The sequence below is a fragment of the Lepisma saccharinum genome, chromosome 15 (assembly GCF_977018435.1).
Source record: "Lepisma saccharinum chromosome 15, izLepSacc3.1, whole genome shotgun sequence".
NCBI lineage: Eukaryota > Metazoa > Arthropoda > Insecta > Zygentoma > Lepismatidae > Lepisma > Lepisma saccharinum.
In genome coordinates this window covers 41,699,109-41,756,769 of record NC_139243.1, presented here as the reverse complement: position 1 = coordinate 41,756,769, position 57,661 = coordinate 41,699,109, and the positions used below count along the sequence as shown (strand labels likewise).

The window sequence follows — 57,661 nt, the reverse complement described above, 5'->3', positions numbered from 1 at the left end:
AAGGAACAACAAGGCAATAAATCTTAAGTAATTATAAAGTAGTATATTATGTAATTATATGAAGTTGAAAATGGTATTAATTATATTATAGAGTACGCATTTTTATTTCTGCCTAAAGGTAGTACGCGTTAAGTTTTCCTTGAGATTTAAAGGTACAAATATCTATGAAGTCAAAAACTCTATATTGTTGATCTCATATTATGATATTTTTTTATATGCAATACATTATGGAATGTAAACTATGTAGCAGTGTTGTTGTTTTTATATTTGCAGCTAATTTTATGATTTTTATTTTATGTATTCTAGTTTGTGAGCTTTGGTACATAAATATGTGCTAGGTTTTGAGATACAATTACTTCCTCTGCTATGCATTTTAAGTTTCTTTTATTTGGAAGATAAGCTGTGGATAAAAGTTGTTTGGATAAGCTGGATTTAAGTATTATGGAGGCATTAGTCTTCTATAGATTTTTATTTTGTCCTGAAATATATATACAACCTGAAAGCAGATATTCTAAGAATTTTTCCACATAATACTCAGGGCAAATTTTTGGAGTTTTGTTATTTACATGTTTTTGTACTATAATTAGATATTAGGCAAGGATGATACTCTGTACAAGATTTTATATCCTTATAACGAATTTAAATCAATATGAAACTTGAAATGTTTATGAACAATGTCAACACTCCATCAAAAGTACGTTTTGTTATATGCATCTACTAAAGTACAAATTACTTTGGTGTTTTTAGTGTTAAAGTAACAGTTTCAGTAAATTCTTATGTCTTAACTATATTTGAAAGAACATTTTATAAAATATATGTTTAATAGATATTTTTTGTTGACTTGATTGTATTGATGATTAGTGTTGGCTTAAAAAGCAATAAAATGAACAATAATGTACATTCATTTGGTGTTTGATACATTTATTACTGTTCAGATACCACATATTAGAAGTTAATTGATATTAAGAAGTTTAGCTGGTGTTATACACATAATGCAGTGAATCAACTGTATATTTAAGTAGTAGTTACATGTATTGTACTGTGATAATTGCTGTGAATGAAATGATGCCAAAATATACTGTATTTTTATATCATAAAAATGTCTTAGTGTTGAGTCAATACTTCAGTGTGAAAAAAAAAATGTTTGATGAAGACCATCTTGAATGAAAGCATTATTTACCTATGTAATGTTTCTTGTACTACAGATAAGTATTATCACACTACATTATGATTACTCATAGGAAAGCTAACTTTTTTTAAATCATCTAAATCTGTGTATTCTAACCCAAGTCACCCCTATTTTTTACCATTTTTTATATCTGAATGTAGAATAAAATATTATCTTGTTTACTGTTGTGATTGTAGCATAACATTTCTTGTAAGTGTGCATGTTAATCACGGATGTGCCAAATTAGATTATCAAAGGATTTAGTGTATTAACCCCTTAACTAATAACATCCTAGTACTGTGAGGAAAAGTGAGGTAGTACTTAAACAAACACTAGATTTATGTGAAGAAAATAATAAAACAAAATATGCTGCCAACATCATATCCATCTGAGTTGACCTTTTGCATTTCCAGTTTAAATATTCTCAAAGTCTGTAAGCTGGGCTATTATTTAAGTGGTAAGGATCTCTATATTCATACAATTTTAAAAATGCTTGTGTAAGTTTAGTTGTTAGTAGATTCATTTAGGGAAGAAAATTTTCTGTAATCTCTTTAACGAAAAAGTGTGAAAATTTTCTGTAATCTTTTTGTGTCTTGATTTCTTTTTTGATTTTCATGTCACAATCTCTATTCTCTTTTTTACTTGCATACACTGTAAAATATTAAAGTAAGTCTACTATTTTGCAGTTCAATTGTTATTTCAATTAAGAACAATGTGTGATTAAAAATCTATTAAAATATAGCCATTTAATAGCAGTTTACGCTCATGTATCATGTAATTGGAAGAAAATGTATCATGAGTAAAAGATTATCAGTATTGTCAATAAGTGTTTTCAAACCCATGCTACTTACATCTGTGAACCATGGGTAATATTCATGCAGAAGTTAATAATGAAGAATGTGTAAATCTCCATAAAAACCAGACTTCAGATATTTTTGTAGTGTAAGCTGCTATTTACTTCAAAATTTGTTTGTTGCTTTAATTTTACTGTAATACCTTATACTTAATGTGTAATTTGTATTATTGTCACCGCAGGGGAAAGACCCTGAGAGCTACATTGCGATGGTTTTTATTAGTTACTTTTTTGATCAGATTAGTAAGTTACTAACTCTATGTGCATCTTCCGTGGATATAAAGTTACCAGCTTTCATCTTCCTCTGACTTCATTGTAATAGCTCTTACTTCCTGTGAGAAATCGTGTATGTGGATTTAAAGCAAGTGATAAATACTGTGAATAACTACATTCATATCTGTATTTGAACATATATCAATGATTATTTAGGGTATGCATGTATAAATATTTCTTTCAAAAATAAAATATCGTTGTAATTTCATGTGTGTGTTATTATTTGAAGGGTTCGGGTGCAAAACATGTTAAGTAACATTTTGGTAATTTCTGAGTTCATTAAGAAGAAAGGTTATTAGAAGCTATACTGTAGATAAATTGTTTTCGTGTTGTGTTTACCAATTTCAGAAGGCTTCACCGAGTCCAATGCATATTGTATGACATGTCAATTTCACTCGAAAATAGATGGAAGGCACATTTTACTTTGTAATTCAATAATTACCAAAATGTCACTTAACATGTTTTACACCCAAGTCATTCATTTATCTATTTGGATCAGTTAACTATTCATTTTTCCACACAGATCTTTGATTGCAATAGATTTCACCACCTGTCTGGTAGTTTCGTCAGGCACATACTGGCTTGTTGCAGCCAGGGTGGTTCTTTCTTCTCCCACTTGTATGCTTGGTGGTGTTAGTTCAAGAGAGTTCTTTTCTTCTTGTTCCTTCGTTGTAGGTATGGTTCTTTGGTCACACATTGGAATTCTGGCGAAACATATGGTGGTTCCTATCAGGAAATGAGGACTAGGCAAATTATAAGCAGGAAGCTTCAATCACGAGATTTGGTTGATTTCAAATAGGCAAGCTAATTCTAGGATTCAAAATCAGCTTTCTTGTCTAGGAAGTTAAAGACAACTATCCAATTCTTTACACACTGAACTAGCAATGCTAACAAAGGTTAATTTTCAATTCTTTTCAAGCTCTTGTAACTAAGAGTATTGCTGACTGACTTGGAATTGCAGGTGTTTTTTAGCTTGTTAAAAAAGATTACATTATTGTTTCACATTTAAAAATGTAATAAATATTAGGTGCATGCCATAAATACAATATGATAGTTCACAGTATTGAAATGAAATTGAGTACACATTTATTTTCTTTGTTGTAAATTGAAATTATAAAACATTCCTTACACATTGAAAGTAACCAAGAATATACATGCATTTTGTGCACATGAAAATACCAAGGTCATCCAAAATTCAATGTACAAATTGATGAAAAAAATTGACAATTGAATAAGAGTATTGTACATTCTAAGGAGAAGGAAAAAACATCTACTACTAAAAATAATAATATAAAAAGCTGCTATACAATAATTAGAGGCATGCATATATTTCATTTTTGATGAAAACATGAAATGTGAAATAACACATTGTAATGTTCATTTTCATGTTTCTGGAAGGTTGGAGGTGTATTTTTCTACCCTGTGTTGTCACGAAATAATGCGAAATAGACTCTTAAACACGAAATGTAGAGTTTATTTGCCAACGCGACACTTTCTGAAGTCGGAGAATTATTCTGAGTTATGCAATTCACGGAAAATTGATTCATTCTTCTGTAAATATTTAAGAAGCAAAAATGGACCCCTTTATACAGGAATAAACTTAATATTCTGGTAACGACATAAATGTGTTGTTAGAAGGAATATGTTTATTTTGTGTAATAAGTTCAGTTTTTAAATTAAATTTCGGATATATTCACATTTTAAAAACCAAAATGTCATTTTATATACCACTTTTTCACCGCTATAACAGCAAAATTTTATTTTATTTACCACTTTTGAACCCGAAATTGACTCTGTTTTTGTACCGAAATTTTGCTTTTTTATTTACCAAAAATATATACCTCTAACAATAATACATAATCCAAAGTGAAATACCTAGTCATATCATAAATTATGTTACAAAGCTTTGACAGGGATGGCAACACTGGTTGGCAAGGTAACCCTACAATGTTGGATCAAACTACAACCAGTATCATTGTGTGTTTGGCTGTGGTAGCGGAGAGGTGAATTTCACTGCGAGTCGAATGGAGTGGGGGTGTATACGAGAACCATGTGGCAGTAATTGTACTGCACAAAGTTGGCAAATCACCATCAAACATTTTCAACACCCTGAAAAAGCTGAATATTAGCAGGATGTTGGTGCATCCGACCATCAACAGATACTGTGAGACAGGGACAATTGAGGAAAGGTAGGCCTAGCAGCGTGAGGTGCCAGAAGCTCGTGAAAGTAGTGGCGGTGCGGATTCGATGAAATCCTGTCAGGAAACAAGCAGTGATGGCTCGAGAGCTGAACATTTCGAAAAAGTCGATATTGCATGTGCTCCGAAGTGACCTTGGACTCTGCGCTTATCGACGAAATACTGGTCACTTCCTCACTCCACGGCTTAAGGTCCAGAGGGAGCAGAAAACAAAAAGACTCCTTCAGCGTTACGCAAATGGTGGCCACAGGAGGATTCTTTTCACGGACGAAAAAAACCTTCACAATTGAGGAGTCTTACAATCGTCAAAACAACTGTGTTTATGCCTCGACATCCCAGGAAGCTCGTGAAAACACGCCACGGATCCTCAGAGGCCATCATCCCGCCTCAGTGATGGTTTGGTGGGGGATTTCGTATGATGGCACAACTTACCTCCACTTCTGTAAAAATGGTGTGAAAACATCTGCAAATGTGTACCAAGCAACAATGTTGGAGCCACTTGTGAAATCATTGACCCGCACCATGTTCAACAATGAGCCATGGAGCTCCCAGCAGGACTCAGCACTGGCCCACAAGGCAAAGACCACACAGGAGTGGATTCAGAGGAATGTGCCAGATTTCATTGCTCCGGCTGATTGGCCCTCCAGCAGCCTCGACCTCAGCCCATTGGACTACAGGTTGTGGTCCGTTTTGGAGCGCATGTTCTGTAGGAAGAGGCATCCAAACCTTGGGAGTCTGAAGTGATCTCTTGTGAAGGCAGTGGCGTACTTTTCCCTTGAGACCGTGCGTGCTGCAATCGAAGACTGGCCTCAAAGACTTCGGGGCCTGTGTGAAAGCCAGAGGTGGCCATTTTGAACAGTGATTGGTGCTCTGTGTTGGCAAGACCTGTACCTTTGTATCATCCAAATATTAATACATTAGCTTGCTCACTGTGCCTGTAGTTCATTATTAACTTTGTAACAGAATTAATGATATGACTAGGTACATTCAGTACTTAAATACATTACACATGGACATATATAATGTTTACATATCATTACAAGCATTAATTTTTTTAATGTTAATCATTACTTTAAATATAGTAACAACTGATGGAGTAATGGAAGAGGCCAGAAAAAATCCATTTAATCACAAACAATGCATCTCTTGTTTCTACATTTCACCTTATTTCAAGTTCCTATGCATTCATATGTTGGATATGCATGTTTTTAATAGATATATCAATCTGACAAATGCACTTTGCTCTTATTTAATATACTGATGATTTGGATTTCTATTTAAAAGATTATTTAATTTTATATAATTTATCTAACAAATATAATGTGTCATATTTTTTTGATTCCAGTCATTTATGTGGTCCACCTCCCATTCTTCATTTAAGTCTGCGAGTCTATGTGAATTTCAATTCTCTCCTGATTTCAAGTTGATGTCATTTGAAAAAATACAGGGATTATTTGCTCCACTGTCTTCCATATGTAGGCGTAGCTAGAACTTCCGATTTAGATGCTCCCAAAGTTAAAATTAATAATGAAATTATTCAAAAGGCTGATCTGTTGGGGTGCTAAGACACCAGGGGTTCCAGGTTCGAATCATAGCCTGGGCATGGGTGTTATTTGTGAGTGTTCCTTCATGAATTTCAACATATCATCACTTATCCTCATCTTTGTGATTAGCCGAAAGTGCAAAAATGCAAAGTAAAATAAACCAATCATTCAAAAGGTTTGAAAATTCAGCTAACATCATGATGAATTTAGAGGACTCTAGTCTTCTCTTTCCAATATATTTATTCCATTTTTATATGCTGAATAAACAAAATAAATTACCTTGTATTTAAATTCACACTGGGTAATTTATCGAGATAATAATCATAATAATAATGAAACCTTTTAAAATTTTACTCTACGTCGCTGTTTTCTCTAGAAGTAAGTTGTCTTTGTTGCCTCATGGACAGCTCTTGCTTATAATTAAAAGGGAAAAAGTTGACACAAGGAATGTATGAAGCAAATGCAGATTAGAGATAAAAAAATATTAACTGCTCCACCTATCCTAAAACTGCACTGATTGCCTTTCCCAGTAAATTATTGTTACATGAATGTTGTTAAGTGATACTGAAAGTTGCATAGGCTACCACACGTTATTCTTATTACACTGACAATCTTTCAACTTAGTTACTGTTCCCAAAACTCTACTTTTAATTTCTACACAAACTGAGTGTAAACCAAACACAGTAGACCATTAAGGTGTTCATGGGCACACCTCGTGGTTCTGTCTATTCTTCCAATGCTATGAATCCAATCAGTTGCTGGTAGTTTGCCACTTGCTCATGACACTGAGTTCCATGGGTGATAGCTGTCGCCTCCTCTGATTCATCATGGATGGTTCAAGTGGATTTTCCGTGCTACTAAATTTTGTGGAGACTATGCTTAAGACACGACAAATTATTAACATTCACTAACTTGTTGCGGGATGCTATCACAGTTATTCAGAAGTCAAGGGAATAACTGGTAACCAGAAGATCCATATTTAGTTCTATGGAAGGAGTGCAAAAGAGCTATTACACAGTTCTTTATGTTGCCAGAGTTGAGGGGTGTCTTGTTTTTGCAGATCTGTTGAAAGTGTGAGTGTGAGGGGAGAGGGGTGTATGTAATATTTTGTGTGTCTATATTTCCGTTTGGAATTTATAAATACATATGTGTTAAGTAGTTATTTCATAATACCAAGTATTTACATAGTCTCCTCAATGCAGATGTCTTTTCATATGCTACCATACGTTATTCCCATTTTAATCTAAAATTATATTTATTTTCCCACAACATTTTTGGTCCTTATCTTAAATTTTTGTTTTCGAAAGTTGTCAGTGCCTCCAGTTTTGTTACAAAATTATGAAAATACTAGCATTCCTTCGCTGATCCATTCACAAGTGATTTGAATATATTATAGTCATTCACGATTTTTTTTCTCAACATGTTTGTTTTTAGACACTAACTACTACCTTTTGCAAGTAGAAAGCTTATAAAATTTTCTACCTTGAATGCCTCAAAGTGGCTCTGAAAAATTTTTAATACTTTGTCCCCCACTTGTTTCTTTATCCATTTGAAACAACACATGCCATCTATTTGCTTGGAACAGCAGCAATTATCATCTCGATGATTTTCTTTGAGATAAGCAAGGCAGTTCTTTTGGTAATGGTCACATTTCATAATGTAAGCCACTATGTTGTTGTTATGATCCATGATTTCCTGGAACAAACCTTCAAGAAGGATACTTACATCATCATCATCATTGCAATTGAGAAATAGTTCCTCATCTGTTTCTAAGACGATGGACGTTTGTTCACTTTTCATTTCCAACACAAGCACTTTTAAGATTTCAAATTTGTCATATTTTGCAGATTCATGCAGAGAAGTTCCTCCGTGCAGATTCTTTTGAGCCAGGTAGAAGGCAACACTTCCTTTGTTTTCCCTGATTATGTTGAGAAGAAAGTAAAGTAAATCCAGGTCACCATGCCTGGCAGCAAAGTGAAGGAGTGACTCCTTCATTACTTCCTCTGGGAAAAGTGCTGGATACAAAACCACTTTCTCTTGCTTGAGTCTTCGTAGAAGGAATTTCACAGAGTTCTCTAAATTGAGTGCTGCTGCAAAGTGCACCATGGTCTCAAGTGACTCAAATGGTTGGAAAATGTAATAAGCAATATCAAGTTTTACCTCAACTAGTTTACGAAATGCTTTCTCCAAGAACATGTCGTTCTGCAATAGGAGAGCTAGCAATATCGCCTCATGAAGGAATTCTCCATTCAACCAAGACTGCAAAAGAGTGGAAAGTGCATACTTGATATTGTTGTTATCCAGCATTGAATTCATTTTAATGATCGGAATATAGGATATTCCTCTTATTAGTTTCTCTATTATTATTCTAAAACAGGCTAATTGTCGTGGTAAAATATTATCTTGCCACTCGATGCCAGAAAAACGAACATGTCGTAACAGACTTGAGTGATCTAATTTGTCAAGAAATAACTCAACAACTTCAGCATGCCCATTATCTGCAGCCATTTTAAGCCAGTCACTTACTTCTTTGAATTCAGAAGTGTGAGTCGCTGACAGCTGGAGGTCTTCAAGAATTACTTCAAGCGCTCTTGGTTTTCCTTCTTTGCAAAAATATCTAATGGATTCTAATTTCTCATTGGCTGTAAAAGTAAATTGTATGTGCTTTGATAGAAATACCGAACATATTTCCCATTTCCTAAGCTTCACAGCGACTTCCATCGGGGTGAGCTCAAGTAGTTTGTCTACTATTGTTACGTCACAGTCTCTGCTGAGCAAGAACTCAAGAGCCTCCAAGTGTCCTCGAGTTGCTGCTAGGTGACAGGGAGTTCTGCCCAGAGCATCTTGTTGGTTAATTTCTGCTCCATTATCCAATTGTTCTCTAATTGCCTCTGTGTCATTTGAAAGTGCTGCGGCATGAATTCTGCTTGTATATAAAGCACTATCTACAAAGATTGGAATGAGGGAATTACTGTAGTTCAATAAATAACCCTTTATTGCTTTCCAGAAGTTCTTGCAGTGTACATTTTTTGTTAAGATATGCACAATGTGCAATGCGAAGAAGTACTCTGCAAAAGTCCTGTGAAGAAAGGAAGTTATTCCTCCCTCCGACTTCTGTAATATTCCAATACTAAGAATGTGCTCCTCTTCCAGCAACCATAGTGTTTTTGGCTTTGTTCTTAGGCAGCAGTCACACCGGACCTCAGAGTTTGGTAGCAGTTCATTAAGGGCTACTTCCATAGCAAAATTCCTATGCTCCTCGAGGATAATTTTGTTGGTGTTATCCTTTATTTTAGCATCATTTATCATCTTATAGTCCTGGGCCAAATCCTTGTACTTCTTTTGTTCAAAGCTTTTATAAAGCATGAATAAGTTAGAAGCATGAAATGTTATAGGCTCACATAGAACATCTTCCATATTTGAATGTCTTCTACAGGTTTCTTCATACATCTCACAAAGCAACATTTCCTGCAAAGGAATCCCTATTAAACTCTGAATCCCATCATCAACTTTTTCAGAGAAAGTTTTCACCAGCTCTCGTGCATATACATGAATACGCTCTGACTTTTCCTCGGTGGAAGAAATGCCCAAATTCCTAATCCATGTTTCTGCAAGGACTTTCTCCTGTTCAGTTGTGGTAAATGGCTTCAAGCGGTAAGCAAAGGATGAAGTTGCCTCCTCTAACTCCTCCTTGAAATGCAGTCTCGATGTTATTATTACCTGTCCATGCAAGTTCTCCTTCAGTTTCTGTAGAAGTAGAAGCACTTTCTCTCTCTCTTCCATTGATGTGATCTCGTCGTATCCATCCAAGAGAATAAGGAAATTCCCTTTTTCTTGAAGGCTGTGTTGAAACAGGACCTTTGAGATTGAAGTCTCTTCTTCCAGGAACACACCACTCCAACAATTGGCATATTCAGAGAAACTGTAGTTTGAATTCAGACCAGGAAGTTTGTTGACCATATCTTTCAGGCGGATATTGACAACCCATCGATTGCTGTGCTTCCTCTTCTCTTCTTCTGCTATGTGGTAGAGTAGAGTGGTCTTCCCCATACCTGGTTCTGCGACAAGTACAGAAATTGGCTTTTTTACAATTTCCGAATTTGTTACTATTTTATACTTACATAAGAATTTCTGCAGTCGTTGGATTGAGCCACATGTGTAAAGCCACTGTAAACGAATAATTCCCTTATTATCTGCAAAAATCATTACGCTGTGGATATTGCTGTGTGGGGCTGAATGGTGGAGAGCCACAAGATATTCATAGTCTTCCTCCTGATTCACTATGTGGATGTTTCCTTCTGATTCAGGCAATTTAACACCGAAGAAATTTGAAAGCACTACAGAACAATGTCCATAATCAACTGAATTGCCAAAGAGCTGCACCATTTCTTGTGAAATCACTATAAAAAACACATCATCTTTTAATTGAACTAAACACTCTGGTAGCAAAACATTTTGGGAATAAAGTCTGCGAGGAACAAATGTATGTAACTTTTCTTTCACACTATTTACAGGCTTTCCTGCAATGATGCTTGATGCAGATGCTAATGTCTCTAAATCAAGGGAGGTGAACGATGGTTTGGCAGTTTCCTTGATTAGTTCCTTAAAGGGTACAGAAATGCCTTGAAAGGTGACCATTTTCCCCATGATTGAACCTCGAGTTTCATCGATGAAGCTATCAAAAGAGTACCTGTCATCCTGCAGAAACTCAATTCCTCTGTGTGTTTCAAGCATCATTCTGAAGTTTCTTTCCCAAGAGTTGTTCAGTATGAAAACAACTTTCGACACCTTATTGTCTTCTGTGGTTTGACAAAACCTGCTGGTCAAGGAGTCCAGGACTGATTTATTTTCCTCACTATTGTCTATACTTTCAAGCAATATTATTATTATTGCATTTGTGTTGAGAGGAAGATAAGAAATGACTTGACTTTTCACTTTTTTCAGTTCTTCAAAATGCACCACATAAGTTTTTGCACACACACTTGCTACCTGAGTTAATTTGTTGCAACAAAGCTTTATGCTCTCTGTGCTTACACTTATAATACCCACATTGTTGTTGAGATGACTGTCTAGGTGGTTGCAGGGAGCAAATGTAACATCATGTAACATTACAGATTTCTTACAAGTTTCAGATAGCACGTGCAGTATATTTTCAGCAGCATCACTTTCTGTGAAATATTCAGCTCTTCTGATATCTTTCAAGAACCAATTTTCTAAATTGTTGCACATTTCATATCTTAAAGTTTCTGGATTAATACCTATGTTCACCTCCCTCACTCTCTCCTGCAAAATATTGCCCAGTTGATCATATGTAGGTTGACCCACAGCAAATCTGAAATGTTTCAAGAAGCCATCTATGTTCTCATCTGTTGCACCATTTATCTTCTTTAGGTGATTTCTAATAAAGCCGAAAGGTTGCAACTCGTAAATGGAGTGTTTACTCATGTCCAAAATATCGTTTTCTACAGTTACCTTTTTGAATGTAAGAGCATTATTTCCAAAGGCCATCACTCCGGATATTTCCCCTGTGTGATTGTTGTCAAAATCAAGCATTGCAGGTGTGTATATAATGAAAGTCTTCCCAGCATTCCCGTTGTAATCCCCCTGACTGCTAATGGATAGATATGACTTAAAGTACTTCCTGAGACTGAAGTCTCCCTTTTGATCAAACAGAATATCATGGTAAGTAATTGTTGCTCCTGTTTTCCTGTGCTTTGCTTGAAGAAACCAGCAGGTATATTTCTCCTTTTGAAGAATTTTGAAGACTAGGTCATCAAACTTTTCAGCAGATATATCTTCAGTTGAAAGATTGTAGCGAATTCCTTCTTTCTTCAGAGCTGAAATCACAAACAATGCTGCTATCCTCATGTGATACTCTATGCCTCTTCGAGCTTTACAATTACGTGACTCCTTATGGAACCCCTTTTTTCTATCTTCATACAAAATCTTTGATTTTTCATCCATTGTGAATATATTTATGCAATGTCTGTTAATTTTTAATCTCTCTCTTCCTGATTTTTTACATTGTCTAAACCTCGATGTTGACAATGCTAAGCTGTCTTCTTTGATATTCTATGCCTTTGCATTTCAACAACAGTTCCCTGAAACAGAAAAAGAAAGTTAAAAAATTGCACACCAACATATAACGATTTTAAATATTAATTGCTTCTTTTTTTCAAAAAAAATAAAAATAAAAAGACGTATACGTGTGGTATTATGTATTTCATTTTCACCCCTTTCTCTAGCAAGCATTTCGCAATTTCATTACTTGTCAATGAAGTTGAATTTTCGTAGAGGTCTTTGGAACATCACATCACATGTTATAAATCTTGATTGGATATTGAAAATTAGTGTGCCCAGGTGAATAGTTTTGTTTTGGAGTTTCTTAAAGAATGATCATGGATTCAAGGAAATAATAGTGAATATGCTAAAAGCTGCCATTATTATGACAGTTCATTGAAAATGAACACATTATATTGGTCCCATCTTAATGTAATATCAACAATTTTACACAATGCATGGACCTTGCAATGAATTTCTGGCACTAAAATTGGGACATGCTATAGTGAAGTGAGTAAGCCACGATAGAAAAGAAAAGTTATTTCCAAAGTGCAAGGTCTCCTTAACATGCTGAAAAGTATAAGCAAAGGATAGTGTGACAGCTGCTTTTTATCCATGTTTATTTTTACTTGGTACAAGAACTTTTTTACACCTTAGTAACATTTTCCGAATACTGAACATTCATGGCTGAAGATGTTTTCTTGTCTAATGTTTAAAAAATATCCATATAGACAGGGTTGGCATGTTTAAAACACTTTGTTTTAAATGTTTAAAACACACGGCTTTGTTTTTTACAAATGTTTTAAACGTTTAAAACAATGTGTTTTAAACGTTTTTTTAGAAGTGTTTAAAACATATTTTGGTACTTGATATTTTATAGTCTGTTATATTTTTTTTTTGTTTGGCAACCCTGTCTTTTCATTGAATCTGTGTAAATTATTCTGTGCTTTACGGGTATCACTTATCGCACACAACACTTGAGCAATCTTATGTTCTGACGTCAAAGAAGAAGGCTTTTTAATTTGGCCGAGTCTGCTGCCACGCACGTGTCAGCAGTAAGAATAAGCATCAAATTTGCTCCTGCCACGTAATTCATCTGCTAAGAGGATGTTACAAATCTTAAGAACAGATTAAGATGAGAGAAATTCAAGTTTATGATTAGTGGGAATGAATGTACAGGTAATTTTTCTTTAGAAAGCATTTAGCGATATTATTTTAATGCTAACGGAACCTAACCTAACTACGAGAGCATTTAGGTTTATTATTAGAAGAATGCTAAGGGACCTAATCTTAAAACATTTTTGTGAAAGAAATCGCTACAACTTCACAGTATGTGTTATGATGAAATCATGCTGCCATGTGCATCTCTTTTGAGGTTCCAGCAGAAAAAGAACGTGGCAGCAGACAGTACCTATTAATTTTAGGCTAAATGCCTACGTTGTTAGGTTAGGTTAGGTTAGGTAGGCTAGCTATGTATGCACAAGGTAGCAAAACTGTTGTGCGACAAGAAAGACGCGTGCTTTACTTTAGAAATCGAAACTGTTCAGTTCTTTGTTTCGTACCGTCCTGTAAGTTTGAGACTGGTGGAAGCTGGAAACTAATATCTGAATACACAATGTGTGATTTTGATTATGCCGTGATTTTTTTCTCCTGCAATACGATTCATTGGTTTGTATAACTGAATGAAGCGCAGGTGCTTACTTTTAGTAACATAATTTTGTACTTGGAAAGAAAAAATGATCTGGAGAATCTTTTATGACACTGCAGGTTGTTTTCTGCTATATAAACTGTTCAGACAGCAGGAAATATTTCACCCTGATTTTTCCAGGACGAGGATAGTAATTCTATAATATTTTGTTTCTGAAATTTAGATGAATATGAATCCTAACCTACTTCAGCAGTGGCGGGAAAAGGGGGGCTATTACCCCCAACTTTTGTCCCTGTAGTAGAGGAGTGCGGAGAGGAGACCGGGATCGGGAAAAAAAAATATGTAATTGCAGTATATTATCATAGCCGGTCCTATGGAGAGGCAACTCGGGCCCCGCGCCAAATAAAATAACTATTTACATTCAGTTTTTACGAGTTTATAGGATGCTGGTGCTTCCAATTAAGAAACTAATCTCATTTTTCTTGACTTCACGGATTCTTTTCACAGACTTAAATATATTGAAAATCACTGAAATCATATTACAAACAAAGAACTACATAAGATTCGTGTTCAAATATTTTAATAACAAGTTGTTAATGTGTACTATTAGTTTAATTATAGAATGAAACCATGAAGTGAGATTATTATTTTACATGAAAGAGCATTTCACAACAGCGTCAAAATTCAATGCAAAGTAAACAAAAGAGAATTATGATAAACCGTTATTGGTTATGATAAAAAATTGACACTTTGTATGTAGACAATGTAACCTGCAAGGAAAGGAATGTGAAATGCTGTTTTGAACGACACCTGTTCTTTTAACAATGCCAACTTCCGTGGCGGCCCTGAGATTTGCGAGGCCCTAAACCCTATAACATTGTGTACATTTTTCTATTTCATTATTTATATAATAAAAATCTACCATAAAATACCAAAGCTAAGGTACAATCACGGACACTTTTGGCGAATAGCAACATATCGCGAGGCCTTGGGCGAGATTAGAATGCTAGAACCCCATCCGTTCTTTAAATTTGAAATCTCATTGTGAATCGATACAAAACTTTCAGAGATACGTCAGCAATTTATCATATTTAAATAATAATAAATTACTGACGAAAATGATATTTAATAATTTGACTCACCCTAAAAATGTCTTTCTGTTTTCCGGGAGCTGAAATCTGAAGCTGTAGCAAGGAAGGAAGAACTGCTAATATTAACCTACCCTCCTTGAGTTCGAAACAACGTAAGCATTTAAATGCCTCACACCTCGCTCTGCGGAAATTAGAGGTGCTTTATTGTTAACATATTAAAATTGAGAGTGTAAGGACAAGAGAAAGAAGAAAATACAAGACAGAGTGCTTTTTATTCAAGAAAATAATAAATGGATCAAAATGTCAAAGCAAGTTATCGTGAATTTTTGCGTAAAGGTTTCACTTGAGAAATGTGACACTATTTTTTACTTTTTTCAGGCCCCCATAAGCTTAGGTCTGCCCGCCTGTATGTTACGCCCCTGATTTGACGTATTATAACGTTTACCTAGAATTTAAAGCCAGATAAAAGTGAATGTTTTAATTTTATTGCCTGCAAAAATTATCCTTTTGCATCTTTTCCCTCACTTCTATGTAATACATCAACCCTATGGACATAAGTGCATTCACGGACTCTTCTGGCTTGTAAACAACCCCATTGACTTTCAGCGGGATCGTTACAACCAAGAACTGTCCGTGACTGTACATGTTTCATGCAGCTACTCAAAGCACTTTATACACTTCATCCAGTCAGTCAACATCTAATGTGGTACAGTGGTAATCTTAAAAGCATGTAATTTTTTTTCTGAACCCAGGCTTGGGAGTTGCTAGTAGTGGGTTTTTAACATTAGATTTCCGTTCACATAGATCCCTTCTGCGTCAAAAGTTTAACAGTGTTTAACTTTTTCTAGTGCTATGGTGCAACACCATCAGTTTGACGCCTAAGACTGCAGAGGAAAATTATGCCTTGAAGATTCGAGACAATCTCACCCTTCAAGAAGAATCCAAAGTGCAGAGTTGTCCACATGAGCCAGGGACGTCGGAACTTATTTTGGAGGGGGTGGGGGAGGTTTTCAAATCTATCAACCAGTTTTTACAATCTCATCCCCCCATATTTAATTTATGTAATAAATATTATACACTATGTTGCCATTCGTCACCGGACACCCCATACCAGAACGTTAATCCGGTCGCAGCACCACATCAGAGTAGTAGGATTGGCTATAGGATAAGCACCACTTATAAGTGTAGAAAAGGAGAGGCTATTTGATTGAACAATCCGATTTGCCCATACTTAAAACAATGGCAAGAGGGGCTTATACCCCAATTCTTCAGGTGTGATATGCTCTGAATTTTTAAGAATTTTGAATTCTAGTGTAGAAAAGGTGAAGCCTCTCAGACAGATTTGCCTATACTTAAAACAAAGGCAAAAGGGGCTTATACCCCAATTCTTCAGGTGTGATATGCTCTGAAGAAGTGTAGAAAAGATGAAGCCCCTTAGACATATTTGCCTATACTTAAAACAATAGCAAGTTCCCATTTCATCTTATTGTTCACAGTGTATTTTTCTGTCAAAATCCCAAGAATCTTGAATCCCCCCCCCCCAGACAGATTCGGCCATGTGTGTAAAAGCTATATCTGTGTGATTGTTGTTTATAAACTTGTCAAAAATATGGCTTTTTTGTATGAAAACATGCAATCCTGAATACAATTCTGGTTTTGTCTTGTTCTGTTAATATAAACACAAGTGAGACTTACAGAATATTTATTGCACAGTTCAAAATCCAATTTTGAATTGTATTTAGTTGATATAGAGATGAGGTTTTAAACCTGGTGAAGTGTGTTGTACATCAGCATAATAGAGCAAAACTATCACCAAAACCTAGTTACTGCTGTTGTTTGGGTATAAAAGCACCAGCTCAGCCACTAACTGCTGAACCCAACTGATATTTTGTATAGAATTTTGATTTGAACCCCAAGAAATTTTATATAATAAACAACAACAAAAATGCCAAAACAAAAATATTGCAATCAGTGTAATAAAAATATATCTAGTTCTCATTGGGCTAGGCATTGCCGTATTTGTGACTCTAAGAAATGCAGAAAAACTACTAAAATGTGTCCAAGATGCCATAAAATATTAAGCAAGGCATATTACAAATGGCATAAGTGTAATTCTTATGTACAGTCATCAACATTGCCCCCACAACCAAACATTGCCCCCACAACCATCTACATCTGGTCTGAAAAGGAAGCATGAAGCACCTGTTAATGCTGGGCCGGCAAAACATCCACGCTATGAACCACCTATCCATAGCAGTTTTAATGGCCAATTAAGGGATTATCGGTTTGTATCAGAGCCAAGATGTGGTATTGAGAATTTTTTGAACAGTATAAATCCTGATGTGCAGGCAATTCTAAATGCACAAAATGGCTCTTATAAGCTGTCCCTCAAATTGTTTACACAATATAAGAAGCCAAATGGCACAAAATTTACACAGCCCCACATAACAGAAACAGTACCGGTATATTCAAATGCAAATTCAGACAAAATAATAAGCAGTTTGATAGATCAATTGAATATTAAACACTCTGAATTTGCTGCAAAAGAGTCAGGATGGAGCCTATGCGGATCTCCACACAAGTTATATGTTAATATTTCTGAATTCAGCCCATTACAAGGATCTACATATCTGCCATTACCTGCCAATATTAAAAACAAAAGAGCCGTGGTTAATATAGAAAATACCGACCAGAAATGCTTTTTGTGGTGTATTTTAGCTGCTTTGTATCCAGTTTCAAGGAATCCTCAGAGAATAACTTATTATAAACAACATGAACATGATTTTGATGAAGCAATGGAGGGTTTAGAATATCCAATGTCTCTTCAGAATATTGATAAATTTGAAAAAAAGGCCAGGAATATCAATGGCAAACAATTATCTATTAATGTTTTTATTTGTTCTACTGGCCGTGGCAATTGTTTGATAGAACCTCTCAGAATCAGTACATTTGATGATGAATCTGCTATTCCGATTGATTTGCTCTTAATTGAAGGGGATGGCACATATCATTACACTCTGATACATAATCTTGAAGCTTTAGTGAGAAAGCAAATAGACAAATCCAATACAATATTCAAGTTGTGCAGAAGATGTTTAAGTGTATTTGATGGCAGGAAAATGGTGAATGGGGTTCGGGAAGTGAATGCAGAAATTGCCAAAAACAAGTTAATTGAGCATCTGAAATACTGTGGCAACTATAAACCTGTTCATATGGTGATGCCAATGCCAAGTGAAAATGCAGAATTCAAAAAGTTTGAAGCCTTGTCGGAACACCCAGCATATATAGTTTGTGATTTTGAATCAAATCTCAAACCTCTTGCATTCTGCAATCCAGATCCTGAAGAATCTTCAATTACACCATACCAGCTACATGAACCTTCCAGCTTTTATTATGTGATTGTACAGGATGGTGTAGTTAGTAAAAAAGATTCACACATGGGAGCAGATGCCATCAAAAAATTTGCACATAAAATAGAAAATAAGTGCCATGACATAGCATCTAATATCTTATTAAAATCAAAACCCATGTTGCCTTTAACAGAGAAACAGATTGAAGATTTCAACAATGCAGAAAAATGCCCGGTATGTGATTCTGAATTTTCAGATACAAAAATCAAAGTGAAACACCATTCTCATACAGATGGTAAATTCAAAATGGCCCTGTGTAATAGCTGTAATATTAAGATCAAGAGACCAAAATTTGTCCCCATATTTTGCCATGGAGCATCCAATTATGATTTTCATCATCTGATCAGATATGAGGGGTTTGACAAGCAGAATTTAAATATTTTAGCTGAAAATGATGAGAAATATATTGCTATTAGCAAAATAATTAAAGTTAATGGTGTTCCTATTCACATAAGATTTCTTGATTCTTACAGAATTTTATCGGCTAGCCTGGCTACACTGGCCACTCAATTATCTGATGATCAATTCAAAATCACATGTGCTTTGTTTCCAAATCAGGACCTGAAATTTATTAGGCGGAAGGGTGTATATCCATATGATTATGTTACAGATTTTTCTAAATTTGATGAGTGTTCTCTGCCACCACAACATGAGTTTTACAGCAAAATCAAAGCATCTGGAATCACTGATGAAGATTATCACCATGCCCAATTGATGTGGAACAATTTAAAATGCCAGACATTTGGTGATTATCACATGGCATATTTGAAACTTGATGTGACCCTCTTAGCTGATATATTGCAGGCATTCAGAAAATCTTCCATGCAAAATTATAGACTGGATCCAATATATTTTTACAGTGCCCCGGGCCTAGCATGGTCTTCAATGTTTTTAAATACTAAAATGCAATTGGATCTGATCCAAGATCAAGATATGTACTTGTTTATGGAGCAATGTATAAGAGGGGGCATGGTGCAATGTTCTCAGAGATATGCCAGAGCAAATAACAAATATATGCCTGATTATGATCCAGCACTGCAATCAAATTATATACTGTATGTGGATGCAAACAGCCTGTATGGTTATGCCATGATGAAAAAATTGCCACATGCAGGGCTTGAATGGGTTGAAGATTTCAATATTGAAGATCTTAAGGACTTTGATGACAGTGACTATGGCCTCTTCTTAGAGGTTGATCTGACAATTCCTGATGATTTACACAACAAATTTTCTGATCTGCCCCCAATTCCTGAGGTTAAGTGCTCACCTGGCTCTAAACAGAAGAAATTAATGATGACTCTGGAGCCAAAACAGGGTTATGTCATATATTACAAAAACCTCCAGTTCCTGATGCATCATGGTGTCCAAGTGAGCAAAGTTGGCAAAGTTTTGAGGTTCAGGCACTCAAGATGGTTGAAACCATATATTAATACAAACACAGAGCTTCGAACATCTGCAAAAAGCCAATTTGATAAGGCATTGTTTAAATTGATGGTCAATTCTGTGTATGGCAAAACTATTGAAAATGTCAGAAAACATACCGATGTTAAAATAATTACTGACCCCAGCCTGAGCAAAAAATTGGTTGCAAAGCCTAATTTCAATTATAGAAGAATTTATGATGAAAATATGGCACTTTTCAACATGAAAAAAACAAAAATTAAGTTTGATAAACCTATTTATGTAGGGGCTGTGATATTGGAATTGTCCAAATTACACATGTTAAAATTGTATTATGATGTGTTGAAACCTTTTTATGGTGATTGTGTAAAATTGATGTACATGGACACTGATAGTTTTGTTCTTGATATTCAAACAGAAGATGCATTGCTTGAATATTTTGATACCAGTGAACATTCAAAAATTCAACCCCACAACAAAAAGGTGCCTGGCAAGTTAAAAGATGAGACACTTGGTGATGTTATTGTGGCATTTGCTGGGTTAAGAGCCAAGATGTACAGTTTTGAAACATGTAGTGGTGTTGTTGCCAAAAAGGCCAAGGGCATTGGCAGAGTAACTGTTGAAAAAGAGCTTGAATTTGAAGATTATAAAAATTGCCTCAAATCATGTAGCACCATCAGAACATCAGAATCCAGAATTCAGAGTGAAGATCACTTATTGACTAGCAATATTGTAAGGAAAGTGGCTCTGGACCCACATGATGATAAGAGATACATTTTATCATGTGGCATACATACTTTACCATGGGGTCATTGTGATTTGAAAAGTGGGAATCAATGCCCAAACACAGAGCATGATTTGAAATAAATAAACATGCCTATGAACTTATTTGGGTTCAAAAAACAGGCTATTATGGAGCTGCCAACACCACAACCCTCTTCTGATATAATATCTAAACTGAGTGGCTTGTTAATTATTCATCTGAACAGCATACTTACAGATATTGATGATGAAACAGGCAAAATATTGTACATATTTAACAATAATTTAAATCATTACCAATTACCTGTAGGTGGGCAATTACAATTTATTACAACCCCTGAGGGCAATGTTAAAATTTCAGTAGGGAGAAATATTTATAGAATTAAGCATTCAAACATGATTTCTGGCACTGTTTATACTGTTTCTGCTGGTGGCTGCTTATATATTGAGGTCCCTGGATCATATGACAAGCTTATACCTTTTTTTATAGAATTAAGAATCAAATACTCTATAATAAATAACCAATAAATCAAAATGCCTAATGATATATTTGGCCATACAAGGCATGAAGATCACAGTGATGAGATTCTGATGCTTGATGTCAGAGTCAAGAAATTAAGAAGTGATTTACAAGCTTTACAAACCACACTCAATGCCAGTCTTCAATTAGAAATTACAAATTTGCAATCACAATGCATGGACCCTCTTCTTAAAATTGACTCAGAACTCAAATTGCTGCTTCAGAAATATACTGACTTGGCCACATTGGATAATTTTCAAAGTTTAGAAGAAGCTGTAGCAGCTCTTCAAGCCAAATTTAAGACCCAGGCTAACAACTCTGAGCAATTGAAACAGCAATTGGAAGAGCAAATAAATAATGTCCAGACACAGCTCCAAACAATTGTCAAAAGCATAAAATCACAAGAAGATTTTGATCTAGTGAGTTCCACTCTAAAGGAACAGATTCAGTCACTCCAAATACCTAATCTGGACCCTCTGAACAATGCCATAGCCGAGGTTAAAGAAAAAATTGAGACACTTGAAAATTTTATGAACAACTTGCCATCTTCTGATGCTTTGAATGCAATAACTCGCAGTGTGGCCAATATTAAGCTGCAACTTGAAACATATGAAGATTTTGGAAAAATTCAAAGTTCCATAACCCATCTTGAAGGTACAATAGCAGCAGTGCAAAGTGATTTGGCAAATGTACTAGAATCCCGCCTGCCCGGTATTGTAGATACCCTTGTTAGTGTCCAGCAACAAATCACAAAGCTTGAAAACCTCAACACTGAATCTGAGCTATCTCATTTTCATCACTTGATTGATGATATCCAAACAAAACTTGAAATTTTACAACAATCCACACCCACTCAGGCAGATATAGCCCTGCTCCAAGATGCTATGCAAAATGTGGCTGATGCTTCTGAATTAAACAATGTAAAATTGGCACTTGAATTTTTGCAAAATACAGTATCAAATCTGCCTACATCACAGGAACTTAAAAATATAAAAAGGGCAGTGAATCGCATATTGAAATCAGAAGATATCAAGAATATCCAGGCAGAGATCAAACATCTCACTCAGACAGTGGCCACTCTTCCAACTAATCAACATATTAATGAACTGCATGCCCTGTTTGAGGATATCAGAAGACAGGTCCATGATCTTACTGCTCAAAATTCAAAATTGGCAATTGTTGAAAATTTGCAACAAATTGTAGCTAATATCAAGCAACAGCTAGGGACCATGGAATCCAATCAAGCAAACGCTCTGTCTGTTTTTGCTACCCAGCTACAAGAAATTGTGCAACAATACAAGAAACTTGTTGTGGACATAAAAATCAAGCCAGGCCATGATGATGTTGTTAGAACTATCAATGAGCATCTTGAATCTGTAACGAGCAGATTGCTCACAGCAGAAAAGGAAATAACAGGCATAATTGAGAATCCAAAACATTCAGTAATTCTTGAATTGTACAGCATCCCCAACAAAGAATATGATTCTCCATTTACACCAGGAGGCAAAATGTATATGCTGTCCCCTGCACAATTTTATTACCAATTTTTTGTTGGGGGCACATTGAGACCAATCAAAATCAAATATTGGCTTCAACCGCGGGCACACCACTACCCCACCTTATCAATAACAAATGCTGACAACAAAATAAAAATCACCAGTGTAGAATTGGAGGATTTTACAGATCCCAATACATTAGAAACAGCCTATACTGAAGATGATGGCTCTCTGGAATTTAAAATACAAATAGGGGACAAATTATATTTAGAAAATCCTGCAGTATCAGCTGCTGAACACCCCATAGTTGCAATATTCTTGTTTACATATTATGTCTAGACAAATTATTGTTGATGAATTACACAGACAAGCCCGACATAATTTTAAGAGACTCCCAGTAGTCATAAAGGGCATAGATGATTTATGGCAAAGCGATTTGATTGAAATGGCAAGTGGACAGTTGAAAAACTTAGACAAAATCAACAAGGGCTACAAGCATCTACTCACTGTAATAGACACATTTTCAAAATTTGCCTGGGCTGTGCCACTCAAATCCAAGACTGGAAAATGTGTTACAGAAGCTTTTAGAACAATCATCAATCAGAGTGGAAGATCCCCACGCTATTTGCAAACAGATAATGGCAAAGAATTTTATAATTCAGTGTTTCAACAATTTATTAAAAGCCAAGCAATACAACATTATTCTAGTTACAGTGACCTCGAGACCTCAATTGTAGAGAGATTCAACAGAACCTTAAAAAATCTTATGTATAAACAATTTACACTTCAAGGTAATTATAAATGGATTAATATTCTTCCAGAACTTCTACAAAAATATAACAACTCGGTCCATTCCACAATCAACATGAAACCCTCTGAAGTAACTTCATCTGATGAGCAAAAATTGATCAGCACTGTTTATTATCCTAAATATCAGCCAACAACAAGAAAGGCCAAATACAAGGTGGGGGATCAAGTAAGAATCAGCAAATATAAGCACTTATTCAAAAGAGGCTTTACAAGAAACTGGAGCACTGAATTATTTACAGTGGTTCAAGTTAAACCCGGGACCCTTAACACATATATAATAAAGGATCACCGAGGAGAAATTCTCAAAGGCAGGTTCTATGAACAAGAGCTCAGCAAAACTAAACAGCCTGACACATATCTCATAGAAAAAATCATCCGCAAAAAAGGCAACAAGTTACTTGTCAAATGGCTAGGACTCCCAGAACACAGCTGGATCGATGCAAACAAAATAATAATATGAACACCTGGGATGTTATAAAGAGGCTGCCAGAACCTGAACAGCAGAATATGAGAAATGGCAACTTGCTGCCTGATAATATTAGGTGTCTTATTGTTGGGCCATCTGCTTGTGGTAAAACTACACTAATGGTTGATAATTTTTTATTGGCACCCAACTGGTTAGACTGGAAAAACAGGCACTTGTATATCTTCTCTAAGAGCTTGGAACAATTAAAATATCAGCAGCTGATGAAGCTATATGATGGATTGGATATAGCCACTTTTGAACCAGATGTTAAGCCACTTCATGACTGTCTCGATAATTCTGTTGTTGTGTTTGATGACATTATACTGGATAATCAAAACAAGGTTAGAAATTTCTTTACACAGGGCCGGCACAAAAACATTGATTGCTTCTACCTGGCACAGACTTTTTCAAAAATTCCGAAGCAACTGATCCGAGACAACAGCAATTTTATATGTGTGTTTCATCAAGACCATACCAACCTCAAACACATACATGATGAATATGTAGGTGGGGACTTGAGCTACAATGATTTTTCCAAGTTTTGCAGTGGGTGCTGGAACCAGGACAGTTATGGGTTTGTCACAATTGATATGACAAGAACACCCAATAGTGGCAAATACAGAAATAAAATCAACAATTTTCTAGACATTGAAACATATATAAATAAACATGAAAAGGCCAATTATTGATGATCTTAAATGAAGAGATTATCTTGTAAAAAGATTTAAGGGATGGAAATCAGAGAACCGAGGAATTTATGAAAAACACAAACAAACAGAACAGCCTGTAATTGATGCTATTAGTGAATTAGGTAAAAATATCAAAACTGTTACAGAGCAAAATCAAAATTTGATCACAGAGCTTGTACCTGTAGCTGCAAGAAACATATTAGATTATCCATTCACCCCAATTTCCAGTATTCATACACCTAGTCCTGTTGCTCCTAGAAGAATTGAAGCTACTCAGGATCCTATTGAATTGGGTCTTCTTGCTCAAAAATATTTAACCACACCTAAAGACAATAAAGATGAGGTGTTTGGCTTATATGCTGACACAGAGCTTGATGGTAGCATCATACATAGAATTGGCAATTTCAGAGTAACATTTATGGGAGATGATCTAATTGTATATTCAGAATCTCATCTTGGAGAAAAAGGTGCTTTTGTTAAGTATCCTGGAACACCTGGATTGTGGGAACTGATGACTAGGAAGAGACCTGGCAGCTATACAGATCAAGATTATGAATATTACAAAGAAATATTAATAAAATCAGATGCTCTATACCAGAACAATGATCCCACACAAAAAAGAGTCAAGTCGAGCAGTGGGGCAAAATACAATCATTTAATCAAGCCCATATGGTCACAGATCAAGACTGGCAGTGGAATCAAACAATACAACACCCTGCCCAAAGAATTTGTGTGGGTTGATGATGTCAGGAAACTTGTAGATAGGTTATTGGTGATAGCTGGGGAGGAAAATGCTGGCAACCACAATTTTTACAATGAAAAGGTTGGAATTATGGACATGATAAGCACAAAATTGTCTAATTTTATAGTAAATGACACTAAGGGGATTGGATATCTCATAAAAATTATTAATACTCTACCACCTAAATTTTGGAATATTTCTGAGGGTCGGGGCCTTGTTAATGACATTATAAACAAGCTGCCATTTGAATTACATATTCCAGGCTATCAATATTGTGGTCCAGGCACAAAATTGGACCATAGATTAAACAGAGGTGATCCTGGTGTTAATCCCCTAGATGCTGCTTGTAGAGACCATGACATAGCATACAACACACATTCTGATCTTGACAAGAGACATGTTGCAGACAAGAAATTAGAAGAGGCTGCATTTGGTAGATTTGTAAGCAAAGATGCTTCTTTGAGTGAAAAAATAGCAGCATTGGGAACCACCATAGCTATGAATACCAAACAAAAATTGGGGTGGGGGTTGTGAATATGTATATAATAAACCTACAATGAAGGCCAAGGGTGTTATGTATCAAATACCTTATGCAGGTCTCAAATCTCTTAAAACTATTGATAGCCTTTTGACCAAAAAGCAGCACAAGAAAAAAAATTCTTGTCTTGCAAAGGGACATGGTATGAAATTGTTACTTAGTACCCCCCAATTAAAAAAATTACAGCAATCAAGAAAAAAATCACATGTGGGGGGATTTATATTTACCATCCCGGCCATCTTAGCTGCTCTCGGGGCTGTGGGGAGCTTGGCCGGGGGATCAGCCGCCATAGCAAAAACAGTAATAGATGCGAAGAAAAATAGGGCTGAATTAGATGAATTGAAGCGCCATAACCTGGCCATTGAGAAACAAGGCAAAGGTGTTAAGAGAGCCATGAATAAGTTTTAAAAAAACAAGAGCCGCTTACAAACCAAGATATTGAAGCTTTAATCAAGCCACTGGGCATCAAACATTTTAGAGGTGTGTACATGTCTGATTCTTTACCGGAACAACCACTCAACAAAGAGTGTGGCATTGTTAATTTGGATAAGTACAAAAATCAGGGCACTCACTGGATCTGTTATCTTAAATATTTAAAAAATGAGGCATTTGGTTTGATTCATTTGGAGGTGTTCCACCTGAAAATTTAATAAAATATCTAAGTTCAGCTAATCTTTATTACAATAATGCCCGTGTTCAAAATTTCAAAGATGTTAATTGCGGACATTTGTGTTTATCTGTTCTTAGATATATGTCTCAAATAAATAAACCATCAATTGAAGATTTTCAAAAAGCCTTGTGGTATTTAAAACATCATGGGGGTATTCCATCTCACCAGCCAAAATTCAATATTGAAACTCAAATTGCATGATGACATAGTATATCCCAAAACAATAGCTCTCAGGGCATTTTATGGCATGTACCTGATCCCTAATATTACACACCACAACAACAAAATTGCAGTAACTCTACAGGGGAAGCTCTGCCTAATACCCTACCTGATGCAGGCAAATGCATTATTCAGACTATGGAGCTAAGAATCCCTGTTGTTGAATATGAGGCCAGTTATGCTCTTAAATACAAAGCTGATATAATAAAAAAATCCACAAATTTCTCTACAATTTTATACATATCAATGTGTACAGAAGCCCGCAACTGGTACATATTATGAGTTTGATGCTACAAATTCATTCTCCAGCATACAATATGACATGCCTGATTTTGTAGTGGTATTGTTTCAGACTGGAAGACACAATAATCAGGAAAAAAATTCAAGTAAATTTGATAACTGCAACATCAAGAACATATATCTTAAAAATGGCAGAAATGAGGTCTTTCCTAGAGAAAATTATAATTTAGACATGTCCAAGGATGATTTCCTCAAATTATATGAGGCATTTTCGGCATTCAAAAGGGTCACTACTGGCAATGACACATGTATTACACACCAGATGAATTCAAAGCACAGAGACCCATGTTTGTAATTAACACTTCAAAAAGGAAACAAGTTGTGGTGAATGACAGGACAAACATTAAAATTATCTGTGAATTCCATGAGGCATTACCTGATGACACCATATGTAGTGTTATTCTCATAGGTGAAAAATCATATGTTTATGATGTAAGAAATGAGAGAGTCACGGAGCAATTCTAGAAGATATTTGCTCTATTATCCTGTTGTACAACACACAAACCTCAACTGTATATCAGCTAGCAGTGAATATCTTATGTGTGGGCATATTATTTTTGTTGTATGTATTTCAATCTTACACATTTTTATCAGGACTTAAACCCAGAGCTCCTGATTACAATGCAACAATATTAACACTTCTCCATATGGAATATATCCACATTTTACTGGGTTCTGAGACCCTAATACAGACAAAATTGGATTTTGAACTGTCATAATATTCTCTAAGTCTTGCCTAGGCTCGTATTATCAGAATAAGAATTGGTTTCACCATGCAAGGCAGTTCATTGCTACTGTGTCAGAAAAAATGTATCTTTATCTCAATAATCTTTGTTACATTTTCCCCTGTCCCACAGAAAATGTGTATCTTTATCTCAATAATCTTTGTTACACTTTCCCCTGTCGCACAGAAAAAATGTATCTTTATCTCAATAATCTTTGTTACATTTTCCCCTGTCGCACAGAAAATGTGTACCTTTATCTCAATAATCTTTGTTACACTTTCCCCTGTCGCACAGAAAAATTAATGGCCTCTTCTAGCTGTGTAGATTATATCTCTTGCGTGCCGGCAAGGCATGCAAACAAAACATTAGTTTTTTGATAGATTAATACCCGGCCGGTTCAAATCCGGGAACTTTTCTAACGGTGAAAGCGGCTCCGGCGCCCACCCAGCGTCGAATAACATGGGTACCTGGGGGAAACCCTGGGGGGTAAAGGCGGTCAGGGGCGTGATGCTGATCACATCACCCCCACTCACGACCGGATCAAGAAAGTGTGGGGCGTTACCCCCACACCCCCTATACGCCTTCATGGCGTGGTGCTATGCACAGGGGAACACTTTACCTTTTTTTTTTATATCAATTCATGCAAGCAATTAATTATGCTTGCCCGCTCTTCTCATATTGTATTGAGCGGGGGGTTATAAAACATGAGAAAATAAGGAAACTGAGAAATTCAGTTTTTGTACAATATAAAATAATTTTGCTCTTTTTATGCTGTTGTATAACACTTTTTACCAGGTTTCAGATCTCAGAACCCAATAGCTATGAGCTTTATATCAATTCAAGATTCCTGGGATTTTGACAGAAAAACACACTATAAACAATAAGATGATATGAGAACTTGGCATAGTCTTAAGTATAGGCAAATCTGTCTGAGAGGCTTCACCTTTTCTACTCTAGAATTCAAAATTCTTAAAAATTCAGAGCATATCACACCTGAAGAATTGGGGTATAAGCCCCTTTTGCTTTTGTTTTAAGTATAGGCAAATCGGATTGTTCAATCAAATAGCCTCTCCTTTTCTACACTTGTAAGTGGTGCTCATCCTATAGCCAATCCTACTACTCATCAGTATCATATAGGGCCACCTTTAGCCGCAATGATGTCCGCAACCCTTCGAAGAAGACTTTCCACCAATTTGCGATACGTGTCGACGGGAATCTTGCCCCATTCCTCCTGCAAAGCGGCAAACAGCTCAGTGGTGTTTTTTGGGCGGCATGGCCTGGCTCTCAAGCGGCACTCCAACTTGTCCCAAAGGTGTTCAATGGGGTTGATATCTGGACTTTGGGCTGGCCAATCAAGTTTTTGCACACCCATGTCCTCGAACCACGTGTTGATAATGCCTGCCGTATGACATGGAGCATTGTCGTGATGAATCAGGTATGGGCCAATACCGTATTGTTCCCACAATGTCGGTAGCCCAGAATTGTCCAGAATCTTTTGGTACGCATCGGCATTCATATTTTCCCGAACTAAAACAAGAGGGCAAAGACCATACCACGAGAAGCAGGACCACACCATGATGCCACCTCCACCGAATATCACTGTGGATACAATACAGTCCTGTAGACAGCGTTCACCGGGCATGCTCCACACCCACACATGTCCATCAGACCGCCACATCTGGTAGCGCGATTCATCACTCCATAGGAGGAATTTCCATTGTTCCAGAGTCCAATGGCGGCGTTCCTTGCACCACTGTAATCGACGGGCCACATTGCGGGCTTTGATATGCGGCTTGTGAACTGCTGCGCGACCATGAAAACCAAGTGCGACGATCTCCCGGCAGACAGTACGATCACTTGCAGCACTACTGGAAGCCGATCGAAACTCCTGTGCAACCATCTGTAACGACGCCTTCCGGTTTGACTTCACCACATGTTTCAAGCATCTACGGTCATGATCTGTTAATATTTTCTTTTTATTGGGTCTGGGTCGGCATGTCATGACCTCCTCTCACTTCCACTTCACGATAACATCACTCACTGTCGACCGGGGTATCTTGAGATTTGTTGGAAATCTCACGGGTCGAATGCCCAAATCTGTGGGCTCCAATGATCATCCCTCGTTCTGCCTCACTCAGTTCGCATCGTCTGTCCATATTGACTGCTGTAGCTGGTATGAGTGTATTCTCAACCGGCAATGCCTTTTATAGGTTGTATGATGTGTACAGACGATCCCAAGTACTTTTTGAGGGGTGTCCGGTGACGAATGGCAACATAGTGTATACTTATGGAATATATGAATATCCACAGTGAAGAAGACTCATAAGAGATAAGAGGAGGTGCAGAGACCTCTGTTACTTACATTTCCATTAAACAGGGATTAATACATGAAAACTGAAAATTTGGGTTTTTCGATAGTTCCACAAATTCCTATCCCTGCCTGGTAATCGATCTTCGAATGCAGTGAGGCATGATGGTATTGAAGCATTCCTTTAATCATTAGTAGACCTCGGATTTTAGGTTTTTAACCTGTTTTTTCCTTTGCAGGTATATAACAAATAATACATAATCCAAAGTGAAATACCTAGTAATGAAGTTTTATAGTGCCTAAAAAACTATCATGCTTGTTAGAACCTACTTTAGGTTTATGCATCTAAATCAAGCTTTTTTTAGGTTTTTATATATTTTTAAAGGTTTTACAGGATTTTTTATGTCACACACAGGCATTTGCTTTGTTTTGTCACGAAAAAATTCAATGACGAACGTGTTTGAAACAAACTCTGTCGATTTTCCTTCCTCCAAGTCCATGGCTATTTTTCAAAGCTCTAAACAAAGCAAAATGTCTGGTTCCACTGTTACCTGTACAATTCAAAGTGGTCTGATCCGTATAGTCTTGCTCACTTTCGCGTCACATCCGTGCTTTGTGGCTTTCACGCCTTGGAAACTAACATTTCAGCATTGAAGTTTGCACCACTGACTATGTTTTTGTTGAACGATTATTTTCAGCATATAAGATGATCCTCACAAACAAAATTGCGGAGTTTGACTGTGGATAACATGATGGAAGATTTTTGCCTAACTATACGGCGAAGAGTGGATTATAATAACAAATTTCCAATGGTAAGTTCTGCCATCGCCGTAGGGTTAGGCAACACACATTACGTTATGCAAGATAGTGCGTTTTTCAGGATATAGGTGTCCTATTAACATTGCCTGTGACTATACCTAATTATCATTTTTCAGGAATTTTGAACAATTTTAATTTTTTATAAACCTACTTCAAGATTTTTTTAGCCTAACTTAAGATTTTTTGGACGTATTTTAGGATTTTTAGGACCTATTTTAGGATTTTTAGGACCTATTTTAGGATTTTCAGAACTTATTTTAGGATTTTAGAGCCTATTTTAGAAACCTAAAAGCACACTTTCTATAACCTAAAAATCCGAGGTCTAATCATTAGTAACATAATTGAAGATGCGCTACTTTTAAAATGGGGCGAAGTACACGTGCACACGTATTGAGAAAATCCATGTTTCTGAAGCTTTCTGATCGATGTGTTGCAAAGAAAGTTGCCCGTGAACGTGTTCTCATTTACCATTTCATCATTTTAGAAATCTTAGTATAATTTTAAGAAAAGCGTCGCATACTAAAGAAGAATTTCATTCGCATACTAAAGAAGAATTACATGAATGAAAAAGTTAAATGGAAATAATTTAATGATAGATTTAGTTTATTTTATTTAACTTTTCTACCATTTTTGTCTGATTGCGAAGGCAGTCGATGAGATTGGGGCAATATGGTATCTTCTATTTGGTAAGCGCTATATTTTTCATATTTCAACACATAAAACATTTCTGATTAAAAAATGGTTTAATAAAACGATTCTTTCACCTTTTACTGATATTTTCAAATCCAAGACTGCTATTCAGAGATTAAGATTAAGAAATGAAACTATCAGTAATTTTAGAGTATTTCTAGGCTAAAGTTTTGCAACGAAGGCTTTCAAATATAGTGCATGGTTGGAGAGGGCCGAGGTGTCCAATATGGGGCAAGTCGCCACGCTACGCCAACAGCTTTAAAATTAGATATTCTGATCTGTAATTATCGTAGTAGCTAGGTACTTGGTATTGCGTTTGAATGAAATCAGTTTGAGCTTTACACGTCTTTTCAGATTAGATGTTTCAGATTTGAGAGAAGAACTTAAAACTGAAGGCGATTCCCCTCCCCCCCCCCCCACTAGCCCGCAACCCCGAGAAGTCTAAAATATCGATCATGCCTCGAATTTGCCACCTAAAACTAACCTCCCACCGTAAAAATAAATCACCCGTGATTCCGTGAACATGAGAATGAACGGTGTTACCTCTCTCTGAGGTCTAAAACTAAGCCATCAGCCCTAAACATGTCGTTTAAAATAAAACAGTTAACTTTTAATAAATCTAAATGGCCAAGAAATAAAAGTTCCTCCCTTCCCACGAGAGGAGGTGGTTCATACACTCCAAAGATTGCAGCGTTAAAGCCCGAAAGAGCAGAGAACTGATGGTGTGTCGGAATCTATACTTGCCTGTCTATAGTCTTGCCTTTTATGTCCTTCCATACACAGAAAATATAAATTGGTAAAGAAAACGTAAGGTGCAGTGGTGGCTGGCAGCTAGTATGAAGTGTAGTGCCAACGTGATCAAGAAGTCGACAAATTTTCGCTAGCATATGTCATAGAAATCTAATGAAATAGGTAATTTTAATGGAAGTGTGTTTACTAAAATTGCAGACAAAAATTCAGAGTTCCTAAGATTGTTTCATTTTACTTGGCATTTGTACTACTTCGGTTAATCGTGAAGATAAGGTTGAGTGAACACTCACAAAGAACACCGATTCCCAGGCCGGGATTCGAACCCCTTGTAATGAGTGCACTCACGGTCCCCGGAATGACGTATCATTCATACCCCGGCACGGGGCAGACGTCATTATGTGTACGGGAAACCGGTCGTGACTTACTTACGGTCCAGGTTTTTTGTAGTTCGGTACTGGGACGGTCGTTTATTGTCGTACTAATGCGAGGCGGAGATAAATACCTTGAAATGTTACACTGTTTTGTTTACCTTAGATATGTAAACTCGAACAATAATAACACACTAATAGTATAATATCAGATACCAGAAAAACATCAAATAATAACACTGACTAACGGTAAAATGTGAATATATTGTAACAACAAAAATATTGGAATCAACAAACTGTTTACATCGCCTCCTCAATCGCTCACTCATTCTCTCTCTCTCTTATTCGCACTTCTGAGGTATTTTACATGTGAATATACATACAACTCATGGATCTGATCAACATACCATTCCCTTTTTGTTTGAACCTTTACGTGAATATAGGTCGTTAGTCTGCCAGCTCCCGTGCTCTTTTAAATTAAAAATGCGCCAGCCCTCGGAAAGAAGTTATCTCAAACAATTGGGTCGGCGGGGTTAAACCTTTCGTTCGAATGAACGTACGCATCAAGTTGTAAGCACGACATTTACCAAGTTTCTCGGACGGGGGTAATACACACAAACCTCTTTTCTCCATTGAGAACAAATATACCATTACATAGTGATGCAAAACTTAATCGGCTCCAGCTGCCGGAATACACAAATCAATCGTGGGCGCGAGGAAAAATTACATTAAAAACCACCATGCAATAAATAATACCACACTCGCACGACCTTGCAATATAAAATCAACTTTCCACAAATAAAAAAAGACTAATCGGTCAACTATTGACAAGCTAATTGACGCGACGGGCCGGTCGGTTACACAAAAATGGAGCACACTTTGACAATTTACGCTAAAATTAACGTAATGGAATGGAGCTTCTAACTCTACAATTTTTAAAATTCAATGCAAGAAATTGAATTATATCTTTAAGTAAAATTCTCATACTGATAGATTTTCCGTGTGATTTTTTACAAATATTAAAGTAAAAAATCCCCTGATGATGCAAATTCCCTTTGATATTTAGACAATTCTTTTTTACAGAAAATGTCTTCAATATTGTCAACGTCCGTTGCAACACGTGAGTGTCTGTGTGCCCGAGAGCAAGAGATATATATTTTCTTAAGGAAGAAACCGATAACAAAAAACTCGGGATGACTCTTTAGATTCATCTATCTAAATGGTTATATAAATTTATGGAAGATATTACGTTCGTTCTTGCCAAGTAGGCAGGAAAGTATCTTTCTCGCGAATTACTTCTCCAACGAGTATTACAAATCGGTCAGGATTAGTCACTTCTCTATGAAGTTTGCAACTATGTCAACACAATGCGAAAGCTCTCGCGTCGTGCCAGCCGAAAATGGGCACGGTTGGTTGGCTCATGGTAACCACCTCCTTCACCGTTTCCTGCGGAGACTTTTTCATGCCTCCGCGCATGCCTCTGCGCAACGGCCAGTCTATGCTGGTCCAGAGAATATGAGAGAACAGCTGGGGATGCGGCGGCGGCCGTAAGCTCGAACGCTTACGAGATTCGAATCTCCTTGTTCGTAAATATATTAATTTCACTATATTTTGGCGAAGCAAGTACTTTTTCTTTTCCTGAGGTAGAGCCATGGCACGGCGGCTCTCCCCTTAGAGCCGCCGCTGGTAAGGAGAGAAGTAAACCTTACCAATCTCTTGATTCTATATCAGGCGACTAATTGCAGTGCACCGATGCGCGGTCTTGCAGTAGGTCTACTTTCTGCAAATGATTTAAATGTATATAAACTATATGTGCACAGTTAGATCGCTTGGTGTCGAAGGAAATCCAAACTCATCACTACAATTTGCAGAGAAAATGCCGAAACACGCCTTCTGCAGTTATTCTACTCTGAACAAGTCTAAATTTGGAAAGGGAAGAGGAGATTAGCCTAGGCTTGAATTTCCAAGAACTTACAAGGTGCACCTTTTCTCATGGCCGATGACCTTTTTGACAACAAGGGGTCTTTACAGAAAGCTCGTGTTCGGAAAGTGCATCGGAAATGTATTAGGACCGAAAACCGTCGTTTGATGATTGTCCCAGAAAGGACCGTTGTAGACTGTAGTAAGTTCGCAATGTAATGCTCGGGAGTGGTTGGTGCCGGATCTGCTCTGCCACACCTGGCACCAGGTAGCCACAACGTGTATCTTGGTGAGAACGTCCTCACGAAATGGATGAAAGAGAAAGCAAGAGAAGGTGCCAACCCAGAAGAAGGATGATCAAGATCACAGGCAGAGATAGGTAGGTGCACAATCCTTTTATTTCAAGTGCATTTATTTATTTATTTATTTATTTATTTGAAAAGTTATGTAGTCTATGTGATGGTTGAAAGTCAGTTTGCTATCAAAAATGCCACCAAGATCCTTGTGCTGTCGTACGAACGGAATAACCTGGTTGCATAACTTGTAGGATGGCGCTGTGCTCTTGGATTTTAGGGTAAACCTCATGACAATAGATTTTTCCGGATTTAATTTCAGATTCCAGTCTAGACACCAGCGTTCAATGTGTTTGAGATTGTCTTGGATATAGCATGTGTCCTGAAATGAGACAATGTTTCGAAATAATTTGCAGTCATCAGCATACAATAATACTGAACATTCGGAAGAAATATATTCGTGAATGTCATCCATGAAGAGAGAGAAACTACAGTATGTACCCGCAAATAGATTAAATAGACATTGAAGATTTGCAATCGCTTGTTTGTGTCGTTTGCTGTGTTCAGAAGAGAGAGAAGCGCGGGAAAAGGGCAGATCTTTACCACAGTTTAAGAGACTGTTTCGTAAATGCATGATGGGTGAGTTCACAGCGCAGATAAATGGATGAGAGGCGAGTTCACAAGCAAAGATAAATGGATGACGGATGAGTTCACAGTACATATAAATGGATGAGAGGCCAGTTCACAGTACAGAGATGGAACCTTTGGTAGTGAAATCGTAAGTTGAACGTCAAATATGATCGGCCACTGAGGAAATCATGCTGTGCTTATTGGGAATACATATTCGTTTCCTCTGTTCTCTTAAGAGTTCTACTATCACATTTCCGCTGAATGGTTTAAGAAAGTGCATCACAAAACAGAAAAAAACTCCAAGAACATGTGAAGTGGCAAAAGTGCAGTTGCAGTATTACATATTTATACCAATGCATAACCAACGTTCAAAACAATAAGTGTAGCCTATGTGTGTGTGTGTGGAGGAGTGGATTAAGGGCCGGGCGACCCAAGCAATTGCCCAGTGCGCCGTCCTCGACGGTGCCAGACCGGCACGCCCCGATTTAATAGAGCCAAATCCTTATTTCTGATTACATAAATGTGGATATTTGTTTTATAAAGATTTGGATATGTGTAGAAAAAAATGATTGAAGTTACTTCTCAATGACCATTGTACATTGCAAAATCATGTAGCAATTTAAACTAAGAGACTACTGTTATTTTGTTATCAACCTACAATATACGCGTTCTTTGACATTAAGGCATTAAAAACACAAGGCTATTATTTATCGTTATGCAACACGGTCATGTTTCTTATTGGCCGAAGGTGGGAAGTAGTTGGACTCATGGTGGAATGACAAACAGGTGGATGCACGCGCATGGCTCTCCACCATACGTCACAGCTCTGACGTCAACATAGTGGCCACAGCCAGGAGACGGGGTTTTGTTCTTTTCTGTAGACCATTGAACTGAGTGTTTCTTTCTTTTTTTGTTGTCTTAGTTTCACTTTTAGTGAGAATTATCTAAGTGCATTGCAAAAGAAAATATGCCTAACTGTGCTATTTACGGCTGTAGCAATCATTACAAAAAGACGAAAGGAACTAATATCAAGTATTTTGGATTTCCTGTTAAACAAGAAGAATTTTGTCACAAATGGGTCTTGGCTTGCAGGCGGAAGGACAAAATAAACCTCAGAAATAGTAAGTGTTTATCTCTCTCTATATACAGGGTGTTGCAAAATACCTGTTACAACGCTTGGGAGGTGATTCGACAAGTAAAAACAAGGAAAAAATGCCATGTGAAAAAATGTCGAAATCTGCACCGTTTGCGAGTGACAGGCGTGCGAAAATCGCCTCACACCATGTGTAAAGCACAATAACTCAAGAAGGAAGAAAGATATCAATGTCGGATTAAAAGAATACAAAGAAAGTCATACCTGACGAATACAATGGTGCAGCAATTGAGGCCCAGTGTAAATTGCGCAAGGGGAGTCTCAAAGAAAGTGGGGAATCCCCTGATGGAAAATATAGGAAATTTACTACTATTTTCTACATAATGTTGAGATCGGAATGTAGGCAGTAAAAAATGGCGACGTATGTCCACATGTCCCACTACTGCTGGGGCACCGTCCCACACTCGGGAAATAGGAAATTCACTCGAAAATGACGCTATGCCGTCAAATTACGCTCAGATTGATTTCAGCCAATTGATACAGAAAACCCCACTAGAGGCGCTGTGAGTGTAGGTCACCTGTTACGTATTAGTGTTGGTGGATACTACGTAGAGAGTGTAGTCGACCGTTGTTTTTCCTGTCTTGATCTGCGTCTCGCAGCGTGGAGTTTAGTCTGGCGTGTGTGTATGGTTGAATTGCGCCAAGGAATATTGTACGTAGAGTACGTATTCCCGTGTTCTTTCTCGGTTTGCAACAACTGCGTGGACACCTGTGTGACATTACGTGGGTGCTAATCACGGTAGTTGTGATCCGTCACTCGGAGGGAAAGTGCCCCTGTTGCTGGGCAGTTCTCGAACAGGACAATGGTGGAGTACTCTACCCACGAGCTTGCTGATATGCATCTCGTTTATGGAGAGGCAAACCGAAACAGCCGTGAAGCACGGCGTTCGTATCACGAACGTTTTCCCAATAGGCGGTTACCAGCACATGCACTCTTTCAAAGACTTGATGCTCGACTGCGTGAAACTGGATCTCTACTACCCCGTCGGTGGGATTGTGGAAGACCCCGCACTGTGCAATTTGAAGAGGACGTGTTGGACGCGATACGAGACCGTCCTGACACGTGTCATTGCTCGTACTCAACAAACCCACCATAGCAATGTGTTCCGCGTTCTTCAAGAGGAGGGATTGCACCCATACAAATTGCATAAGGTGCACCACATACTGCCCACGGACTTTCCCCTAAGCATGGATTTCTGCCAATGGTTGGTGCAACATACTCTTGCCATCCCAGATTTCCCAACAAGAGTTTTGTGGACCGATGAGGCAATATTCACCAGGGACGGCATGTTCAATAGCCGCAACAGCCACGCCTGGGATATGGACAATCCGCATGCAATCATTGTGCGCCATCATCAACATAGGTTCGCAGTGAATGTGTGGTGTGGTGTAGTAAGTGACCACTTGATAGGCCCGTACATTTTGCCCTCTACTTTGTGTGGTGGGAAGTATCGGGTGTTTCTACATGACGTATTACCTGAACTTTTGGAAAACGTGCCACTGGCAGGTAGACAACGTATCTGGTTTGAACACGACAGCGCCCCGCACATTTCGACCGGGGAGCCAGGGCCTTACTCAACGATATTTTCGGCGATCGTTGGATTGGCAGGAGTGGACCTTTACCGTGGCCACCTCTTTCCCCCAACCTCACACCACTGGATTTCTTTGTGTGTATAAAACCCCTGTGGAAAGTACTGATGACCTCGTTGCTCGTGTTAGTGCCGCTGCTGGGACAATTGATGCCATGCCAGAGGTATTTGCGCGTACCAGACAATCAGTGCTTCGCCGATGCCAGCTTTGTCTTGAAGTCAATGGCGGACATTTTGAACAACGTCTCTGATTATACCGGTGTTTGTGAGCCCCTATCAGCACCGCATAGTGTCCTTTAGAGAAAGGTGTGAGTGAAAATGCTGGATATCGCTGTACTTCATACCGTCGATCTGCATGTGCGGAGGTTGTGCGCTTCTCAGTGGAATCCCTTCCAGATGTGCTGTGCCTGGAAATATTACATGCTATTGTGTGCGTTTTCTCGCCATTCTCCGTCTTCATTCCTTCGAGGATTACCCAGTTTCTTTGGGGAGCTCTCTTGTACTATATGTACAGCTTGACGACATGTGGCCATCCTTTAACTTTTGTTTTTCGTACTGGAAAGTAGTGTGTCAACATTAAGGGATTGAAAACGTTTTTTTATGATTTTCCCGTATTTTTTTTCCATTTGGAATGGTGTCCCAGCAGTAGTGAGACATGCGACAAATTGGTTTCTTTTCTTCTTCTTCGTACCGCAATGTGGACCGTGTACAACAGAAGATTTGCAGTTATTTTCCTATTTCTCGGGTGTGGGACGGTGTCCCAGCAGTAGTGGGACATGTGAACATACGTCGCCATTTTTTACTGGCTACGTTCCGATCTCAACATTATGTAGAAGATAGTAGTAAATTTCTTGTATTTTCCATCAGGGGATTCCCCACTTTCTTTGAGACTCCCCTTGCGCAATTTACACTGGGCCTCAATTGATGCACCATTGTATTCGCCAGGTACGATTTTGTTTGTATTATTTTATTCCGACATTGATATCTTTCTTCCTTCTTGAGTTATTGTTCCATAAACATGGTGTGAGGCGATTTTCGCACGCCTGTCACTCGAAAACGGTGCGGATTTCGACATTTTTTCACATGGCATTTTTTCCTTGTTTTTACTTGTCGAATCACCTCCCAAGCGTTGTAACAGGTATTTTGCAACACCCTGTATATATACACTATAATTGTCTTCATGCTAAAGATACGGCGGCCTCCCCGATGGCGCAGTGGTGGCGTCGTCGCCTTGTAATCAAGGGGTCCCGGGTTCGATTCCCGGTGGAGGCACATAGTGGTTCGGATCCCACTTTAAACTGTAGGTCCAGTCCCGATTAGCCTTACTGTGCATAAAGTGGACTTAAAACAACAAATCAATCCAACTAAAGATACGTGCGTAAAAATTAGCGGAACTTCACTGGTCAAAAATGCCGACATCCGCGTCATGCCGCACCGTCTACAGTCACGTGCCATCTCGGCCCAGAACCAAAACGAACGCACTGTATATGCTTTCCTGTACTGGCGGCAGCCTCCATAAAGATGAGCGGCCTTTTTTATATTATTTCGTCAGCATTTTGTTGTTAAGAATTGCTTCTTTTGTTTCATCAAGTCTGTGGTTTTTACTTATTACCTATAATTCAGTGTGTGAGTTACATTTTTTTTACTGAAAATTAATTAATTGTCTCTTAAACCAAGAAATAGTAATTAACAACTACTTCTGATGAAAAGGTTGGGGAAATTTTCGTGATAATTGTTTGTAATTATAATTTAATTTAATATAATTCATCTTATGTAATAATATGCACCTCTCTTTTTAATTTAAATTAAAGTTTTATTCTGGCATTTATTCGCATTTTACATTTGGTTAATAACTGAATTTTGTACCTCATTGGTTTGTATTGCCAAGGTTAAAAAACTTTATTTTTAAAGAAAAGAATGGTGATTTTATTTTGTATTCACTACATAGTTCAATAAGACTGTAACGTGTTTCTGAATGCTTACGTTCTATGACCCCTTCCTTGGAGTGTATGACGTCATATAATATGTCATCATGTACGTCCAAAAGGGGGATGGTGCAAGGTGAGAGGTCTTGATTTTCACTTACATATTCTTGGATGCGCCTTACATCTCCCTCATAACTTCCTCTTCAGTCAGAAGGAACGGCGCTGTTATTCTCACTGATACTTTCCATCGTTTGTTCAGTAGTTCTGATGCACCACTGCAATAGACGTACAAGATATTATATTCCATGAAAGTTCATCACTGTTTGAAGTATGTAACGTTTGTCCCTTTTGCGTGTGTCCAAACCTTACGTAATTAAAAATTGCTAGTTCAATTTTTAGCCATCGAGGGCGTTACGCCTCTCGATTGCTCTCTCTGGTGCTGCCCTGGCGGTGAATTTTTGTAGCTTATGCCTGCTCGGAAATCCCGCTGCACCAGGCAGTTCAGTTCGCCCTCAGCTTTTCTACATAGCACGCCCACTCCGAACGGCTCGCTTCCGTTGCGATCCATGTCATCTAGTCACGCCGGCAAGAGTGTACCCGATCCACGACTTGTAAAATTGACGTCTGCCACGCCGACCGCTGAATGGGGAGAAGGTGATAAAACGAGTACAGAGACTCTAGTGGAAGGAAGGCCATGCAACTTTACGTGATTTGAACATTCGTGGGGAGGTATGTACAACAATCTCTAGACCGTGAATATGGCAATGTGAACATATATAAACTTTTTATTCATATTTGCATCAGTGATTGGCCCTCGTGTATTTGCCTTTTTTTTTTTTTTTGTGAGGTGAACATTTCGTAGCGTTACAACCTAGTGTATATTTTCGTTGGCGCACGACTGCAAGGGCAAAACGAGCTAAACTAAGCATAGAATATAAAACTAGTGTGGACTCAGCATAAATTACGCGAACCAGTCTTTTTAGTAAATTGGCGTTCGTAATAATTGCAGAAACTGTGCGTGGCCATTGTTTATGAACCTTTTGAGTAAAACGACTTTTGGGCAAAAATTGGATTTTTGAATTGTGCAACGGAACTTATAGTTCCAGGTCAAATTAGACTTTTCTCATGCGACGTCAAATGTGGGCGCATTCGCGCTTGAACCGAAAATAACGCAAAGACATAGAATAACTACGATCCCTTCTGTTCCTTTGTTTGTTTTTTCTCGTATCCCGATAATAGACATATCCGCATTGAGGTAGCACTAACGATGCATTTAGAAAATGGGGACACAAAAAGTAAAGTATAATGAGTAAAGTAAAATAAGGGTCGTTTTGGCCTGTGTGTTCGATTGAGTAAAGATGAGTCGTACGTTGTTATCCAAGCACGCAATGTGCGTTGTTTTAGAGGGGTAAAACCCCTGTACGAATTATTATTATTATAGAGTCAGTTGGCAAAAGATATAAGATTGTTTAAGTGGACACGCACTTTGTAGTTTGCACTTGATTGTTAAAATTGAATGGGGAAACTATGCGATACGTTAAATGGAGCGCCGGACGCTCGAATTGTTAATGATGAATGTGTGTTGTTAAATTACTCATAGTAGCTACACTTTGGGTATGTTTGTATTAAATGAATGATGTACTGAAAAGCAATCAAGAATACATTTGAGCTTGTTAATTAAATTGTGTGGAATCTTAATTTCTGTTGCTGCATTCTAAACGGCAAGAATTGCGAAATAAATAATTGGTTGCAAAATAATCCATGATTTAACAAAACGAGAGAATTGGAGATAAGCCTGCAGTCTTTTGGCACGTCTTTTTGCTTAATAGATATAATAGTAATAATAGAAACGAGAAAGGAAATTACATTGGAAGAATATTATAGCAATTTTTACTTTTTACAGCGAAGAAGGCAGGTACTGCTATTCGCTGTTGAACCCTTTTGAAACTTATTGTGCATGTTGCGCGACGTACGTGAGTTTCTTTGTTTTCAGGGCTCCTTCCCTATTTGTCTCGTGCTTCTTGTACTCGTCGCTCGTAAACTCCTGCGTCATTGTGCCGGAAGTACGACACAAAGAAAGGAAGTATACAACTTGTAACGTGAAGAGCGGGTCTTAAACCTTTTTTTTTCTTGAAGATGAGTTGCCGCGTAGCCGCTTCCTGATAATTACCGCGTGCATTCTCATCAAATCCTGCCCCCACGTCACAAGTACACCAGTAAATATTTAGGCACTGCTGCAAACAACAATGAAGAATATTACGCATCACATCCGGACCCCGTTCACATCCAGTGATACATAAATTAAAGTCACAATTCTTAATGAGAATAGTTTTATTTCCTTCGGTTGGGTACAGCAGCTTTTATGCACTTTGTAGGGGTCAAGGGGGTGTTTTTCATCATAGAATAGAAGGGGTACATATCCCGTTGGACCCATATTGCGCAGTGGTTTCGATTCAATTATAAATCGCATGTGGGCACAGTACCAGTATAAAGTGGACTTGAAATAATACCTCACAGTATAATAATGCAGTATTTTTTTCGCATGTACTATTACACAACTCATTATCACACCGCGCAACGGCGCCACGATGTCTGGGTTTGAATCCTGGCATGGGCATGAATGTTGTGTGTTCCTTCATGATTAGCATCATATTATTTTTCATCCTCTTCTTCGCCATTAGTCAAAATCAAGACAAAAACAAAATAAAATAAACCAAATCAATCAATAAAGAACTCATCATTTTCACTATCGAAACTAGTGTTATGTATTCGCCATAAGGAAAGAACACAATCAAAATATCTCAGTCGTTCCCCTCCTCTCTCTCTCTCTCTCTCTCTCTCTCTCTCTCTCTCTCTGTGTGTGTCATTTTGTGTATTGGATGAAGAAGAGGTGTCTCATTTGTGGCCAATTGAGACATTTCCATTTCGAAAAAATGAAACATGTTTACAGTAAAATGTTTTACGGGTCTTTTCCTCAATGGTAGTATTGGTGCAGTATGGTGCCAACATTTAAAGTACGTAATTTATTATTCATAATTTTAGACCTAATGAGTTAGGTGTTTAGATTGACCTCTAGCTCTGTTTTCCCTAAACTTTTTTACTAGCGAACTAACGACATATTATAAAAATTGCGCCCAATTACGGTATTTATTGTAAAATTGTCGGTAGGTTTATAAAATTATTAAAAGTTTCACTTTTTTAACTAAAATTATATTTAAAAATATGTGTAATATGAAACTAATTGGTTATATTTAATATAATGTTCGTTTCTAATCAATAATAACTATTTCGAGGAGAAATACATTTTCAGAACTATGTTCCTGAATAATCTGTATATGGCACATAATGGTTAATATGACAGATATTTTTACTTCTGCAACAGTAAATAACAGCAACCAAAAAATCAGTTTCGTGCTATTTTGTGTATTTCCTCACTTCAAATTTAAATTTTATTGTGAAACTCTGCTAAATGTATATTAGACATCTTCTTTTTGAAAACACGTTACACATTTATCATAAAAATAAATCATTTGGATAGATTTTTAATTTTAACTTGATCCACTTTTTAAAATATCACACAGGTTCATGTTGTTTTCCTAATGTTAAGTAACACGTTTTAGTCATATTCGCTAAGGCACCAGATTCTACAATATTTCATATTTTCGTATACATTCCATTAAGTTCTTAATCGCTGTCTGATTTTTACATATGACTGTGACATCGTCGATATAAGCTCGAATCCTAAATTCCGTTCCTGTATTGTTATCATTTACTTTCGTGCGACAGTGTTGAAGGAAAGGTGCCAAGGCCATTAAAAAGAGAGGTAAGCTTAATGGGCTTCCCTGCGGAAGTCCTCTGTTGACTGTGCATTTGTTAGTTAAAAATCCATTGATTTTTGCCTTTAAGCTTATATTTGTCACTAATGTTTTGATATTTTCGTACATTTGTCCATGAATACCCATCTTTAATACCCATTAATGGATGAAGCAAGTCTAATTCTCTTTTAAATTACAGCTTCAGTTTTCATCTTAGCTGCCATTTGGTAGGATTTTTTCATTAAATATCATATATATGTATTTTATTATTTGCTAATTTCCAACTTTACCTAAGTAAGGATCGAATAAATAAAGGTTAACAAAAGCGAAAGAAAGGTCAACAAAAGTCCTGAAGAAGCCAAGAATTTTGGATTTGATATTTTAGTAGAAATCCTGTAATTATCTAAAAATACCCAAGATTTAACTTCTGTAACCATTTGAAACTACGGTAATTGCTAAATATTTGTTAACCATTACAAGTCATAATGCAAATGTTAGACACTACTTTCAATACCATCAGCACAATGGACTCACGAACGAAAGGTTTTTTTTCATGACGTCTGTAAAAATTTCAAAGTTTCACTATGCAGTCTCTCATCAATATATGTTGACTAAACCTACAATTTTCAGAAAATTTTATCTTCTGTTATCTTCTGAGAAGTACCAGTTAAGACATCTTCACAGTACATTTAAGAATTCGTCAAGAATTCATTTTTTTGAACTGAAGAAGTGTCATTTCAATGTTACTTTTTAACGTGTTCTGTAGAAATATTTATTATTTATCGTGAATGTGTTGTGTCCTACATTTCGACATAAAGTCCTACACTTTTGGACAACATGTCCTACATTTCCCTTATAGCGATCTGGTAACCCTAGATATGTATAATGTTTTAACAATGGTTTAAGATTTAAACACAACGTTCTTTTCGTTTTATCAAGTTTTTGAATGCAGTTATGGGCTGTAATTTGCCTTCAACATCGCCATTTACGACGTGACTGCTTTTTTTTAAAAAAAAGAAAAGGCAGCATATGGAGGCACTTTAGGCTAAAATAGATCAGTCAACATGGTAAACTAATTTAGTGCATTGTTTCTCAACCGCCGGACCGCGACCCGATACCGTGCCCTCGTATCAACTATCCTGAGGTACGAAAGGTTATGCTGAAAATGGTTGACAAATATCATAACCCCATATCATATTTGAGTTGTGAATTTTCGTTTTTTAAGTTCATTTTATGCACAAATATACTTATCAGGACTGGACCTACAGTTTAAAGTGGGACCCGCGCCATAATGTGCCTCCACCTGTTATCGAACCCGGCATCACTTAATTACAAGGAGACGACATTACCACTTCGTCATTCATATTTTTATATTTGTCAACACTTCTACACACGTAATAAAACTATTATTACTCTTTATAATGATTATGCTAGAACTTATTTATCATTATTTAATTTCATAGGTACATGTTAATTCATGCATAGAATCTTTAATACTGTAATTTACGAGGAAAATTCTTGGGCTACGGGCATGACTTAAAAAAAATACCGGGACATGGTTTCACGAAGATTGAGAACCATTTCTCTAGTGTTTAGGTATTCGCTTTATCCAGACTGGAAAGTCTAGCGTATAGCTACAGTTTGATGTCAGTGCATATTATATCTCAGTTTTCTCATGCACAACATGCCTCTCCCGAGTTTCAATAACTTGCACAAATTTTACAATGCGATTTAGATGTAACAATGTCTCTTGTTACGTTTTTTTCTTTGGTGACTAATAAACTGATTCATGCAATTATATCGGCATCATCAATGCGAACTGAGCAAAGAAATAAGTGTTGCTTTCTCCGTTTCGCGTGCATCTTGTCTCTTCTCGGTGTGAAACTCTCGTGTCTCGTGTCCCATGTCGCGTGTCTCTTCGGTGTGTGAAACTCTCGTGTGGCGTGTCGCGTGCCTCTTCGGTTTGAATTCTCCCTAACTGATGAGATGAACAAAAGAAAAACACAATGTTGAATCAACACGTGACTGGGGTTCGAACCTGGGATATCTGGCTCTCTAGTGCATTAAACTGACTACTTGTTTCAAATTCTCTTCACATGTAATTTCAAAATTCATCCGATTTTTAAAAAAATTATTTAAGCTCCACTTTTCAATTCTTTGCAGGACAGACCAACACAATCATCCTTGTTTTAACCTGGATTCGAACCTAATACCCCTGACATCGTAGCGCGATACGCCACAGGCACCTATACTTAGATATATGTATACATTTCAGGGGGTTCCGAACAAAAGGTGTCAGAAATAGAAATTATAGTAATAACAATATAAATGTTTAATAATTTATAGCTATATTCATAATATGTAAATTAAGGTAATTTATGTTGATTAGGTAAACTACCATGTAAGAATAAAGATAGGCTACAACAGCTCGTATTCATTATTTATCTTATCTAGTTAAATTTGTGTAAAACAACTATCCTGGCATTAATTAAGATTTGGCACACACAAGAGATGTGCTTTGTACAATGATATTAATGTAAAAAAGACAAAGAATTGAATATTTTTTAATAACAAAAAGCATGTTAGATCCAGTTGCCGATTAATATGTTATGCATATTATTTTAAGTAGTAGTATGCATATATGTTATTAGGTGCTGTCAATTCAAAGGTGTATGATCCCATCTAATTCTTATCTTCCAGTAACAAACTTTCGATTATACAACAATTATACTTTCATTATTTAATTTTATTTATTGGTAAGTATTTCGGAGGGGAGGTCTGGACCCCATGCACCCCCCAAATACTCTTAGTCAGTCACGATTTCGTTAACTACTTGGCCGCCTAGACTGGCCACTTCTGGCTGTGCAAATACTTTTCGCCCACCACATAGTGGACCGATGAATTAAAAAAGGAAATGAATAAGTTGACGAAAATTAATCTAAAACTCACCTAAATCATTTAAACATGGTCCATATCTCAGCAGAACGAAACTAACTTGAAGGAAAAAAAGTGTCACCTTATCTATTTTTCTGCATGGATATTGATAATTGAGTAGATAAGATTACAGATTTTCTTTACGTAACAGTTTTCCCGCTAACTCGTTTTGAAATAGAAAATTTTCTATGCCATAATCAATCAATATAATAATTCAAAGTGAGCCATGCGAAACTGTATTAAACCCACAGATTATTCTGACACAAACGTCATCGCCTTGTAATCAAGGGGTCCCAGGTTCGATACCCGGTGGAGGCATATCGCACAGTGGTTCTGATCTCACTTTAAACTGTAGGTCCAGTCCCGATTAACCTGACCGGAGAGAAGCTAGTGTGGATACCCCCTGACAGTGACCTGAGCGTTGCTTGAGCGTAGATGCGATTTCAGGGAGAAAGGGGGGGGGGGGGAGTTTGGCAGAGCATGATTTCCCTCTGCTTGTTCACTCTCTCGGAAGACTTGCTACCATTTCACTCGAACGTCAAAATAATAATCTCACTTTGTAGTTGTTGATGAGAACGCCGTTTAAACGTCATTAAAGGCACTGTACAGGGAGAAAAATGAGTAGCCAATCAGATGAAGCGACCTACGATCTAGCTGGAAATAGATTCGCGCATCGCCGCCAGTGCACCTATGATACGCTCAGATATTAAGCGAAAATTAAACTATCTTTTTCGTTCCATGGTCTTTGGTTCGTGAATACATATTGGTTCTGTTTTGTGAGAACATATTATTGGACCTACAGTCACTGAAACTTCTGGGTTATATCGACACTATAATTGAAAGCCCACGAACCGTTACAACCCAGAAGAGTGCATGCCTGCACACAGTGGCGGCTCGTGGTTCAGAATGTTGGTGGTTGCAGCAAATATATATATATGATATATTTATTTAACTTTAATTTGTATATATTTATAATGTAATTATATGTATTTATAATTTTATATGTGAGTGAGACGTGGCACTTTCGAGGAGTACAATTAATAATCATCATACACAATTTGAAGTTTCCATTTATTCGGCAGCAATATTATGCAGAATTGTGTTTTTTTGTGATTACATAAGAAGTACTTTAATGTTCGGATCCCACTTTAAACTGCAGGTCCAGTCTCGATTAGTCTTTCTGTGCATGAAGTGGATTTAAAAAACAGCAAATCAAATCAAATTGTTACAAGTTTCAAGCATAATTTAAATTAGGTTAAGATTCTCCCCAAAATAAAATATTTATCTTTCCTTAACGTGGACATTTTGTCTGTTGCTCTACGACACAGGACAGTGAGAACTTGGCTGCTGTTCCAACGCTGCTGCTCTCTAACGGTGCATGAAAGAATTAACAATCAAGCGTTTGTTGTTTGTCCGTCCTTTTCTTCCCTCACCCGCCCGGGGATCCGAAACGGGTCGCCTTACTTTGCTGTGTTGTAAGCCCATTGCAACGACCAAGCCGACTGAAGCAGGGGATAGGAAGAATAGCGTTGAACTTCGCTCCAATACTCCTCGCTGTAGAGATCAGGCCGTTGCTCCGGCTTTGCAACGCCTACCTGTGCGTCTACTCATACACTGTGAAATCTCGCAGGTTGCCTCCCTTTTTTTTTAACAGATCATAATGGGATTTGCTTTATGAAGCAATGAAGGACAAAATTGTTTGTTTATGTTCAATATATTTCATAGGAAAACAAATGAAAAATATACTAACAAAATGTAGGAAATTTTGTTGTAAAATATCAGTTGTTGTGCAACACTGCAACAATATCAGTAACCGCCCCTGCCTGTACATGCATTTCGCTCTATTGACATGGATCTATTCAATAAGCAGAGCTAGGAATTTTAGGTGCAAAAATTTGCCAATAAAGGTGCAAAAAAGGTGCCAATTTTTGTACAAAACAGGTGCTAAAATAGGTGCTAATTTTCAGATGTAAAATTTATTGTGAGCAGTGCATACATATATGATTCAACTTGTCTGGATAAACCCAGAGTATTCTCTGGTTTTAAGCAAACTAAGCAAAGAAAATTCTCTGATACATTAGAAAGCGACATAAAGGAAAACATGCTTCTTCTTACTTGCTTAGAATTAGTCATCTAGAAAACTGTTAAAATAGATTACATTCAAAATTTCTGTGTTCTTCTGAGTGAGGCTACATCTGCGGTCACTAAGCAGATACGTGTAAGTTGAAAAAGAACGTTCAACGTCAACAGACACAAGTGGTGCGTATTTTGTTTTCAACGGGTAATCCACATCCTTGTTGGTTGCGACTTCTTGAACATCAGGGTTTTTGGCTAAACTTGGTTCTAACTTCTCTTTCCCGACCCCTTGCAGCTTTCGATGCACATCCATCAAAACAGCCCACTGTGCTTCTTTTTCAGGACACTGCTCCTCCAGTTTTGTGATTGCAGTAGTAAGGAAAGAGAAGCGATGTACAATATAGAGTCCATCTTGCAATTCCTGTTTAAGTGCAAGTTTTTTGGCTTTTTCTACAGCTGAGGAATCACTAGGCAAAGCATCTAAAAATTTCGATATTGTATGGAAATGATTGCAAATAAACACTGCAGCTTTTAACCATGTACCCCATCTACTGAGGATGGGAGAGGGTGGTAGTGAGTAGTGCAAATGTATTGTTTTTACGCACTCCTTGTAGGTATGCCTAGTATTTAACCTCAGTTGTGACATATTTTGATGATTTTTTTATGGATTTTATTGCGTTCGACGATGTTCTAGCCCTATTTTTTGCTCAATCTCATTTTGGAGCCTCTTCTTTGTAGGTATGCCATGATCTTACGTGATATAACTTAACCTATTCACTTTTTTACTGCCTTTTACGGGTTAAAATAACCTACAAAGTGTAAAATGGTTGTTTCTACGCAACCCTTGTAGGTGGACCTAGTATTTAACCTCAGTTGAGACATATTTTGATGATTTTTTTATGGATTTTATAGCATTTGACGATGTTCTAGCCCTATTTTTTGCTCAATCTTATTTTGGGACCTTTTTGTAGGTGGTGGGCCCTCAACGTAAACGCCTACGATGTATTTGGAGGCCTTATTTTTTTTTTGTAGTAGGTGGGGGCCCTCAGCGTAAACGGCTACGATGTATGTTTTATGATGTGTGAGCCCCTTTTTTCACGATGTATGTCGTGGAATTGGTTCAATGCCCCCTCCACTACTTTTGGAGAGGCCACAGTGGGGGGGGGGGGGGGCTCGCAGTGTTGCCAACTTACTCCACAAAAATTTCACCATATGATATTTCACAGGCGAAGCTAACCTACAAATAGAAGTTGGCACTACTCAGTATTGCCATAAATTTCTATAGTATAGTGATTTTTTTTATGTGTGAAGAATGTTTTGGATCTAAGGTCAGTGTAATTTTTATAGAATTATCCATTTTTTTTTCTTTTATCTAAAACTGTTCAGTCACTCTTTCATTCTTGACGTCATACACAAAAGTTTTCTCTGCAATAAGAATGACGCTGCATAGAGTATCGGCAGGCAAGGCGTCATGGAACTCGCACACGATTTTGATGTTGGTACGATCGTTAACAACCACCTGCTTTCTCTTCGATGTGTTAATGACGAACATGGGTCTGCGAGCTACGAACTCATTGGGGTTGTAGTACACGTTCACATTGCCGGAGGTCAGTCTCTTGTAAGCTGTGTATGCCTCGTACAGTTTCAGGTAGTCGTTGTTTGCAATGTTCAGGTTGTAGTTCTCACGTGGGAATATCTCGTTCCTGCCATTTTTGAGGTAGATGTTCTTGATCTTGCAGTTGTCGAACTGACTCAAATCTTTTTCTTGGTTGTTGTCCTCCCCCGTCTGGAAGAGCACGACCACAAACTCTGGCATATCGTACCGGATGCTGTTAAACTGTGTGGTCACGTCAAATTCAAAATGGTTGTCGGAAGCAGGTTTCTGCACGCACTGGTAACCGTAAAATTGGATGGGTACTTGGGGATTCTTAAAAATGTCTGCTTTGTACTTGAGTTAGTTTCGTATTCCACTGCGGGCATGCGCAGCTCCATGGACTGGATGATGCACTTGGCAGGATCGGGTAGTGTGTTGGGAAGCGCTGAACCGTCTGCACTCAAGGTGCTGTAACGCATCAGCGCATTGTTGTCGTTGGCGCTTCTGCGAAAAGTGTCGCGCAAACCACCCTTCCACATAATCTCTGTGTAGTCGGAGAAGAAGCCAGGAAGCAGGCGCATGGGAAACAGTACTGTGTGACTTTCAGTTTTGATTTTTGTACCTGCTTCGAATCCCCCTGCCTGGCAGTATTCTGCATCGGTCTTGGAGATTTTCAGTGTTCCCACAGCTGTAGAGGTAATCCCGGGGTAGTCAACCCTATCCATGACGGTGCCATGCTTTCTAACTTCCACCTGCGAGAAGAGGTACGGCACAAAATTATCTACAAGTCTTAAATTTGCATTGGCAAGGAATGCTTCGCCGTTGTCTTTCTTCACAACATCAAACTTGATATACAAATCAGCTCTGTGAGGGTGAATGAACCCGTCCCCGACGTCCACGTCGTATTCTATCTCTCGATTCGCTTCATTGAGATTGGCAAACGATCGATGATTGGGTGGGAAGGACTACAACTCGTAAGTTTCGATTTGCTCCATAATGGTTATTTATTATATGTTAATCTCTACGACGGCAGTGGTCGTGTCTCCTGCAAAATCAACCACCTCTCCCTTCTCATTGGTAATTGCCAATTCTGTGTTGTCTATGTGATTACGAGATACAGGAAAGTATATCGGTGGGGAGGGTGTGTAGATAATTGGCTCCATGAACTCAGAGTTTGGTTTGAACGTAGCGATAATACCTGTTTGCTTGTGACTCCCTGGGATGCCGTCCGAGGATTTGGTGATCATACCTTCTGCCACATTGCAATGTATGTTCAGAGTCTCGATGGCTAGAAATTTAGGAATGTTAGTACCGATGTGCTTGATGCCAGGTTCGAGCTTTGTGTTCTCGAATCCCAAAAGCTCTCCGATGGTACCCAGGTCTACGGTTTCCGTGGCAGACACTAGTTCCACCCTGTGAGTTACAGCATTTTGGGACAGCAGTACACTTCTTGGCAATTGAGCCTGCAAGGTAGACAGATTGTACTGGCCAGAGGTAATGCTGATTTTTTCGCTGCCAATTTTGATGGTATTGTTGTGTACCGTCACATTAGGTATCAGGTACATGCTGTAGAATGCACGAAGAGCAATAGATTTAGGATAGATGATATCGTCATGCAATGCGAGTTTCAGAAGCGAAGTCTAGCTTGTGAGATGGAATACTCCCATAGTGCTTCAGGTGCCACAATGCTTTCTGGAAATCCTCGATTGTTGGGTTATTTAATTGCGAGAGGAAGACATGCATGGAAACGCAGAGATGGCCACAGTTCACATCGCTGAAACCCTGGATGCGTTCGTCATTGTAGTAGAGGTTGGCAACACTGAGATACTTTACCAACCCAGCAGGTGGCATGCCTCCGAATGAATCGAAAACAAATGCTTTGTTATTGTTGGCTTTGAGGTAGCATATCCAATGTGTATCTGGAGTTTCGTAACTGTCTAGGTTAACCACACCACACTCTTTTTTCTTCACAACAGAGGGTAGAGAATCAGACATGAAAACGCCCCTGAAGTACTTGATCCCCAACGGATCGATCAAAGTTTCAATATCGAAGTTGGACAGGGGTCTTATTTTTTTAAAATTTTTCAAAGCTTCGAGGTTGTTCTTTCGTTTTTTGGTCACACCTTTCCCCTTCTTCTCCATAGCCAGGTTGTGGCGTTTCTGCTCTTCCAGCTCGGCCTTGTTCTTTTTTGCATCGATGACGGTCTTGGCAATGGCGGCACTGCCTCCTGCCAAGCTGCCTACAGCACCCAAAGCTGCCAAGACAGCCGGGATGCTGAATATGAAACCTCCAGTCTTCTGCTGCTTTCGCGAACCTTGTAACCTCCTCAACTGAGGAATGCTGAGCAGCAATTTTATTCCATGACCTTTTGCCAAGCAGGAATGTTTCTTCTCGCGCTGCTTTTTGGTGAGCATTCCATCTAATGTTCCGAGAGACTTGAGGTTTGCGTAGGGTATTTGGTAAACGACACCTTTGGGCTTCATGGTGATAGTATGTTATTTATATATCGTGAGAGGGTAAGAAAAAATCTCTGCTTTGCCTAATGCAATGAAGTGATGGTAGGTTGGTTATACAAGTTGCTTTTTTCACAAGGGTTATTTAGTTACAATCCCCACCCTAATTTTCGTTTTGTGTTCATGGCGATGGTCGTACCGAATGCGGCAACCTGTTCACCTAGAGAGGCATCTCTGCTGACGATTCTCCCGAAAGCCGCATGCTCCAACTATCTGTCAGCATCATGACTTGCATCAAGATCGGTGTGAGCATTGTAGGCAATGTCGTGTTCCTTGCACGCTGCGTCCAGTGGGTTCACTCCCTTGTCTCCTCTTTCCAGTCGCTGTTCGAGTTTCGTACCCGGACCGCAGTACTGGTAACATGGCAGGTGCATCTCGAAGGGTAGCTTGTTGATAATATCGTTCACGAGACCTCGACCCTCGGCCATATTCCAAAATTTCGGAGGCAGGGTGTTGATGATCTTGATGAGATACCCTATGCCTTTGCTGTCGTTCACAATAAAATTAGCAAGCTTCGAGCTGATCATGTCCACGATGCCCACCTTCTCGTTGTGGAAGTTGCGATTGCCTGCAATTTCTTCGCCTGCGATAACCAGCAATTGATCTACAAGCTTCCTTACGTTGTCTACTCAAACAAACTCCTTGGGAAAGGTGTTGTAGAGTTTGACACCGCTGCCAGTCTTGAGCTGGGTCCATATTGGCTTGATGAGGTTCCTGTACTTTTCTCCACTGCTAGATTTCACGCGATTCTGTGTTGCATCGTTGTTTTGGTACAGTGCGTCCGTCATGATCAAAATTTCTGTGTAACTTTGGTAATCCTCGTCTGCATAATCTTTAGGTTGCTTCTTAGTGATAAGTCCCACAGTCCCACGGTGCCGGGATACCTAGTCCAGCTGTTCTTCTCGCCCAAATTAACTTTTACATCGTCGCCCTCGAACGTGACTTTTGACTTTCCAATCTTCCAAACCACACCCTCCTTATGTTCCATGGTCGGGTACAATCCGAATACCTCGTCTTTTTCGAATTTCCCGGTGCTTAGGTAATCCCTCGCCAACGGACCCAGCTCGACTAGCTTCTCCGAAGAGGTACTGTCTAGGGCCTGACGTCTCGGAGCCGGAGCGAGTTCGAACGGAGTAGTGTGAATGCTGGATATCAGTGTAGGTATGGTATAATTTCGAGCAGTAAGTGGCAGAAGCTCGTTGATTAACTCTTTGTTTTGCTCGGTGACATCTTTGATTTCTTTACCAAGTCCACTGATGGCATCGATGATAGGTTGGTCCTGACGCTTTTTCTCTTCGTAAATTCCACGATTCTCGGATTTCCAACCCTTAAACCGTTTTGCCAGGGAGCTACGCAGCTTCAGGTTGTCGTCTGCAAGTTTGCGTTTCATTTTTTTTGTATGTAGTTATTTATAATAGGCCAAGACGTTTCTTGTAACGTTTCAACGTTCAGAAAATTATTAATTTTGTTTCTGTATTTTCCGTTATTGGGTTTCCTCGTCATGTCTATTGTGACAAATCCGAAATCATCTTGGTTCCAGCATGAAGAGCAAAATTTGGAAAACTGATTGTAGTTTATGTCCCCACCTACATAATCATCGTAAGCGTGTTTTAAATTGGTGTAGTTGCTACGTTCCAAAGATTATTTTCAATGGAGCTACTTACGTTTATTCCTCAACGGCGAGCCTGAGACTTATCAGCCTACTATGAAGCCCTCAGGTTGTGGGAAATCAGATAAGGATATGCTTACGTAAACTTTACTAACTCTCGCACACAAAAATATATTTAGAAGTCAGTTAATGTTAATATATTACACTAGAACTCACAATTAAATTTCTTATTACAAACAAAAGTGTATTTAGATCATAATACTTCTTCACTACACAAATTAAAACATTCACATTTCCAAAATCACTTCCATTATTCCAGCTACATCCATAATATCTCTCACCTCACAACCCACAATCAAATGTTTTAAGGTTAGTTCATAACCATAAAAGACTACCCAATTGAACAAAACAAATTACGTCATAATAGACAATTAACATTTTAAACATATTAAACACCTAAAATGATACAATAAGTGGGTGCGTATCATGGCATCCTCCCACAAACAAAAAGAAAATTAACAAAATGAAAATGGAGTAAATTTTCTTTTTAGTTCTTAATTACAGTCATTCTTCCACCTTCGCAGCAATTCTTCCCTTCTGGAATCAGAGCATCTAATCTTCTTTAGGTTATCATAGTTCTCTCGTCCAACCACTTCATTAGTCCAGGGATCCATCAGAGTTGCAACGTTGTTTTTCGTTTCAGATACTAGAAACGGTCCCACAAAATACTCGAAAAATTTAGCTATAACATTATTTTTGGCTGAGCTGAGTTTACGATTCCGCTTGAGAACGAGGTCACGAGAATGCAGGGAATAAGCATTGCCCTTATTTCTGAACTTATGCTTATCCTTTTTCCTCCTATTACTCTCCTGGGCTCTAAACAGTTTGGCTTCCCAAGCAATTGATTCATTTTGCTCGTTAAGGGGCCACTCTAGTTGTTTTAACAAATTAGCTGGAACTGGTTTGTTGTAAAATAAATATCCTGTTTCCTCTGATACCGAAAAGTTCAGCATCCAACACACTTTATTTACGTATTTGTGCCAGTCTCCATGCCTTTTGCTGCAGAATGTTCTAAGTAATCCAACAATTTCTTGATTGTATCGCTCTACCAAGTTACTGGCAGGGTGATAAGGAGATGTAAGCTATGGCGATATGGAATGGCCTTCTAAAAACTTCTTCCATCTATCCGAAGTGAACTGACTTCCTCGATCTGTCACGATGTAGTTTGGTTTCATAAAATGTGTTAGGTATCCCAGCTCCAATTTATTGATAATTTCTCCTGTGCGGGCAATCCATAGTGGGTAGGCAATCAGGAACCTACTGCCGACATCCACCATGGTGAGCAGATAAAGATATCGACTGGATCTAGGTAACCTTCCGATTAGCTCCACGGACAGAACTTCGTGCGGATCCCTTTGAGTGGTTGTTAGTTTCTCCTTCACGATACCCAATCTGTCGGGCTTATTCTTCGAACAAACTAAACACTCCCTTATATATTCAGATACATTTCTTTTCATATTTCCCCAGACGTATCTGGACTTTATTTTATTATAGGTTTTAGTGAATCCAAAATGTCCAGTTCCGTCGTGCTCCGCATGCAAAACTTCTTGAATAAGAGATTCTGGGACTACAATTTGATGAAATTGCTGGGAGTTTTTGTTCCTTCGGAACAATAAATCCTGATGCTCCAGATATTTTTCTTTATCCTTAGTATTTTCTCTTAGTTTCTTCCGTACTTTTTGACAAAATGAGTCATTAATCTGCCTTTCCCTCCACTTGTCCAATTCAACTTCATTCAAGTTATTAGGTATTATATGCCAGATATTAAACACTAGGGTGACTTCATTAGGGAGCTTCTCCTCAGGAGCGCTAGGAGGATAACGGCTTAGAATATCAGCGAGTTGATTTTGTTTGCCTTGGATGTAAAGGATTCGATAATCGAACTGCTGCAGTTTTAAGGCCCACCTAGTAAGTCTGGCATTCCAATTTCTGCTGTTTTCCAGCCGCACAAGATTCTTATGGTCTGTATAAATGAGGAACTTTGTGCCATATAAATACACCTTGAAGTGTTCAATACCAAACATAACAGCAAGACACTCTAATTCTTGAACAGTATAATTCTTTTCCGAAGTTTTTAATTTTCTACTGGCGTACTGCACGATAGCAATTTCTTCTAATTTGGAAGCTTCAGACAGAATTCCTTGGAAGAGTATGGCTCCCAGACCTATGAGAGAAGCATCACACATAATGCAGAAAGGTTTTGAGAAATCTGGCTGGGCCAAAGCATGAATTTGAATCAGCTCCCTCTTCAACTTTCGGAAACTTAACTCATGTTCATTGTTCCATTCCCAATTTTTGTTTTTACTCAGTAGTTCCTCTAACTTAGCAGTCTTTTGAGCAAGATCTTGCACAAATCTCCGCCTCCAATTTACGAGACCCAAAAATTGTTGTAAATGCTTTTTGTTCATGGCCTTGGAAACTTCGTAATGGCTTCATCCTTCCGCGGATCTATTCGTATATATTGTCCAGAAACAAGATGTCCTAAATATTTAATTTCTACCTTTACCAAGGAACATTTCTTCAATTTAACAGTAAAGCCTTCCTCTTGCAACTTCCGCAAAACAAAATCAATATGTTCAAAATGGGATTGAATAGAATCATCAAAGATTAGGATGTCATCAATATATACAGTGAGAAAGTCTTCTGTATCTAGACCGAATAAATTATGCATTGCATGCATGAAAACAGCAATGCATTGGCTAAACCAAAAGGCATACGGGAAAAACACCACGACCTACCATTGTAGTTGAAAGCAGTGTAGATTTGATGCTCAGTCTGAATGGGAATCTGTAAATATCCTGACGCTAAAACTAAACAAGTGAAATATTTTTTTCCTCTAAATTTTTGTAACGCTTCTTGCAACAGAGGCACTGTGCTCCTGGGGGAAATAATAAGTCTATTTAGCTTCCGAAAATCAATGCAGGGCCTGACCGACCCATCTGGCTTGTCTACAACCAACATAGGATTTAAATAAGGTGAGTTACACGGACGTATCACTCCCCAGGCTTTCCATTTGGTCAATTCCTCTTCC

At 37.9% G+C, this 57,661-nt stretch overlaps 2 protein-coding genes across 2 annotated transcripts; one reads left to right on the top strand and one right to left on the bottom strand.

Moving 5' to 3' along the window:
• Window positions 1–4,729: 4,729 nt before the first annotated feature.
• On the top strand, window positions 4,730–5,236 carry LOC145999219 (uncharacterized). The gene has a single exon (XM_083136153.1). The coding sequence runs from the start codon at window positions 4,730–4,732 to the stop codon at window positions 5,234–5,236; it is 507 nt and encodes a 168-aa protein (XP_082992279.1).
• A 2,069-nt stretch (window positions 5,237–7,305) lies between these two features.
• Window positions 7,306–46,838, bottom strand: LOC145999464 (uncharacterized). Its single transcript, XM_083136427.1, has 3 exons — window positions 46,793–46,838; window positions 40,190–40,303; window positions 7,306–12,137 (listed from the first exon to the last, which is right to left on the bottom strand). The coding sequence occupies exon 3, from the start codon at window positions 11,998–12,000 to the stop codon at window positions 7,474–7,476; it is 4,527 nt and encodes a 1,508-aa protein (XP_082992553.1). The 5' UTR covers window positions 12,001–12,137; window positions 40,190–40,303; window positions 46,793–46,838; the 3' UTR covers window positions 7,306–7,473.
• Window positions 46,839–57,661: the final 10,823 nt, after the last annotated feature.

Excerpts from the sequence above, each read along its gene's own strand:
- LOC145999219 (XM_083136153.1), top strand. The coding sequence starts at position 4,730 with ATGGTGGCCACAGGAGGATTCTTTTCACGGACGAAAAAAACCTTCACA.
- LOC145999464 (XM_083136427.1), bottom strand. The coding sequence starts at position 12,000 with ATGGATGAAAAATCAAAGATTTTGTATGAAGATAGAAAAAAGGGGTTC.